General features: G+C 40.7%; 3 protein-coding genes across 6 annotated transcripts; all 3 read right to left on the reverse strand.

Annotated features, from left to right (window-relative positions):
- Nucleotides 1-3,374: 3,374 nt before the first annotated feature.
- On the reverse strand, nt 3,375-12,573 carry LOC143020243 (uncharacterized). Its single transcript, XM_076176418.1, has 2 exons — nt 12,471-12,573; nt 3,375-8,508 (listed from the first exon to the last, which is right to left on the reverse strand). The coding sequence occupies exon 2, from the start codon at nt 8,488-8,490 to the stop codon at nt 6,889-6,891; it is 1,602 nt and encodes a 533-aa protein (XP_076032533.1). The 5' UTR covers nt 8,491-8,508; nt 12,471-12,573; the 3' UTR covers nt 3,375-6,888.
- A 4,138-nt stretch (nt 12,574-16,711) lies between these two features.
- LOC143020244 (uncharacterized) lies at nt 16,712-34,120 on the reverse strand. 3 transcript variants are annotated; one of them, XM_076176421.1, is made up of 4 exons: nt 33,977-34,120; nt 33,762-33,861; nt 24,977-25,119; nt 19,975-24,636 (listed from the first exon to the last, which is right to left on the reverse strand). In XM_076176421.1, exon 4 carries the CDS (start codon nt 24,580-24,582, stop codon nt 23,776-23,778), a length of 807 nt encoding a protein of 268 aa, XP_076032536.1. In that variant the 5' UTR covers nt 24,583-24,636; nt 24,977-25,119; nt 33,762-33,861; nt 33,977-34,120; the 3' UTR covers nt 19,975-23,775. The 3 variants fall into 3 exon arrangements, with proteins under 3 accessions (XP_076032534.1, XP_076032536.1, XP_076032535.1); XM_076176419.1 differs by lacking the exons at nt 19,975-24,636; nt 24,977-25,119 and adding an exon at nt 16,712-18,673; XM_076176420.1 differs by lacking the exon at nt 24,977-25,119.
- Nucleotides 34,121-44,683: 10,563 nt separating this feature from the next.
- LOC143020246 (uncharacterized) lies at nt 44,684-60,155 on the reverse strand. Of its 2 annotated transcripts, XM_076176422.1 has the most exons (3): nt 59,187-60,155; nt 56,356-56,439; nt 44,684-49,129 (listed from the first exon to the last, which is right to left on the reverse strand). In XM_076176422.1, the coding sequence occupies exon 3, from the start codon at nt 49,073-49,075 to the stop codon at nt 47,432-47,434; it is 1,644 nt and encodes a 547-aa protein (XP_076032537.1). In that variant the 5' UTR covers nt 49,076-49,129; nt 56,356-56,439; nt 59,187-60,155; the 3' UTR covers nt 44,684-47,431. The 2 variants fall into 2 exon arrangements, with proteins under 2 accessions (XP_076032537.1, XP_076032538.1); XM_076176423.1 differs by lacking the exon at nt 56,356-56,439.
- Between the last annotated feature and the right edge of the window lie 11,934 nt (nt 60,156-72,089).

The raw sequence follows: 72,089 nt of genomic DNA on the forward strand, positions 1-72,089 counted from the left end.
GTTATTGATAGCACGCACTCAGTCCTCCTGTCTGATGCTCTGAATGTTCGCTATTATGGCTTCTTTCAACTCCGGGATGGTAGTAGGGCTGTTCTTATAGATATCGTCTTTGAGGAAACTCCAGAGGAAGAAGTCTATGGGGTTGAGATCGGGGGAATGTGGTGACCATGCTGTGTCGGTTTTACGACGGATGATGTGTTCACCAAAGTGCTTCTTTGGATCACGTGTTGGACTTGTGATCGACAGCTATTTCCCTCCCGAAAGAGAGCTCAGGGCTCGTATGTTCGATCTATGGGTAATGCTATGACCTTACACGCACACACACACCCAACTCCCCGCCCACGAGAGTTGGAGCAACGACTCGAAGCGCAGAGATACTAAAATAATGTCATCGCTGAGTAGGATTTGAACCAAGTACTGCCGATCAATGCGTAGAGAGCCCGATGCTCTAGCAATCGCGCCACCATGCATATGTTGTTGACATGTGTGTGAGGAGAAGTACAATCCTGCTGAAACCACTGCACATCTTCAGCAATATTATGTTCCTCCAGGTCACCCCGGAACAGTTTGACGATTTTCACCTAGCGCTCTAGCCACATTTCCTTTCTCATCCTCAAACAAAAATGGTCCAATAATACCATGCTTGGACATTGCAACCCATGCAGTGCACTTCTTTGAACGCAAAGGTCGCTTGGCAATACGGTGAGGGTTGCGAGTGCCCCAGAAATCCCAGTTCTTGGAGTTAACACGGCCACTCAGCGGAAAGTGGGCCACATCTGAAAACCACACATTATTCAGGAAGTTTTTATTCTTAATCTTTTGAGAGAATCACCCACACATGGTGACTGTTATCCTTATCAGCCTGGGTGAGCTTGTGTTTGATCTGAATCCTATAAGGATAGAGTTTCAGATCAGAGATCAAAATGCGTTTAACTGAAGAACATGAAATCCCAAGCTGTCCGGAAATAGATTCAATTTGGAAGTAGGTAGAAACAACTTTGCCAACCGTGTAGTTAATGAATGGAATAAACTTCCTGTACAGGTAGTGCAATGTAGTTCGAAGCTTTAAGAATCATTTAGATAAATACCTAAGATGCTGTTATGATTATAATCTATCTTATATTATTTGTGTTTGTTTTGTTATCATTTGTCTGTTTGAATTTTCATTTGTTATTAGTTATGTCAATATATTATTATTTACTATTTACCTATTTATTATTTAACTATACCTATGCATTTATTTATGTATTTTATTTGTTTACATTGTTATAGTTTTTATTTATTTTTTATTATTAATATGATTCTTTTTTTCGCATCCGACCTAGATATGGATCAAAAGGTCTCCTGTCGGCATGCTCCGACTTTGTAATCCTTACTCCTACGAGGCAGAGATTTGGGTGCTACTACAGCGTGAGGTCTATCTCCCGTTAGCGCTATAGCGTGAGGTCTACCTCCCGTTAGCACTATGGCGTGAGGTCTACCTCCCGTTAGCACTATAGCGTGAGGTCTACCTCCCGTTAGCACTATAGCGTGAGGTCTACCTCTCGTTAGCACTATAGCGTGAGGTCTACCTCACGCTGGCACTATAGCGTGAGGTCTACCTCCCGTTAGCACTATAGCGTGAGGTCTGCCACTTTCATACATTTATTTTAGCGATGAGGATTTGATCAATATTTTGATCAGAAATTTGTATTGGAAACAAAGAGCAGCAGTGAGGGTACGGGGAGGAAGAACAGAATTTCAAGCTATAAAGAGGGGAGTGCGTCAAGGCTGTGTTATGTCTCCAGATTTATTTAATTTATATGGGGAGATGATCCTTAGGGAATTAGAGGGAATGGAAGGGATTAAAATTGGAGGATTTAATATAAATCATATCAGATATGCTGATGACACGGTATTGGTGGCTGACTCAGAAGATAAACTGCAACATCTATTGAATGTAACCGCAAGAGCTAGTGAGGAGAAAGGTTTAAATGTAAATATGGAGAAAACTAAAATACTAGTGGCCAGTAAAACAGATCCACCAAGAGTGCAAGTACAAATAGCAGGGAGAAGAATAGAACAAGTAACCAAATTTTCGTACCTGGGAAGCGTATTGACAGAAGATTGTAGATGTGAAAAGGAAATAAAATCAAGGATAGCGATAGCTAAAAGCATGTTTCAGAAAATGAAAGGGGTTTTAACAAACAAGAAAATGTCTACAGATATAAGGAGAAGAACAGTTAAAACATTTATATGGTCAACACTATTATATGGTTCAGAAGCGTGGACAATCAGCAAAAAAAATTGCAGGAAAACTTAGAAGCAGCAGAAATGTGGATATGGAGACGAGTATCAAGAGTACCATGGACAGCGAGGAAAACAAATGAAGAAGTATTGAGAGAAATGGAGACAGATAGGGAATTGATGACAACAACAAGGAAAAGACAGCTGCGATTCTTAGGACATATAATGAGGAAGGAAGGATAGGAAGAGGTGGTGATGACGGGAATGGTGGAGGGAAGGAGAGCAAGAGGAAAGCAGAGGGAGAAGTATATGGACGGGCTGATGAGGGCGACGGGAAAACAACTCAAACCAGCACAGATGTTACAAATAACTAGGGACCGTGAACGGTGGCGCTCCATGGTTGCCGAAGTCCAAGAGGATATGGCACGACGGTAAGGTAAGGTATTTTAGCGATAAACACATATTTTGTACATATCCAAGGAATGACTTAGATAATATGATTTCCAATTACATTCATATTAATGGAAAAAATGGAAAAATAAACATGTTATCTTAAACTTCCATACATTTATTCTAGCGATACACACTTCGTACATTTTCTAAGAATGACACAAATAGGTTAGGTTAGGTTAGGTCACGATTTTTATGTATTTGGGCAGGACACATGTTTGATGGACAGGTAGACCTCAGTCTGCACCTGGGTAGGCGACATATGGCGGTAGACCTCACACTATACTAGCACCGACATTTGCTCGTGGTTCGGCCCACAGAATCTCGAACAATCCTGACATTCTCAGGAGTGTGGAGTGTAACAGGAGATCCACTAGGTGATTATTTTTATTCCACTCCTACGATCCTCTGGACTTCCATAAGCCTCAAATTTTCGAACCCACTTGAAAATTTGACTTTTGTGGGTAATGGTTGAAATCGAACAAACGTCTATACTTGGCTTGAACAGTCTTGAATGGTTTAGTCTTGTAGTATGTCTTTCCACAGAAATCCTTTTGTTCTGCTGTCCAGTTCATTGTTATCTAATAATCTAATATATATATATATATATATATATATATATATATATATATTTAAATATATATATATATATATATATATATATATATATATATATATTTACATACACAGTAGTTTCAATAGGTATCTTGTGAGAAGCCCCCACCAATATGTTTTTTTTTTAAATATTCTGAAACACCCTGTATTTGTGATATAGTCAATATAAATTTACAAAAACAGTCTTTTTTTTTGCATATGCTTATAAAATTAGTATTATTGTTAGTGAACTTAGCCACATCATTTAGCTCACCATGTATGTTCTGTACAAGAATAATATAAATGTTTATGAGCAGTTATCATAAGCTTTCTTCTTTTGTGTTTCTCTCAGAGTTGTCCGTTATCAATATAAATTGCTATTCTCCATCTCTGTTCTCATATTATTTTCATTCAAATCGTATATTTTCCTCATAAGTGCTTTTTTCATTGTCATATCTCCTAAATTTGACATTAAATAACCTGCGCCACTCAACACAATGACAATGCATGAAGAACGACACAACTGATGACGTTACTGCGGAGTAATTGGCTCTACGGGTAGGTTTTGGGATAATGGCTGATACAGATGTTTTGGGGATAGGATCAGTGACTTCAAATTACAATAACTAAAAAATTGAAGAGTTCTTGCGTAACTTATTTAGCAATTATTTATCACTGACTCCGGGAAATATTAAAAACTAATTCCGGTAAAATCAGACACCTTTAATTTTCCAAGTGGTTACACTTTAATTGCCCAACACTTAATTACTTGAGACATGTTTCACAATAAAACAACCACGTAAAGATAGCAAGTGTGACATGATAACATTTTAACAGATGACACAGAACCGAGATAAACGCAAAACATGAACATTTGGTGAAAACAATTAAGTAAATAAACCTTCATTACCAGAATGATAACAATAATTAAACCGACTGGGGTATTGGCAGCATGCTAGTGTGCTGTATAAATTGCTCAGTAGTATGCAGCCGACACTTTTGGGACTATACAGGGTGCCTGTATGACTAGAGCCACACAACATTTTGTCTATGTTAGAGGACATCTCTACTCAGAGAAATAATGTTACTTTAATGTAATGTGACAGTCCCTTCATTAAGATGTCCCCCTCTTAATACTGTCTTGTACCAGGAAGGGGAGGTGAGTCAAGTAGAGAAGAATAGGTAAAAGGTGCTGATAGACAGATAGCAACGAAAGTGGAAGTAGGAGTGGGAAGAGGGGCAGATTATTTTAGAAAGCTGTTGAATGCAGAGGAGGATAGGGAGGGATTGGTGGTAACAGCGGATGACACTAAGAAAATAATGATGATGAGAAGAAAATGAAGGAGAAATTAGAAGAAAAAAATGAGGTACAAGGAGTTTTGAATATAATGAGAGGAGGAAAAATACCTAGTTACATGAGTGGCATGTGGAGTACATGAAGAAATGATGTACAGTAATGGTGGACTGACAAGTGGGGTTTAGTATGTGTCTCAGGGAGGGTGGAGTGCTGGAGGAGTGCCTGAATAGTTCTGCAAATACTTCTGAGGATTAAATTGTTGTGAAAATAGGCATCTGGGAATGGATGCAAAGAGATTATATGAAAGGGTGATTGTGCTCACAATACTGTATGGGGCAGAGACTTGGAATTTAAGAGAAGCAGTGAGAAGTTGAAATGTGTTTGAGATCAAATATCTGAGAAATATGATAGAGGTTACAAAGTTGGATAGAGTGAGAAATGTGGTGAGGAGAGCAGGGTGGAAAAGGAATTGGCAGATAGGGTTGATGACAGAGTACTGAGATGGTTTGGAAACATGGAAAGAATGAGTGAAGATTAGTAAAAGAGGTGTGGAAGGCAGAGGTAGATGGAGTGACCTTGAGGGGATGACTGAGGACGAGATGGACTTGGTGAAAGGGTTTTTGAGCAAGAAGGGAATGTCTGTTGAGCAAAGTTGGGAGCAGTCTGGAGATAGAGGTGAGTGGAGAAAGGCTGTGTATAGATGATACTATGATACAAGGATGGGGGGTGGGAGTAGGGAGTGGTTATGTGTGAATATTTCGAAGCAGCCCAGAGGAATTTCTCCCCGACTTCTCTATTTTACACATGAGAAGGGGCGTACCAATCAAATGAAGTGGTCTTGATGTGTACAGTGAGACCTCTCATTAACGGACGTTAATTAGCTGTGTTTGCGGTGTTTTCGCTGTGTTTTTGGTGTTTTGGAGTGGTTTTTGGGTGGCATAGTGATTACATGCACTAAACAACAGCACCAAAAACACTGAAAACACAACAAAAACACTGCAAACACAGCTAATTAACGTCCGTTAATGAGGTCTCACTGTATATACTGTCTTGATCCATTGCTTCTGAACCAAAACAGTGGGTGGAATACAGAAGTGACCCTTCATCCATGAGGAGCCGAAAGGGAGGAGAAAGTGGTGGATGGGAATGGAATGGGTGGGAGTGGATACAGGCTTTTTGACTTGGCTACCTCACTTATAAGGAGGAAAACCCTTTGTATATAGGTAGAAAAAAAAAAAAAATACTGGGAAGGTAAAGCCTCACTGTTAATATGATATATGCACTGTAGTTACATACATACATACACACATTCTATAGCTTACTGGAAGAGTGGTGAGTACTTTGGGGGTCTTACGGTTGAGGTCCAGACTTTGAGCTGTGGTTCTGGTTTGAAAAATGGCCACAATTACTACAAGCCAGTACTAATGCCCCCGAGCAAGAGAATGGTATGCGAGTGTATGTGTGAGAGTCACAGCATTACTCAATGATTGAACAATATGAGCTCTGAAATGCTATCAGGGACATTTCTGTCCCTTCTTTTTTCTATAAAATACTAGTTTATATCTTGTAACAATTTGCAGAACTACTCCTTCCTTTTGCCCATGATATTTGCATAATCTACAAATATGTTAGTGTAGCTTGTCATATCTTCCATTATGTCATATCTTCCATACTGTATCAAGAATGTTACAGGTGTCAGGATCAACCTTTATGATACTTTGCTCATCACCTTTCTCCAGCCTGACACCTCTTCTTTCACTATTGTTCTATAATCTTTCAGAATAACCTTTACCCACTCAAGGAACTTACTTCCAAGTTCTCCAATTTCTCTCAATCCCCACTAAAGTCTATTTTGAGGTATCTTGTCAAGCAACTCAAGATCAAGGTATACACAGCCTACCCAACACACTCCTGCATTACATCATATGCCTACTGAGATGACTTTAATGTGAAAAGGAACCACCACATATCTCACAATGGAAAGGCTTCTCTCCAATAAGTACCCTCATGTGCTCACAAAGACTGCTTTTACGTAAGAAAACAGCTTCACGCTCCTAGCATTTGAAAGGTTTCTTTCCTGTTTGAGTTAACATATGACTCTTAAGATGAGCACTGGATGAGAAAGCAGAATCACATAGAGTACATATGAAAGACTACTCTCCATTGTGGACCCCAATATGCCGTCTTAAATTACTTTTATTTGCAAATGAAGAATCACATAGTTTACACTGAAAAGGTTTCTCCCCTGTGTGGACCCGAATGTGCTGATTCAGAGTGCTTTTACGTGCAAAAGCAGAATCACATAGAGTACTTATGAAAGACTACTCTCCATTGTGGACCACAATATGACGTCTTAAATTACTTTTATTTGCAAATGAAGAATCACATAGTTTACACTGAAAAGGTTTCTCTCCTGTGTGGACCCGAATGTGCTGATTCAGAGTGCTTTTACGTGCAAAAGCAGAATCGCACTGTTTACATTGGAAAGGCTTCTCACCAGTATGGGTCCTCATGTGTTCATGAAAACTATATTTTTGTATGAAAGTAATATCACACAGCTCACATTGGAAAGGTTTTTCTCCCGTGTGGACCTTCATATGTCTACTGAAATCACTTTTGTTTAAAAAATAACCACCACACATTTCACAATGGAATGGCCTCTCTCTAGTATGTATCTTCATGTGCTCACGAAGGCTGCTTTTACGTGAGAAAGCAGCTTCACACAGATCGCATTTGAAAAGCTTCTCTCCTGTGTGAATTAACATATGACTCTTAAGATGATGATTGAATGAGAAAGCAGAATCACATAATTTACATATGAAAGTTTTCACTCCAGTATGAACCCTAATGTGACGATTGAAATTGCTTTTAATTGCAAAAGCAGAATCACATTGTTTACATTGGAAAGGCTTCTCTCCAGTGTGGATCTTAATGTGCTCATTTAGAGTGTCTTTACGTCCAAAAGCAGAATCACAAAGTTTACATTGGAAAGGTTTCGCTCCAGTGTGGACCTTAAGGTGCTGATTTAGACTACCTTTACGTACAAAAGCAGAATCACATAGTTTACACTGGAAAGGCTTCTTTCCAATGTGGATTTTAACGTGCTGATTTAGAGTGTCTTTACGTGCAAAAACAGAATCACACAGTTTACATTGGAAAGGTTTCTCTTTGGTATGGGTCCTCATGTGTTCATGAAAACTATTTTTTCGTGTGAAAGTAACATCACATAGCTCACATTGGAAAGGGTTTTCTGCAGTATGAAGATTCATATGCCTACTAAAATCACTTTTATTAAAAAAAGATCCACCACTTATATCACAACTGAAAGGCCTCTCTCCAGCATGCATCTTCATGTGCTCATGAAAATTGCTTTTACTTGAGAAAGCAGCTTCACATAGATCACATTTAAAAGGTTTCTCTTCTGTGTGAATTAACATATGACTCTTAAGATGATCATTGAATGAGAAAGCAGAATCACATAGTTTACATTCGAAAGTTTTCGCTCTAGTATGGACCCTAATGTGTCGATTTAAGCTGCTTTTAATTGCAAAAGCAGAATCACATTGTTTACATTGGAAAGGTTTTCTTCCAGTGTGGATCATCATATGCCTACTAAGAACATGTTTATATGAAAAAGCATCACCACACATCTCACAATGGAAAGGCTTCTCTCCAGTATGTATCCTCATGTGCCTGAGAAGACTACTTTTACGTGAGAAAGCAGCTTCACACAGATCGCATGTGAAAGATCTGTCTCCTGTGTGGATCTGGATATGCTTACGAAGATCACAATTATGGGCAAAAGCACTATCACAAAGACGACAAAGAAAAGGTTTTTCTCCAGAGTGGCCCGGCAGCATATCATTAACATTACTCTTGGCCATTTTCCCATCTCCAGGAGTACCTCCTCTTCCAATGAACATTTAAAGGCAGTCCTTGCCCTGAAAAAAAAGAAAAAAGAGAGAGAAAAAAAAAAAAAGTGACAAGTTACTAGAAATTATTTTCAAGAAATCCATCATATCTGGATATGTCCCAAGAGAATGGAAGCTAGCTAATGTTACTCCCATATTCAAAAAAGGTGACAAAAAGAAACCAAATAACTACAGGCCTATAAGCTTGACTTCAATCATAGGAAAAATGATGGAAACTATTATCTGAGATGCTATCAAACATTATTTAGAGAGTAACTGTTGGATAAATGATAGCATGGATTCAGATGGAAATGTTCTTGCAGGACTAACTTACTCGAATTCTACAACACAGTTATCTCAAATTATGACAAAAGGAACAATATAGATTTAATATATCTAAACTTTGCAAAAACTTTTGATACCGTCCCCCACGAAAGGCTACTTACTAATTTAGCTTCACATGGAATAAGTGGTAGCCTATTAAGTTGGACTAGAAATTGGTTGAATGATTGAAAACAGAGAATTGTTTTAAATGGCAAAACTTCTAGATGGAAAAATGTTCCATTCTTGGGCCACTTCTATTCATAGTAAAGTATATATAAATGATATGGACCACGGACTAAAATCTACTGTCTCCAAATTTGCTGATTTAGATAAATTACAGCAATGGTCTGAAAAGTGGCTAATGAAATTTAACACAAGTAAATGCAAGGTTATGCACACAAGTAAAAATAACACTAAGTATGATTACAAGTTATTTGGAAATTCATTAAAAAAGTAGATAATGAAAAGGATCTCAGCATAATTATCAGTAACGATCACAAATCATCTAAGCAGTATATTTCAGCCTCTGAGAAAGCAAATAAGATTCTAGGACTGATTGTGCGATCTTTTGACCTCAAAAGTCTAGCTCTCATTAACAAGCTATATAAATCGTTAGTTTGTCCACATTTGGAATATGCTGTTTCTGTATGGTCACCAAATCTCATTAAAGACACTGACAGATTGGAAAAAGTACAATGGCGAGCCACAAAACTGATTCCAAATATAAAAAAAAAAATCATATGAAAATCGAATAAAACATGTGAATCTGTTTTCCCTAAAAGAGCGTAGACTCAGAGAGGTCTTTAAGATTCTAAAGGGAACTGACATCAAAAGTGACAAAACTTTCACGCTGAATGAGAATCTGACAAGAAATAATGGTCTCAAATTGTCAGGAAACAGATTTAATTTGGAAGTGGGTAGAAACAACTTCCCCAACTGTGTAGTTGCTGAATAGAATAAACTTCCTGCAGAGGCAGTGCAATGTAGTTCAGTTCGAAGCTTTAAATTTAATTTAGATAAAGACCTAAGCAAGATGCTGTAATGACTGCCATTTATTTTATATTATTTATTTGTTATTGTCTGCTTATTATTATTTGCTTGATTTTCATTTCTTATTAGTTATCTGTCAATCTATTATTATTTACTATTTACCTGTTTGTTTATCATTTAACTATACCTATGCATTTATTTATTTTACTTATTATTATTTATATTATATATATATATATATATATATATATATATATATATATATATATATATATATATATACATATATATATATATATATATATATATATACAGTATATATATTTTTTCTATCATTATTATATTTTTTCCACATCTGACCATTGTAATCCTTTGTAAAATAAACAAATTAAAAAATCAGCTTATTTCTCAAACAAATACAACATCCTATCACCTGTACCAGACAAAATCACATTCACACTTACATCACTAAACAAGCTCTTCAAGATGGACCACTTAACTCAATACTTGACCAAACCCCTCATGCATCAGCCCCACAGGAAAATTCCACACATAAGAAGCAAGAACTACACTAACATGCTCGCATTCAGGACACCATCCAGCTTTAAGCCATTACCAACACATAATAGGAGTGGTTATAGAAACTGACCTAAATGCAACCACCACACGACATTGGACACATCCTGCATTGCCTCACACTAACAATCCTTACACAAAATCATAATACTTCTTCCCTGCATGAATTCTGGGACATCCCAGTGGCTGTTGTGGGTTATCTAGGAGCCAAGAGGCTCTTGCAACAAAGACCCAGGGCAACAGATATAAATTTTGTCTGATTTTATATATCAGTTATTTAACTATTGGTCTTGGTAGCAACCTAAATCCAGAATATCTATCTATATACCATGATTCCCCCCCACCCCTTAGCAGGTGGAGGGAGGATAAACTAAAAGTTTATACAAACAGCAGAAGCGTAATAAATAAAATTGATTTGCTGCGAGGTAAAGCATGTGTAGAGAGATTTGATATAGCTATTACTGAATCCTGTGTCATTATCTGGCATGTTGTATTTGATTCACTGTATCAAACCTGGCCACAATTTGATAAGTTCTATCAATCCAATTGCTAGTGTGCTTTATGCCTTTAATTAGATTTTCTTTCTTACATTGGATATGAAATATAAGCGATTTGTTGACCCATAAAATCTTCACATGCCAAGTTGCATGTCAATTGGGCCAGGGGTTTGGATTTTATTATCTCTAAATTGACAATAGTTGCCATGGCAACATGAAAGGTGGTAAGAATAGTATATAAGGAAGGTCCTGCATTGGTTTTGACATGTTTAGGTGATTTGTTGACCCATAAAACCTGCACATGCCAAATTGCATGTCAATTGGGCCAGGGGTTTGGATTTTATGGATGATTACCTCTAAATTGACAATATTTAGTTGCCATGGCAACATGATAGGCATTAGTAAGAATAGTATAAAAGGAAGGTCCTGCATTGGTTCTCAGGTTATGTGTTGACCCATAAAACCTGCACATGCCAAGTTGCATGTCAATTGGGCCAGGGGTTTGGATTTTATGGATGATTCTCTCTATATTGACAATAGTTGCCATGGCAACATGATAAGTGTTAGTAAGAATTGAATAAAAGGAAGGTCCTGCATTATTTTTTGACATGCTCAGGTAATGTGTTGACCCATAAAACCTTCACATGCCAAGTTGCATGTCAATTGGGGCAGTGGTTTGGGTTTTACTGATGATCATCTCTAAACTGACAACTTGATAGTTGCCATGAAAAGGCAAATATGGTATAATGGAGATGTTCCACATTGTTTTTGACATACTCAGGTGATTTGTTGATCCATAAAACCCAAATATTACAAATTTCAATAAAATTGGACCACTGGTTTAGAGTTTATGTGTATTTCTTTACCAAAATCTATACAAATTACCCTTAATTCTCACACTTTGTTATAGTAAAGTCCTGCCAAAAAATCAGAATAGAAAAATATTTTAAAAAATCATATATCCCTTATTTTTCCAAGCTATTTAAAAAAATTAAAAAGTATTTTGGTTCTAATGAAATGGTCTCTCATGTGCAACAAGAATTTAAGGGATATTTTTTTTTAATTTTGTACCTGTACCTGGACCCTGGCTCCTAACCTTTCTGAATTTCCTTCCGAAATGTTCAGGCAAAATCTCATATGCCTTTTCTTTAGTATTTCATCGTTAATTTGATTATAATGATATATATTTTATTTGTCAAATACTGCGTACACAAGTCTTTTGGGGGTAGGATTACAAAGAATTACAAAGCTTTGTCGGAGCATGCCGACAGGAGACCTTTTGGTCCATATCTAGGTCGGATGAGAAAAAATCATAATAAATTATGGGAGGATTTGATTTGTTTCGCTGTGCCTTCGAATGTTGAAAAGAACAGTTCTAGTTCCCTTTAATCAAATTTGGAGGCAAATTGACTTGCCTTTATGACAATATTCTCTATACTTCTCTCCCTAGTCATCCAAGTTAAACGTTGATCGCGCTGTTCGGCTTTAATTTTATTTCTCTTCGAAGTGTCTCTCGTCTAAGATCGATTTAACTACGTCTTTCATTTATATTTCCCTCATGTATTTTACTTTCACTTCCTTCATATCATGATTTCTTTCTCTTACCTATGAAAATCCCTCGAAGTCGTAATTTTTATCAATACGATTTAATCTGCTTGTGCGTATTTTTTATTCTATTTGTATACCTGTTATATGTAAACAAACAAATCTTGCAGACGAGCCTCTGTTTTTATGATCGATCATAGTTTGAATTCACTCGATGTGACCTAATTTTCTACTTTTTCTTCTATCTTCTCTCAAGTATTTTGCACACACCAATTATTTCATCCAATGAAGAAGAAAAATAATCCCGGGTAGCAGGCCCCTATTTATATGTCACGATCTGGCGTGTTGTATTTGATTCGCTGTATCAAACCTGGCCACGATATGATCAATTCTATCAACCCAATTGCCAGCGTGCTTTACCTTTAACTGGGAGATATCTTTACACCGAGTATGACATAAAAACGAAATGTAAAATATAATCACTTTAGTTATATAATGATATGTAAGGCCAGGGATTTAACTGAGTATTGTTTATTCATTTTTCTCCCGAAGGTCTACATGACTAAATCGCGAGTATGCATGGTGGACATTACATGTCTCACTACTCCCGTCCATTACGTCGTGAGGACGTATTCGTATGTAAGAATCGATTAGGAGCCTTAAATTTAGGAGAAATATCCCCACCCTCCAGTTCAGAATTCCATTAAAAGAATATTTTTAGGATTTTGAACACATAAATGTTCCATCACGAAACGGAGCCTTGACTTGTATTGCAATGTATTAGACATGACCTTTGTCAAACATAATCGCGGGTATCCAGCGGGTATCACACGAGGTGGTAGTCATTTAACAGTAGATCCCCATAATTTCGGGCCGGTTCAAGCGGATTAGAGAAATATCATTGGAAAGTATGGAAAATATTGAGATTGCAGTTAGTAATCTTTATATGTATTTGGGTTCAACAGATCCCGGTCTTCACAGGTAGGATACGGACGATGAATACACATTATTACACTAGAAATGAGACGCTTAGTGTTCGTAAGAATCCTGTGCATTCGGTTGTAAGAACCTTTATCTAAAAATCGTCATAAAAGGGATTGTAGCCGAAAGTGTCCTCTCCCAATGCTAAAATTATGTGGATTTGGATAAATTATTATGCGTATGGTAATATTTACCAAGGTGGCCGGAAGGTTATAGACGTAATACCCACATGTTACAGTCGCGCAATTGAGGGCGTTAAATACTTACCCCCCTAGGGTATGTTTTTATTATTATTATTATTAATTTGAACAGCTTAAATCAGTATATAATTGGATAGGAAACTTAAGGGAAGAGGAACGAACATACTTGAACTGTGGGGAAGCGTTACATACCTACCACCACGCTAGTGTTTGCTGGAGTGTAATTACGTATTATTTGTATCCTATTTATATTGCACTGAGCACAGATTGAGGAGGGAATATATAAGTATGGATAAGAATCAAAACGATATCGCCTCGTAGATCAGTAAAACAACTTGATGTAAACTTGAAATTTTCTTTAATTCCCTTTTGTTTGGAAACAATGTTGCAGGCGGGGGGGGGGCAGTGATACAGGTTGGACGATTCACGCGTTTATTAATGAGTGGGTTGTGCGTACATGGGAGCGCGAGATGTGCACGGAAAGGCTGACGGGTATGGATTTGCGTGGGGGCAGCGTCCTTCGCTACACAGGGCGAAGACCGCTACGCCTAGTATACGTACGAAAAGGGGCCTTGTCGACGGTACGAAATGGGTCCTTGTATGGGAAGCGTCACTGTTGGTCAGGGCAGACCACGACACTATGGTACCCTGCTCTATGCTAGTGTCCTGGGCCAAAGCACTATACCACATACCCCCACACACACACACACACTTCTCCCCCCTACCGCGCTCGCAGGACCATCGGGAGAGGTATGCCTATCCGCGGTCCGGGACAAGCGGCAGGGGGCCGGGCACAAGGACCGGAGGTCCTCCACCGAGGGATGGGACGCGACGGGGGCGGCGTCTTCGGAGGTCGGTGGGTGCTTCCGTAGGGCGGCGGGGACGACGATGCGCTGGCCGTACAGCGCCAGTTCCCCACCCCGTTGGCGGAGAGGGCGTCCCGGAGCTTCCAATACAGATGGACGGAGTTGGGTAGGGCGAAGCGGTCGGGCGGGAACCCGGAAGACACTCAGGTAGGCAGGTGGCCGTAGGCGGGCGCATCCTGTCGGCGGTGAGCGACGAGTCGTCCCCGCTAAGCGCAGGCGTTGCCGGTGACGACGCTCCTGATGTGAGGATGTGGATGAGCGGACGATGGTCCGTCATCACGTGAAGTGGGGCAATCCAAATAGATATAGTTTGCATTTGGACGCGGCCCATGTGACAGCAAGCATCGCCAGTTCAATGGTGGCGTATCGGGTTTCGGCGTCCGTCAGGAACCGCGAGCCGCACTGGACGAGATGTAAGTGCCCCTGACCGTGGTCCTGGAGGAGGGCGTACCCGACGCCGTAGAGGCGAGACGCATCCGTCTCCAGTACCACTGGCAGGGCGGGGTCGAAGGGCGCCAGCACAGGCGGCGGCGACAGAGCTCGCTTCATCGACAGGCGTGATGATACCTTGCTGCACCGTCGAGTCAAGTTCTTCCTTCGCTTGATCCTGAAATGCGAACGGAGTCGGCTTGGTCGTGTGGGCGGCGAGGGGCGCCGCGTCGGCTTTCAGGTGGATTTTCATGGCGCGGGACCCACCATCACTCCTAGGGGGAGGTGCGGGGTGTCATTCATGGAGACCAGCTGTGTCTTGCTGCACTGTTTCTGACCCAGGGCAGTGGGTGGGATACAGGGATGACCTTTCATCCATGAGGAGCTAAGATAAGAGGAAACAAAGGGTGGTGAATGGGAGTGGAATGGGTGGAAGCAGTGGCGTAGCTAAGGGGGGGCGGTAGGGGCGGCATTTTTGGTCCTTGTATGATTGATATAAAATTACGTTAATCAGTCTCTCATAGATGTCAGTTTTTTCTACGTTATTAAGCATAATAAAGCGTGACAGTTTGCAAGCGTGTTAACACACACACACATATATATATATATACTTTAAGAAGTTAATGTGCATTTGTAATATTGAATTCCTTGTGAGAAGGGGCGGCAAAAGCACTAGCTACGCCACTGGGTGGAAGTGAGTATATGCCTTGGACGTGGCTACCTCCATTATAATGGGAGAAAGCCCTTGGTACATAGATTTAAAAATGGGAAAGTAAAGCCTGACCAATGATATAAGCACTCTAGCTATATATGTACATACACATGTTCTATGGCTTCCTAGTGAAGTGGTGGACAATTTGGGATCCTATGGTTGAGGTCCCGAGTTTGAGCTATGCTCCTGGTTTGAAAAAATCTCCACTGATACTAAAGACCAGTACTAACCCCTAGAGCAAGAAAATGGTATGCGAGTGTTTGTGCGAGTCACAGCATTAGTCATTGATTGAACAATGGCTCTGAGATGCCATCAGGGACATTTGTCCCCATTTTAGTTTATATCTTGTAACAATTTGCAGAACTCCCTCCCTTTGCCCATGATATTTGGATAATCTACAAATATGTTAGTGTAGCTTGTCATCTTCCATTATGTCATATACACAAGAATGTTACAAATGTCAGGATCAACCTTTATGATACTTTGCTCATCACCTTCCTCCAGCCTGACATCTCGTCTTTCATTATTGTTCTCATGTACTAGTCTTTCAATAGATCCTTTACCCATTCAGGGAACTTACTTCCAAGTTCTCCAATTTCTCTCAATCCCCTCTAAAATCTATTTTGAGGTATCTTGTCAAGCACCTCAAGATCAAGGTATACACAGCCTACCCAAAACTCTACGACTCGGTGGTGCAGTTGGTAGAGACCCAGACTGTCACTACAGCGACCCGGGTTCGAATCCTGCCCAGGGCTGAAATAATTTCAGTATCGCTACGCTTCAAGTCATTACTCCAACTCTAGTGGGTGGGGAGTTGGGTGTGTGTGTGTGCGTGTAAGGTCACAGCATTACCCATAGATCGGTCACACGAGCTCTGAGCTCTCTTCCAGGAGGGAAATAACTGTCGATTACGAGTCCAACATGTGATCCAAAGGCCAAGGTGAATCTCCTGCATTACATCAACTATGTGTATATCTATCTACCTGTGGTGTTCAGGGTTGGGGCTGTGCTAGTGGGGTCTTCTCTTGATGGTCTCCTCCTAGTATATGGGTTCACAGTATATAAATCACTAAGGTGAAAAATTATAAACCTTAAGTATTCTTTCATGCATAGTTTATTATGTCTCTCGAGATAATATTTTCTTGAGAAAGTAGCAATACATAGTTGACATTGAAAGAGTTACTCTCCAGTGTGGATCCTCATATGCCTACTGAGACGACTTTTATGTGAAAAAGAACTACGGTACCACACATCTCATAATGGAAAGGCTTCTCTCCAATAAGTACCCTCACGTACAGTACTACCTCTCATTAACGGACTAAAAGGGGGGTAACGGTGTCCATTGATGTGAATAATCTGTTGATTTGGAGTGGTTTTTGGGTGGCATAGTGATTGCACCGCACTAAACAACAACACCAAAAACACAGCGAAAACACCGCAAACACAGGTAATTAATGTCCGTTAACAAGAGGTAGTACTGTACTCCCAAAGATTGCTTTTATGTAAGAAAATAGCTTCACACTGCTAGCATTTGAAATGTTTCTTTTCTGTGTGAGTTAATATGTAACTCTTAAGGTGAGCACTGGATGAGAAAGCACAATCACATAGAGTGCATATGAAAGACTACTCTCCATTGTGGACCCCAATATGCCGTCTTAAATTACTTTTATTTGCAAAAGCAGAATCACATAGTTTACACTGGAAAGGTTTTTCTCCTGTATGAACCATCATATGCCTACTGAAACCCTTTTTATCTAAAAAAGAACCACCGCACATCTCGCAATGGAAAGGCTTCCCTCCGGTATGTATTTTCATGTGCTTACGAAGACTGCTCTTATGTGCGAAAGCAGATTCACACAGATCACATTTCAAAGGTTTCTCTCCTGTGTGAATTAACATGTGACTCTTAAGATAACAATTTAATGAGAAAGCAGAATCACATAGTTTACATTGGAAAGGCTTCTCCCCAGTGTGGATTTTAATGTGCTCATTTAGACGGCTTTTAATTGCAAAAGCAGAATCACATTGTTTACATTGGAAAGGCTTTTCTCCAGTGTGGATCTTAATGTGCTGATTTAGACCACTTTTGAATGCAAAAGAAGAATCACATTGTTTACATTGGAAAGGTTTCACCCCAGTGTGGACCCGAATGTGCTTATCTAGAATGCTTTTACGTGTAAAAGCAGAATCACATTGTTTACATTCGAAAGGCTTCTCTCCTGTATGGATCCTCATGTGTTCAAGAATACTATTTTTTCGTGTGAAAGTAACATCACACAGGTCACATTGGAAAGGCTTTTCTCCAGTGTGGATCATCATGTGCCTACTGAAATTACTTTTAGTTATAAAAGAACCACCACACATCTCACAATGGAAAGGCTTCTCTTCACTATGTATATTCATGTGCATATAAAGACTGTTTCTACTTGCAAAAGCAGAATCACACTGTTTACATTGGAAAGGCTTCTCTCCAGTGTGGATATTAATGTGCTCATTTAGATTCTCTTTACGTGCAAAAGCTGAATCACACAGCTTACATTGGAAAGGTTTCACTCCAGTATGGACCCTAATGTGCTGATTTAGGTTGCTTTTATGTGCAAAAGCAGAATCGCACTGTTTACATTGGAAAGGCTTCTCTCCGGTATGGATCCTCATATGTCTATGAAAACAATTTTTTCGTGTGAAAGCAATATTACACAGCTCACATTGGAAATGTTTACCTTGAGTGTGGATCACCATATGCCTACTAAGAGTATTTTTAAGTGAAAAAGAATCACCACATTTCTCACAATGGAAAGGCTTCTCTCCAGTATGTACCCTCATGTGCATATGAAGACTGCTTTTACATGAGAAAGCAGCATCACACACATCACATTTGAAAGATCTGTCTCCTGTGTGGCTCTGGATATGTTTATGAAGATCACAATTATGGGCAAAAGCACTATCACAAAGATGGCAATGAAAAGGTTTTTCTCCAGAGTGGCCCGGCAGCATATCATTAACATTACTCTTGGCCATTTTCCCATCTCCAAGGGCACCTCTTAAGCCAATGAAAATTTAATGGCAGTCCTTGCCCTGCCGAAAAAAAGGGACAACAAGAGTTACTGTAAGATTAGTAGTTCACTAGAAGAAAACAATATTACTATCAATACACATATTCTTGACAATGATTAGAGAATGCATGGAGTAATACAAATTTGCTGCATGAAAGGGCTGATTGGACTATGTTTATTTACACCTAAAGAAGGCCTTTGATCAAATACCTTGTGTTTAATGTCTGTGGAAATTGGAGCATATTGGATGTGAGAAGGGCATGTACACAAGGACAGTATTAAAGCATAAACTGTCAGGATGGAAAGAAGTTAACAGTGGAGTCCCAAAATGTTCAGTACTTCCTCAACTGTTCACTAACCTGTGGAACAGTTTGGGCTCTCGTTTGCATTTGTCAACAATACACTACTCAAAGTTCTTCTCTGTGTAATAATTACTAGCTTCTAATTTCATAAGAAACATACCTGATTACACTTCCACGGCATGGTTTCCAGCTATTGGTAATGCTGACATTTTACAAAATAAAACTTTAAGAATGATAACTAGTAGCACCCAAACCACCTCAATGGAATCTTAAATCCTTCAGTTTTTACAGCCCTCTGATGGTATGCACTACACTGTTTTGTTGTACTGCACACTCCATGGATTGGTGATTCTCATGGTGACTTTATCAACACATGAATGGTCAACAACTTACCTTTCTTTGGATTCTCCAATCCAATGACAGGACCAACATGAAAATGATTTCTCACTGATATTATTGAATACATTTCTGTTATACATATTTGTGTTCTGTAAACTTGGTCGAGTATCTTACATTTTGTCTCAAATTACAGTAATATACAGTATATACATTTCTTTCTTCATTTCATTTTTTTTTTTCGTCCACTTCATTATATCTGTCATTCATTATACTTTGGTGGTGTACCCTTTATGTTGGTAACTGGGAAATCAGAGTATCCACATACATTTAAAACTTAAAAAATAATTATCATGCCTACTTGGTATACCTCCATACAACATGCCTTTATTTCGTTGTGTTGATTCTTCTGTTAGAGCTACACTTGTTTGTTTTTTTGTTTGAAATAATTTTCCAGCCATTTTTATGGACATCCACCATAATCAACCATATGTTGAAATCTCCACATATGTAAGATTGGTTTAGGTTTTCAATTGGATCTGGTGATGTGTTACCTTGATATGATGAAAAGAAACATAATAACAAAGACAGCATCTTTAATTTGTCTAAAAAAGAGGAACACTTAAGTAATTAATTTCTTAACAGCCTAACATTTAATCATTTGAGACATATAATGAAAGTGAGATTGAAATGATAAAATTTTATTTAACACATGATACAAAATTGAAAAAATGCAAAACACGAAAATTTAGGGGAAACAGAATCAAGCAAATAAACCCTTATTACCAAAATGATAATAATTATCCAATCTGGGGTATTGGCTGTATGTTATTGTGCAATATAAATTGTTCAGTAGCATGCAGTTGATACTATAAGGGCTATATGGGGCGCCCCTACATACCAGAGTCACACATAATTTTGTCTATGTTAGAGGAAATCTCTACTTGGAGAAATAATGCTACTTTAATGTTCTGCGAGTCTCCCTTCATTATGCTGTCCTCCTTCTTGATATTGTCTTGTACCAAGAAGGGGAGGTGTCAAGTAGAGAAGAAAAGGTAAAAGGTGCAGGTGGACAGATATTGACAGAAGAGGAGGTAGGAAGTGGAAGAGAGGTAGAATATTTTAGAAAGCTGTTGAATGTGGAGGATAGGGATTGGTTGTAGGAGTGGAAGGCACTAAGAAAATGATGATGAGAGAGGAAAATGGAGAAGAAATTAGAAAAGATGAGGTAGGAGTTTTGAAAATTATGAGAACAGGAAAGGTACTTAGGTTACATGGGTGTTATGTGGAGTATATGAAGACAGGAGGTATAGTAATGGTAGACTGACTAGTGAGGTTGTTTAGTGTGTGTCTCAGGAAGGGTAGAGTGCCAGAGGAGTTGGAGGAGTGCCTGAATAGTTCTGCTTTACAAGGAAAAAAATAGACAAATGTGATTGTACTAGTTTAGAGGGATAAGTTTGTTGAATGAAGTTGGGAAGGCTTATAGGAGGGCTTTAAATGAGAGGATCAGAAGAACAGAGGGAGCAATTGGTGAGGAGCAGTGCGAGTTTGGGAAAAGTATGGATTGCATAGATCAGATTTTTGTGGTAAGGCATTGTGTGAGAACACTTTGGCAAAAGGCACGGATGATTTTTTGGGCCTTTATGGATTTGGAAAAGGCTTATGACAGGGTAGATGGGAAGGCACTGTGGGAGGTTTTGCAGATATATGGTACTGGCAGAAAGCTGTTAAGGGCAGTCAAGAGTTTTTATGATAGTAGTAGAGCTTGTGTTAGAATTGGAAATGAAGAGTGGTTTGAGGAAAGGGTGGGGCTGTGTCTGGGATATTTCATGTTCCTATGACAGTTCAATATGTACATGGATGGGATGGTGTGTGAGGTAAATGTGAGGATAAGGGGTAGGGGACTGGAGATGCTTGAAGAAGATGGAGAAAAGTGGAAGGTGAGTCACTTGTTATTTGATAATAACATTGCGCTTGTGGCAGGGTCAGAGGGGGGATTAAGGGAGTTAATGGATTTTGGGAAGGTATGTGATAGAAGATAGTTGAAGGTAAATGTGGGTAAAAGTAAGGTGATGGGATGTACAAGGTAGAGGATGGCAGAGAGTTGGAAGTCTTAAAGGAGAGAGGCTGGAGGAGTTGGATAGCTTTAAGTATTTGGGGTCACATATGGCAGGAAAGGAGAGTGGAGATAAATTGTAGATTAAGAGAGGCAAGTAAATGCCCTGGGGGGATCAAAAAGTGTAATGAAAAATAGGCGTCTGGGAATGGGTGTGAAGAGATTATATGAAGGGGTGATTGTGTTGACAGCACTGTATGGGGGGTGGGGGTGGAGATTTGGAATTTATGAGAGGCAGAGGAAAGTTCGAATATGTCTGAGATGAAATGTCCGAGAAGTATGGTAAGGATTACAAGGTTAGATAGTGGGAAACAAGGTGAGGAAGATAGCAGGGTGCAAAAGGTGATGGTAGATAGGGCTGATGAAAGAATATTGGGTTGGTTTGGACATATGGAAAGAATGAGTAAAGAAAGATTAGTAAAAGAGGTGTGGAAATCAGGGGTGGATGGAGTGAACTTAAGGGGATAACTGAGGATGAGATGGATGGATGGGGTGAAAGGGGCTTTGAGCAAGAGAGGAATGTCTGTTGTGTAAGGGAGAAGGCAAGAGATGCAGTATGGTGCAGTGGAGAATGGCTATGTACAACTGAAACTGTGATGGAAGGATGGGGAGGGGAGTAGGGAGTGGTTACGTGTGAATATTTTGAAGCAGCCCAAAGGAATTTCTCCACACCTATTTTTTTGTTTGAGGCATAGCCAGCTTTTGGCATAGGCCATACAGACAGTTGCCTACAGTGCCTCCAGCTGGAAGGGGCTCCCATGAAAGAAAAAGAAAAGAAAAGAAAAAAAAAAAAAAAAAAAAAAAAAAAAAAAAAAAAAAAATAATAATAATGAATGCATATTAATTAAATCATTAAAGATTTTCTGCAATGAGGTGACTTTAGTTTATGATCTTTGGCACTATCAACTGAAGTTGACTGAGCTTATATAAGTGCTATTATAAATTGATCATTTATATATATATATATATATATATGTGCATGTGTGTGCTGTGTGTACAGATGCAAGATGTATGTATTGGGAAGGGGGTGGGGTGGCGCAGACAGAAGGTGCGCTAAATTCTGATGTTGCCAAGGGCTCCAAAATAGAACTGGTTCTGGCATGAGGGGAAGGAGAGGGGGATTGGCTATTAAATGAAGCAGCCTTGCTGTGGACATGCTGTCTTGCTGCACTCCTTCTGACCCAAGGCAGAGGTTGGGATACAGGGATGACCTTTCATCCATGAGGAGCTAAGACAAGAAGGTGGGAGGGGGGTGAATGGAAGTGGAATAGGTGGAAGTGAGTACAGTGAGACCTCTCATTAACGGACGTTAATTAGCTGTGTTTACGGTGTTTTTGCTGTGTTTTCGGTGTTTTTTTGTGCTGTTGTTTAGTGCGTGCAATCACTATGCCACCCAAAAACCACTCCAAAACACCGAAAACACCACAAACACAGCTAATTAACGTCCGTTAATGCGAGGTCTCACTGTATATGCCTTTGACTTGGCTACATCCATTATATGGGGAGAAAGCCCTTGGTATACAGATGATAAAAAATAAATTAATAAATTAAAGGTAAAGCCTGACCACTGATATAAGTACTCTAGCTATATATGTACATACACATGTTCTATGGCTTCCTGGTGGAGTGGTGGGCAATTTTGGGTCCTATGGTTGAGGTCCCAAGTTTGAGCTATGTTTCTGGTTTGAAAAAATGTCCACTGTTACTACAGGTCAGTACTAACCCCCTCAAGTAAGAGAATGGTATGCGAGTGTATGTGTGAGAGTCACAGCATTACTCAATGATTGAACAATATGAGCTCTAAGATACCATCACAGACATCTCTGACCCTCTTCCTTCTATAAGATCGTAGTTTATATCTTGTAACAATTTGCAGAATTTCCCTTTGCCCATATTTGTAAAATCTACAAATATGTTAGTGTAGCTTGTCATATCTTCCATTATGTCATATACACATATCAAGAATGTTATAGATGTCAGGATCAACCTTTATGATACTTTGCTCATCACCTTCCTCCAGCCTGACATCTCATCTTTCACTACTGTTCTCATGTACTAGTCTTTCAGAAGATCCGTTACCCATTCAAGGAACTTACTTACAAGTTCTCCGATTTCTCTCAATCCCCACCAAAGTCTATTTTGAGGTATCTTGTCAAGCACCTCAAGATTAAAGTATACACAGTCTACCCAACACTCTCCTGCATTACATCAATCATGTGTTCATTTCCCTAGTTTTGGTATACAGGGTTCATGGTACATAAATTACTAAGATAAAAATGATCAAGCTTATGTTTTCTTTCACACATTTCTTATTCTCTTGAAATAATGTTTTCTTGAGAATGGAGCAATACACAGTTTACACTGAAAAAGTTACACTCTAGTGTGGATCCTCATATGCCTATTGAGATTACTTTTATTTGAAAAAGAAACACAACACCTTTCACAATGGAAAGGCTTCTCTCCAGTATGTACCCTCATGTGCCCTTGAAGACGGCTTTTACATGAGAAAGCAGCAACACACAGCTCACATTTGAACAATTTCTCTCCTGTGTGAGTTAACATATGATCCTTAAGCTGAACTTTCATTGAGGAAGCAAAATCACATAGTTTACACGTGAAAGTTCTCTCTCCAGAGTGAGTTAACAGATGTTGCTTAAGATTACTTTTTGTTGAGAAAGCAGAGTCACATAGATTACATTTGAAAGGTTTCACTCCAGTGTGGACCCTTACATGCTGTCTTAAATATCTTTTCTGTGCAAAAGCAGAATCACACTGTTTACATTGGAAAGGCTTCTCTGCAGTGTGGCCCTTAATGTGATCATTTAGACTATCTTTACGTGCAAAAGCAGAATCACATTGTTTACATTTGAAAGGCTTCTCTCCAGTGTGGGTCCTTCTATGCCTAATGAGAACACTTTGATGTGAAAAAGAATCACCACACATCTTGCAATGGAAAGGCTTCTCTCCCGTATGTACCCTCATGTGCTCACGAAGACTGCTCTTTAGTGAGAAAGCAGCTTCACATAAATCGCAGTTGAAAGGCTTGTCTCCTGTGTGGATCCGGATATGCTTTAGAAGATCACAATTGCGTGCAAAAGCACCATCACAAAGACCACAACGAAAAGGTTTTTCTCCAGTGTGGACCAGCAGCATATCATGAACATTACTCTCGGCCATTTTTCGATCTCTCGGGGCACTTCTTCATATGAAAATTTAATGGCAGTCCTTGCCCTGCCAAAAAAGGGACAACAAGAGTCACTTATTGGAGTATTATTTCAATTGAAGAAAACAACATTACTATCAATACACATATTCCTGATAATGGTTTAAGAAAACATGAATAGAATGCAAGAAAGGGCTGTGTGGACTGTGTTTATTTCCTTTGATAAAGTACCTTCCACTTAACTACTGTGGAAACTGGAGCATATTGGAGGGCTGACAGATTAACTACTTTCATGGATAAGAGAAGGACATGTACACAAGGGCAGTATTAAAGCATAAACTGTCAGGATGGAAAGAAGTTACCAATGCAGTAGCACAATGTTCAGTACTTCCTTAACTGTTCACTAACCTGTGGAACAGTTTGAGTTCTCATCGTTTGCATTTGTCAACAATACACTTCTCAAAGGTCTTCTCTGATTTCCTATGTAAGTTACTAAGCTTCTACATTCATAAGAACCACACTTGATTACACTTCCACATCATGGTTCCCAGCTGTTGGCAATGCAGACATTTTACAAAATAAAGCATTAAAAATTATAACTGGATGCATCCAAACCACCTCAATGGAACACTTGCACAGAGAACCTAAAATCTTTTTAATAGGATATCATGTAAAAAGTAACAGGTACACAGTTCTGTGGTAGAACCCTCAACCTCACTTACCCACCTCATTATATCATACAGACAACACCAGCTCAACATACAAAATAAACAAATTAAACATCAGGTAATTTCTCAAACATATACAACAACTAATCATCAATACTGCACAAAAACACATTCACACTTGCATCACTAAACAAGCTCTTCAAGATGGATCACCAAATTCAATACTTGACCAAAACCCCTCATACATCAACCCCACAGAAAAATCCCACACAAGAAAAGCAAGAAATATATTGAGAGGATTAGGAGAGGAACAGAAGGAGTAATTGGTGAGGAACAGTGTGGATTTAGGACGGGTAGAGGTTGTGTAGATCAGATCTTTGTGGTAAGACAGATATGTGAGAAAGCTATAGGAAAGGGGAAGGATGTTTTTTGGGCTTTTATGGATCTGGAAAAGGCTTATGATAGGGTAGACAGAAAGGCACTGTGGGAGGTTATGCAGATTTATGGGATAGGAGGAAAGCTTTTGGGAGCTGTCAAGAGTTTTTATGTGAGTAGTAGAGCATGTGTTAGGATTGGAAATGGAGAGAGTGAGTGGTTTGAAGTAAAGGTGGGACTTCGTCAAGGATGCGTTATGTCGCCCTGGCTGTTCAACTTATACATGGATGGGGTGGTGCGAGAGGTGAATGCTAGGGTAGTGAGTCAGGGATTGGAGATGGTTAAAGAAAATGGAGAAAAGTGGGAGGTGAGCCAGCTGTTGTTTGCGGACGACACTGCGCTTGTGGCAGGGTCAGAGGAGGGATTGAGGAAGCTGGTGGCAGAGTTTGGGAGAGTATGTGATAGAAGAAAGCTAAAGATAAATGTGGGTAAAAGTAAGGTGATGAGATGTACAAGGGGTGAAAGTGGCAGTAGACTGGAAGTGAACATTAAGGGAGAGCGACTGGAGGAAGTGGATAGTTTTAGATACTTGGGTGCAAGTGTAGCAGGAAAAGGTGGAGTGAAGGTGGAGGTAGAATGTAGATTGAGAGAAGCGAGTAAATGCCTTGGTGGTTTAAAGAGTGTAATGAGAAATAGACATTTGGGAATGGATGCGAAGAGGAGACTGTATGAAGGAGTGATTGTGCCAACAGCACTGTATGGGGCAGAAACGTGGAACATAAGAGAAGAAGAGAGAAGGAGTTTGAATGTGTTTGAGATGAGGTGTCTGAGAAGTATGGTGGGGGTTACTAGGCTAGATAGAGTGAGAAATGAGGAGGTGAGGAGGAGAACAGGGGTGAAAAAGGATTTGGGAGAGAGGGTTGATGAAAGAATATTAGGATGGTTTGGACACATGGAAAGAATGAGTGAAGAAAGACTAGTAAAAGAGGTATGGAAGGCAGATGTGGAGGGAGTGAACATGAGGGGACGTCCTAGGATGAGGTGGATGGATGGGGTGAAGGGGGCTTTGGGGAAGAGGGGAATGTCTGTTGAGGAAGGAAGGGAGAGGACGGAAGACAGAGGTGAGTGGAGAATGGTTGTATATGGATGATGTTGTGACTGCATGAGGAGGAATGGGCGGGGGGGTGGGGGGTGGGGTAGTATGTGTGAGTAAATTTTGACGCAGCCCGAAGGGATTTCTCCCCGTCCTCTCCTTATATGCAAAGGGGGACGGAGAGGGGGGGTCGCCGATTAAATGAAGCGGCCTTGCTGTGGATGTACTGTGTCTTGCGACACTGCTTCTGACCCAGGGCGGTGGGCAGGGTTCAGGGATGACCCGTCATCCAGGAGGTGCTCAGATGAGAGGAAGGGTGGGAGGGGTGTGGAGTGTATTTAGGGATGAAATGGGTGGGAGTGTTTTTATGCCTTTTCTTTTGTGGCTACCTCCCTTGGAAGGGGGAAAAAGCCTTGGTATATGTATGTATGTTTGGCATTGAGTGAAACTAAGTTAAAAGGGAGGGGTGAGTTTGAGTTTGGGAGCATAGTTGAGAGGGTGTCAGAAGTAAAGTATGAGGGAGAGAAGGGGTGGCTATGCTAGTAAGTGAAGAGATAGGTAAATATGTGGAGTGAAAGGAGGTTTCTTCAAAGTTAATGTGGATTAAGGTGAAACTGGAAGGGAGATGTGTTTTTTTCTAAGTGCATATGGACCTTGTAGTGAGAAGAGTGTAGAGGAAAGGGAGGCTTTTTGGACAGATTTGAACAAGAGTAGAGGGTTTAGGGAGAAATGTCAATGTAGTGGTACTGGGAGACCTCAATGCTAAGGTAGGATATGACCCAAGAGACAGAGTGGTTGGGAAATGTGGAGTTCCAAGAAAAAATCATGGTAGAAAGATGATGGAAATGTGTCTAGAGAGTTGATGATAGCAAATACAGTGTTAAGGAAGAAAGTCAATCATAGCTACATATGGGAGAGGAAGGTAGATAGGGCTTTAAGGGAGCGTCGCCAGCGATATTTCGAAAAATTCTGGTACATGAACAAATTTTGGGTAAACATTTCAAAAGAATATTTATGATGGTGGCAACACTCATACAATGTTATATAGCTATATTTCGTTTCTATTTCTTATACAGAATAAAATAGATAAAATATTGGCAACCTCTGGCAACACCATTGCATACAAAAAACATTCTGTATATCGAAATAGCATCAACATTTCTATAGCTATTTCGTTTTTTGCTACAGAATTGTGTTTATGGAGATATTAGGCAATTCCCCCCATCAACATACCCCACAAAGACAGTAGACAGGGCACCAGTACTCTTGAAAAGTTCAAAGGAAGGTGACGTCGCTCCTGGCGCTCTCACTGTATGCAAGAATTTTTATTCCTCTCCCTGTATTGTTGCTGTGATCATGGGAAAATTAACAAGAAACAAGAGAGTGAAGCGGCAGAATATAGAGAGGGCCTGTGAGTCCCTGAAATAGAAACAAGAAGGAAAAAGAAAGAGGAGAAAAGCAGCAAAGCTGCACACAGCACTCCACAAGCATTTGCTATCCACGCCCACCTTACACCTCCACCCACGCCACACCACACACCTTCACCTCACACCTCATCAGCAAAGAGGAAATTGGAGATTTGCTATACATCGCAACGATCAAAAAATGATCGCAAATATTTAAATCACCCGTCCTGTAAAGTATACGTTTTTGTTCGTTCTGTTGTAATATCTTCGGTTGTTCTTCATAGATTTTTGCCATTTTTGTCAATTGTACTGGAATTGTATTTACCTAACTGTAGTATACAGGAAGGAGAAACACTTGGGTCCTGTCTTTTATTCTCTAATTTTCCAACATACCTAGACTCAAATTCATGGTTCCAACTTAATCTATACCTTCGATTTCCAATTATCATAACTAGATTTGAACTCATTTATTGTTTGAGCTTGGGTTACATCACCTTCTTAGCTATTCCACATATTTATACATATGAAAAATATTTCTTCATATCCATTTGACATGTGTGTTTGTCATATATGTATGCAACTGATATGCGAAGGGACGATGTTTTGAATCTTTATTGTGATGTAAGCATACAGGAGAGCATTGGATGCTCTCTGTGTGGGGGATGGGTATAGACTGATGTAGGGGCAACGTCATTCTCCTAACGCAGGAAGACTATGCCACGCCTTAGTAGACATGTATGAATGAAGGCCTTGTGGCCATGACAAAGAGTCCTTGTACTAGAAAGCGTCTGGTGGTTGGAGCACTCTACAACACTACAGTGCAACCCTACGGTGCCCTGCTCGTGTCGAATGCCAGGGCACCTTATAGCACTACGCCACACCTCCCTACCCTCCGCGCTCGCATGACCATGGCGAGGGATATGCTTACCCGTGAGTTGGGGCGAGCGGCGGAGGCGGAATTGGGGGGACCCGCACATGAGGACGGCAGATCCTCCACCGAGAGATGGGACGCGGCGGGGCGGCGTCTCCGGAGGCCGGTGGTCGCTCCCGTAGATGGCGGGGCGGCGATGCGCTGATTGGACAACGCCAATCCTCGTCGGCGGTAAGGGCGTTTCGGAGCTTCCAGTACGGAGGGGTGGAGTTGGGTAGAGCGCGGCCGTCGGACGGGAGCCCAGAGGTCACGCAGGTAACCGGATGACCGTAGGCGGGGTTTATCCGTGCCGCGGCCCGTGGTCTCCAGAGCGTCCCGTCGGCGTCGGGCGACGGGTTGTCACCGCCAAGCACCGGTATTGCCGTTAACGGCGCTCCTGACGTGAGGAGGGTGACGAGCGGACGATGACCCGTCATCTACAAGAAGTGGGGCCATCTAAATGGGTATGGCTTGCATTTGGATGCGGCCCGGGTGGCAGCAGGCGTCTCCAGTGGTAGTGGCGTGTCGGGTTTCGGCGTCCGTCAGAAACCGTGGGCCACACTGGTCGAGGCAGAAGTGCCCGGTATTTCAGTCCTGCGTGCACACTGCGTTGGGGGCGGAATCGAAGGGGGCCAGCACGGGCGGCGGCGACAAAGCTCGCCTTACGACAGGCGTGACAATACCTTGCTGCACCACTGAGTCAAGGTCTTCCTTCGCTTGAACCTGAAATGCGAACGGTATCGGCCTAGGCATGTGAGCCGAGTGCCTAGCCCTGTGATTCCGCACCTGTGTTGTCAGGCAGTAAGGTACGGGCGCTGACAGGTGTCGGAGGGCGGTCAGCCGGAAGCGTACCGTTGTGGGGGGGAGGGGCATGTGAGATATGTCGACCGCGTCGTCTGCACTGAGAGCGGCGGCTGTAGGGCTCTTGATATCTCCGACATGCCAAGGTGCTGAGGGCCTATCCCTTTGATGTCCGCACCTGTGTAAGGCAGCACGGCGTGGGCGCTGACAGGTGGCGGTGGGCGATGGGCCGGAAAGCACCATGACGGCAGATGCCAGCCTTCCCGGGAGAAGGCGCGGGGGCGGGGGTTTCGTGCGCCTGGTGGGGAATCTTTTGCTTGGCGACACGGCGCATGCGTTCAGGACCTATTGGGCATTCGAGATGGTCACCATCATTGCCTCCTGTGGGCGGTAGTGGCGTCGCCACCTCCTACGGTGACGTAATTACAACGAGGGAGCAGAGTCAGTGATACAGGCCTGTGCGAGTCCGCTGGCCTCCGCGTGGGTGGCACTCGTGGCGAGCCGGGGGAAGCAGGATAAAAGGCCTCTTTATTCACGCGGCCTGTGTAAGTGGCCTGGGCCCCGTGCAGGGTGACGTTCGCGGTTGGTAGGTCGAAACTGTGGGATGAAGGCCTCTTTGTTCGCACCACTACGTGCACGAAGGCGCATCACTATCACTATTACACGATTTTTCATGGTCCCATGCATGTACACTGTGATCGGCACCGCAGTCACGGCCCAGCGTGTTCACTGTCGCCTACTGGTCTAGTTCTGTCAGCACTCTGTTCACATACGTGCCACCAATTCATGTATCGTCCCATGTTTCACTGTTGCACAGTGCAAGCAATTGCAAGCATTATCATACTCACTGCGCCATGTTTGTCATATGTGTGTGCAAATGAAATGCGAAGGGACGATGTTTGAATTTTTATTATGACGTAAGCATAGAGGAGAGCATTGGATGTTCTCTGTGTGGGAGATGGGTATGGACTGACGTGGGGGCAACGTCATTCTCCTTACACAGAAGGAAGACTATGCCACCCCTCAGTAAACATGTATGAATGAAGGCCTTATGGCCATGACAAAGTCCTTGCACTGGAAAGTGTCTGGTGGTTGGGGCACTCTACAACACTACAGTCAGGCACAGATCCAGGAATGTTATTTGGGGGGGCCCAAACTGATAACTGATACTTGAAACATGCCGATGTTTTAACCCGCAAGAATAATGCTGTTGGCTTGGAGATTGGTCCAGAAACCTAAATCTGTTTTGCTCGTAATTGTATGTAAAATCATATATAATTCACAAATATAATTCAAATCATAAATTCACACTAAAAAGTGTTTATCCAAGGAGAATCAAACTCCAGATGAGTGAAAAAATTATATTATTATTAATTAAAATAATATGACATTAGATCATGCTCTACAAAACATAAATGTGTGCCCACTACTCAATTACCATCAAATAATACAACACACCATTGATAATAATGGTGTTTTGGTACCATAATACAACAGTAATACACCATTGACACCAATATACAACAACACATCAAGTGAAAAGTAAACGGCAGTTCTTTTCCAAGAATTTGTTCAGGATTTGCTCCACAGAAATGGGAATGGTATTATGCATTGAGAGCAATGCAAGACCATTCATGTGTTCCTGCCCAACTGTGCTTCTAAGATACGTTTTCAGTCTTTTAAGTGCTGAAAAAGACCTCTCAGCTTGAGCATTTGACACCGGTTGCATTAACAGAACTTTCAAAAGGCATGATATGTTGGGAAACATGTTCGCACTCACATGCACTTGCGTGTCCATCAGAGAACTGAACGTTGGGGATTATATTGTCCAATGTTCTATTTCTGCTTTTACAAGAGGCAGTGATTCAATATCTGTTTGATACAACTCTGCAGCTTGTAGAACAGCTGCTGCCTTTGTGTCCGGACCTTTGAGGAGTTCCTTCACCTGAAGTGTTACAGCCACAATGCTTTCGCTGAAACGATATCTTAATTCAGACAGCACGTGATCTACGAACGGAATGTACACCGACCTGCGATAATATTCTTCCAGGCTCTGATGAGGAACGTTTGATCTTAGTGTTTGACGTCCGCAGAGATGAGGTACGGTGATTTCTTCTTGAGGAGAACTGACTTCTGCCAGTAGTTCTTCAGCCTTCAAGAACACTTCATGAAAGTGGCAATGACTGGACTGGACAGACGACAAAATGGCATCTGGACTGTATCCTAGTGGCTTCATTCATTAGTAGATTTGCTTGTAGCAAGATTTCTTATTTTTGCCAAGAAAATCACATATTGCATTCATGTATCATAGTTTATAAGATTAATATCTAATTTTCTAATGTAAATTTTTGGAAGTACACACCTATGCGATACATCAATAGAAAATTAATTATTAAATTTGTGAATTATAATACATCAACATAATATGCAATTTTCTTGGCAGAAATCAATAACAAAAAAAGTTGCTAAAACTGATTTATTAACAAACGAAGTCATAGCAGTTGAATGATACACCATGTTTGTGTTGACAGATGCCTAACTAATGTAACCTAACCTACATTTAGTAATTCAGTACCTCAAATTCTAAAGATCATCCAGGTTGTCATTGTTGTCATGAATACTGATGGCCTGATTATTATTGTACCTTGGGCAATTAACAGACAATGACAAAACCCTGTGTTCTCTCAAAAAGTCCAAGGAAGCTTGATTGTCTTTGTAACAGCACTTATTAACTTCACCTGGAGTTGGAGAACACCCGGTACACAACATGAAAGCCATCACCTAACTGACAGTAACTGGACTGCACAGACAACATGGTGTCTGGACTGTATCCTAGTGGCTTCATTCGTTAGTAGATTTGCTTGTAACAAGGTTTTTTGTTATTTCAGTAAATTTTTAGTTGTGCAGATCTATGCAACATGGCAAATAGAAAATTAAAATTTAATTTGATAAATTATGATATATCAATGTAATATGCAATTTCCTTGGCAGAAATCAATAACAAAAAAGTTGCTAAAACAATTTACTAACGAACAAAGTTGCAGCGGTTGAACGATACGCCATGTTTGTTTCGATAGATGCTGATGTAGAAGAAATGAAAGGATGATTAATTCATCTATTCTAGCGTAACTAACCTACGTAACCTAACCTATATTTAACATTTCAGTACATCAAATTCTAAAGATCATCCAGGTCTTTGTCGTCATCACGGATGCTGATGGCCTGATTATTATTATACCTCGGACAATTAACAGACTACAGCAGAACCCCATGTTCTCTCACAAAGACCAAGGAAGCCCTATTGTCTTTATTACAGTGCTTATTAACATCACCTGTAGTTGGAGAATGCCCAGTCCACAACGTGAAAGCTATCATCTAACTGACAGTGACTGGACTGGACAGATGACAGCATGACGTCCATACCATATCCTAGCGGCTTCATTCGTTAGTAGATATGCTTGTAGCAAGGTTTTATGTTATTTATTTCTGCTAAGAAAATTGCATACTACATTCTTGTATTTCAATTTACAAAATTAATATTTTTCTAATGCTATATCATGTAGGTGTGCACAACTAAAATAATACCTTTATTTCCACCAAGAAAATTGCATATTTATATTATGTTCGTGTATTATAATTTACAAAATTAATATTTTTCTAATGCTATATCATGTAATGATGTAGGTATGAACAACTAATACCTATGGCAATTGTAATTTTGAACTAGGTGTTGTTGTGGTTTTCATTATCTGTCAGTGTATCTCATGTATTTGATTCATTGCCAAATAAACTCATTATTATTATAAGGTTATATTAGAATTAGGTTATGAGCTATTGAACAACGAAGTTTAATATTAAATACCAGTGTTTGCATGATTCTGGAAATTTACCCTAGTTAAAACTAGGTAAGTATTGTTACTGTAAATACTAAGGCACCTACCTCGATTTAAATGCTCGTATTAAAATTCGTAGCAGCTCAATCTCAACTAAGCAAACTTCCTTTATGGCTCTCTAATATGCTAACTGGATCCATGGGTTTTCTAGGAAGAAAAAAAGTATAAATACTCATATATGGAGAACGGTATGTTCAAGTTTTGTTCGAGGTGTTCGGCTTTGTAGCGGTACACCTTTATATCCGATGTTTTATTTCCTTACCCTAGTTTGATCGTACAAATGACATATAGATCTATTTTCATTTTGTAAACACAGTCAGTCTCGAGCCACGACTGTCATAAAGCTAATCAGAAATTCGCTAGATTCGTGCCTAAAAATCCCTATATTGACGCATATACTTGTAGTACCAGGAAATTTGTATTAAAATGAAACAATAGTAAAAAAAAATGTCTGTTGAGTAGTTCAGAAGTTTATTTTTTGTCCCAGAAAAACTACTGAAAAATCGCAATTTGGAGACAAAATCTCCAAAAGTGACCCGAGGAGTGTGTAGTGACGCGCCGTTTGGCTTTTATATTCTGTTCTGTTCTGTTTATTTTGGGAAAAAATTCCCACGGGCTTTTTGGTGAGCCCGTTTGGAGGGTGATTCGACTTATGAGTGTGTGCGGGTTTAACCACACACACTCATACATTCACAAGATGTGCATACGGATATGAAATACGTATGCACATCTCGGTGAATGCACCCTTCCTAACATGAGCTGTGTATTCAGTGGATAGTGTTTTTGTAGCAATTGGTGTAATGAAATAAAAAAAAAAGGTGGGGGGGGGGTGATTCAAAGTATGAGTGTGTGTGGCTTGGTCACGCCCACTCATACATTTACCGGATGTGCATACCTATGTTAAATACGTATGCACATCTCGGTGAATTCACCCTTCCTGACATGAACGGAGTACACAAGTGCAATAGTATAAAAATTTTAAAGGGGGGGCTGACACTCCACCAGCCGACGCAGTTCGTAATTACTTAAGTGGCTGCATAGGCGGCGCACAAGACCCTCAGATGTTGTCGGAGGCCCTCTCCTCAGAAAAGCAGTTGCGGGGCAATGCTTGAGGTAGTGGTCAAGGGTGGCTTCTGGGTGGCGGCAGTGGCGACATCTTCTTTCTTCTGGCGTGGAGTTGGTCTTTATTTGCCAGAAACAACGGTCCTCCAACCTCAGACGGAAGAGCAGAGTTTCCACTTTTCTAGGTGTGGAGCGAGGAAGTACAAGGGGCTCGTAGTCTGTGACTGCCCTGTACCACCTCGCCCTTTCTGACACCTCTGCCTCCAGTCTGTGCTGAAGGAACCGTTGTACCTGGTTAAGAGCCCTGGTGCGTATGCGCAACTGATTTCTGCTGAGAGGGACGACAACATCGACTTTGGGTCTTTGGTTCTGCTGCGGCGTCGGCTAGCTCGTTACCTGGGACGCCCACATGGCTCGGCACCCAGTTGAGCGTAACACTCCTGCCTTGCTGATGTAGCTTCAGCAGGAGTGCTAGGATGGAGGTCAGTAGGTGTACATTGTCGCTGGGCTGTGTCGATTCTAAGCTGCCTAGCAGAGACTGAATCCGTGTGGACCACTACAGGACCAGCTCGAGATATTAGAACATGCTCTGACGCTCCTTGGACCGCTATGACCTCAGCTTGGAGAGTGGACGCATGATCAGATACTCTCCTGCCGAAGGTCAAACCATCCGTCACGAAGGCAGCCCCCGCACTACGGGGCCTGTTGGGGTCTACGGAGCCATCCGTATAATAGACCGCCATTCCAGGTTCAGACAGTGCGTGGATGCCTTGTAGGGCCTGCGCTCGTACTCTTTCCTGGTCATATAACTTCTTCTTACTGGGAAGCTTTGTGACAACGAAGGTTGCAGGTATCGACAGCCATGGTAGTGGAGGCTTGAACTCTGGGTGTGGAGAGTCCCTACCCTTCTCAAGGAGAACGCTGGTGAGCCTGAAGGAGTCCAGAAGTCCAGCCGCCTGAGATAGCCAGGTACCGGAGTGAATAAGAGTATCCACCCGTCCCAGAGCTATCACAAGGCTCTGACTCAGCTCAGTTATCCTGGGGCTCTGGACTAGTTTCCACAGCAGCCTGTTTAGCACTATCCTTTCCGCTGTCTTCCCCATGCAGCTTGTCAGGCTGATGGGGCGATAAGGACTAGGTTCTTTTGGTTTTGGAATTGGCGTTATGATTGCCGTCTTCCAGGCTGTTGGTAGCTTGCCAGTCCTCCAAGACTCGTTTATCACCCTTAGAAGTGCCTCGTCACCCGCTGGCCCAAGATGGGTCAACATGGAATAGGTGACGAGGTCCTCTCCAGGTGCCGTGTCTGAGCTGGTCTTGTGTGTGACCCGTAGCTCCTGAAGCGTAAAGCTAGCGTCAGTATCATCCGACCGACTCATCATGTCCTCAACACTATGGCGCCTCACTCCTTGGAGGTCCTGCGGTGTATCTTGAACACACTACGGGAGTGAGGTGCTGCTGGAGCGAGAGACAAACTCCTGCACCAGCCGCTGCGCCTCAGCATCAGGGGCATGATGAGTGCGTCGCGGTTGAGTCCTGCCAGTAGCTTTACGGAGCTTGGACCACAGCTCTGCTAGGGAGGTGTGAGCGTTAAAGCCCTCACACCATTCAAGAAATTTAGCTCTTCTGGCATCTACTCAAGCTTGGCTGTTATACTCGCTGTAGTTGGCAAGCATAATTCGCAAAGACGTCCTGGCCAGTCAGCCAGGAGCCAATCAGAAGGTCGGAAAGCTCCCCGGGTTCCCACTATCCTCCTTTAAAAGGTCGGTGCCCAGCCGAGCGTCGGAATGCAAAGCTGTATACTTCTGCTGCAAGCGAACCAACAGAACAATCACGAACAGTCCTCTTAAAATAAACAACACAAACGTCCCAGTGAAAGACCATACCTGTGTGCTGGGTAGCACACTGGATAGTGGCCTTACCTGGACCCCACACTTCCGCAAACAGGGAGCGAAGGCTAGGGCTGGGCTGGGAAGGCTAAGACGCTTCAAAACTGCAACACTGACCACCAAACGTCGACTGTACCTAGCCCTTGTCAGATCGATTCTGTGCCAGTCCCCGGGACTAAGCCAGCTGACATGTCCCACTAACAACTACGACTACGACTACGACAGAATGCCGCTGTCAAGTTCATCACGGGTTCGCGATGGAGCGACTTCAAAACCGCTGAGTCCCTACACCGAGTTTCCAACATCCGTCCACTCAACCAACACAAACACAACTTCACACGAGACACCTAGAAAAACTGCACGACAGTCACAAACACCTAATACAACACATTACACCTAGACCACACCGTACAGACTATCTGTCAGCTGCGCCCCTCCCACGAACGGTGTACACGATAAGACGTGTATAGCCGTACTTATCAATGATACATCCCTTCACCAGCTTTGATTGGTGATAACAACAATAATAATGATAATCTAATAATAATAATAATAATGATAATAAAATAATAATAATAATAATTAATAATAATAATAATAATAATATTGCATATAGCCCATTGTCAGGCTATAAACATACACGTTGGAGGCATCAACCCTCTATGTGTAGAATACAAACAAAACCATATCGCAAACAAAACTAACACAACTACATGCACAAACTACATAAACTTTTTCCTCTACGGAAATTATTTTCATTTCCAACTTTCTCTCCTAATACATCTTCTCATTTCTGTTTACCTACCACTAAATATATTTCCAATTTCTCTATCTTTCCCTAAGACTAAGCCTCCTACTTATTTTCTAACTTTGTTGGTTGAGGATAAGAAGAATAGATATACCACGTAACCTCACGGTTACACATCACTCCCAGTCTCCAACCCCAAGTCTCCTGCCCATACCTCCAAAGCCACGACACCACGAAATAAATATCCCTCATCGCCCGGTGGAAAAGCCCTTTTTTATTCACTACTATCTTTTCATTTTCTTACAGACCTTCTTCCCCTCCCACAAAAACCGATCCCGCGCAAGCGGGTGGTCTTATCTAGTAAGTCGCAAGTTTCTCGGCTAGGTCGGACGTCGCTCTCCACTCCAGCTCTCTCGACAAGCGTCCAGCAATCTTCACCGGCCGGTGGTGGCGAGGAGACTTGTCTCCTTTGCTGCTGCCGGTCTGGCCCAAGGTTGACCTCTTTGTTGGCGATGGCAGGCGGGTTTACACCAAAGACAAATACACACATTTCCCAAGTCACGTAATCCTCTGTTTTCAGAGTTGTACTTGGATGAAAAGAGATACACGCACACCTGCTCACTGGCTTAGTAGAGGCCCACAACTCAACTCTGATTCAGAGCCCTTAACTCTTCGCCGGCTGGTTGCGAGAGAGAAATTGGGGAGCCTCTCTTGCCGACCGGCCCGCACCCACGTCCTGGCCTCTTCGCTGACGCTGGCGAGCGGGTTTACACTTCTGACATTTACACACAATTTCCAAGTCACGTGATTGTCTGTTTTCAGAGTTGTGCTTGGAAGGAGAAAGATAAGACAACACCCACCCGCCTGCCCACCCACCCACCCTCGCACCGCCATTGGATCCACTCTCCTGACTACGCTTCGGACATCGCTCGCTCATCGCTCAAGCCCAACCTGGGGCTAAACAGGGACGCTCATGCCTAAACCTGGGGCTAATCGGGAACGCGCTCTTTACACGCGGGTAGTGAACTCTACTCACTTCCCGTAAGATACACACACCTCTCACGAACATAACCACACCCCACGTACAAACATCTATACGTACTTTTTATTCGACTAAAATTCGCTTCCTTTCTAACTTTCTCTTATACTACATCTTCTCATTTCAGTTAACACCCCACTAAAGATTTTTCCGTTTTTCCACCTTTCTCTACCACTACGCCTCCTACCATTTTCTCAACTTTTGGTGATTTTAATCCCGGCCGTCGGCGTCGCCGTCCGAGCTCCCTATCCATTTCTCTTGAGCCACGACCACCACCCGCCCCTAATCGCTCGCTTAATCGCCCGGTGGCAAAAGCCCTCTTTTATACACTACTATATTTTCATTTTCTTACAGACCTTCTTCCCCGCTCACAAAAACAGATCCCGCGCAAGCGGGTGGTCTTACCTAGCAAGTCGCAATTTCTCTACCGACTTCTCTCCCGGGCTTAACTCCAAACAGCAGTTCTCTCCAGCAAGACGCCTCGGGACCAGTTCTCCCCAGCAAGACGCCTCGGGACCAGTTCCATCCAGCAAGTCGCCTCGGAACCAGTTCCATCCAGCAAGTCGCCTCATTCCATTCCTGTGGACCTTTGCCCATAGCCACGACACTTGATGAGGCCTTTACTCCGGACCTTCTCCCAACGAGACCTCGTCATTGACCTCCGACCCTATTAACAATTAAATCTTAGTGTTAGTGTTATTGTGAGCCTCATTTTCCCTGGCTTGTCCATACCGAACCAAACCACGACAAAGTGGTGACCAGGAGTGAGGCCAACCAGGAAGATGGCAGGCTCACAGGTTAAACTTCACTCCCAGGCATGCCCAGCCCAGCTCCGCCGCCCCGGCCTGACCAGCCCCGCAGACCCGGTCTGCTCTCACCAGCTGCCACTGCAGTCATCGCCGCCGCCGCCACTGCAGCCCTCTCCGCTGCCGCCACTGCAGCCCTCTCCGCTGCCGCCACTGCAGCCCTCTCCGCTGCCGCCACTGCAGCCCTCTCCGCTGCCGCCACTGCAGCCCTCTCCGCTGCCGCCACTGCAGCCACCTCCGCTGTCGCTATTGCAGCCGCAGCCACCTCTGCTGCCGCAGCCACCGCCGCTGTCACCATTGCAGCCGCAGCCACTACTATCTGTAGTCCTCTTCAGCAGAATGGTTACAAGAAGATAGAGTACAGGTACAATTGAGGTAGTGAGGAGTACAGAAAAGGGGACGGGGAAAAGTGGGGGGTGGGGCAGTCAGGTTACAAGCCCTTGATGTGGTTGGGTCAAGGATGGACAGTTTGTGGTATTTTGTCCGACCGCTCGACATTAGTTTATTGACTTCTAGCCTTGTAATGCAATCTGGGGGCCACTGACCTTTTGAAGTATTGAAGTTAGGAAAATGTTTAATCAAGGATGATTCCACAACTTTCCTACGAAAGCTACAATGGGATTTAAATATGATAGCGGCATTATTCCAATCCATTCTGTAGAGATGAAAGAAGCCCTTTGGGTTGGATCTCGCTTGTCTGGCAACCTTTTCATAGTTACGTTTCGTTGTGCTCGCATTTTTAACAAGATTTTCCGTATTGTTATTGCACCGTTTAATCGCCGAGGTATGGTTCTGTAGCGGTCGTAATATAACGTAATGCGTAACTTATAACTGCTTGTTTACCTACGTGCATTCTCTAGCGCAGCAAGCAACATACACCAATACGTCCATGCTACATCATATGATGCATAAATATGTATACCTATGCATATATTCTATCTGTATCCAGCCCTACCTTTTTATTTAACATCTTAGCATGTAGGTGTTCTATATGTATCCATGTTCATAGTGTAATTTTGTATATACTATATAAATATGTCCTACGTAGATAGGTTAAACGTGGCAACCCTGTACGCCCGGGTAAAGACGCCGCAGCCCTACGGCCTAAGGTCACTGAGACGAGAGAACAGGGCCCCGACAAGGGGAGGGGCAATGCCCCGGGGCGGCACGTTTTTTATTTTATTTTATTTTTTTTTTGGTGGGGGGGGGCACTTTTGGTGAAAGGAAGGTAGAGTAAATTCCCCCTAATGTACTTTTAATGCATGAATAATTTATCATGAGTTGTGTGTATGAATGATGTGTGTATAAACGTTGTTTCGTGGATGAATGTTACATGTGTATCGTGTTAGTGACCATCAGATGTGGAAGGTGGTGGTAGTGGTGGGGGGGGGGCACTTTTCGACTCGTCCCGGGACGGTACTTAACCATGTTGGGGTCCTGCGAGAGAAACTACTTACGTTGGTTGCTTGTTCGTGTTTAACTTAATACCAAATACCACACACATAACCTCGACTTTAATTTACTCTATCCACAAGCGTAATCATGGTGACACACACAATAGTTCCCTTGAGGAGACTCGGTATGAACTTGTAACTTGAGGCAAGTAAACGAGTTGAGATAATTTTAGGGGAAAGTCAAAAAGAAAGACAGGAGAGAACAGACGGAGACGATACCCGTTGATTGGTGTCAATCTTCCGAATGGTTTCTTTGTAACTCAAAGGGAGGTTAAACACAAGGCTTCCGAGATCCATGGTGTTATTCGATACAACACAACATAAATTATATTTGGCTATACGTAAAGGCAGGGACGCAGTGGGAGGCTTATTAAGAGATTTGACTACCTAGGTACGGAGAAGCAGCGGGACGGGGACCTTTTGTCCTGATTAGTATCGGACTGCCCGGTGACGCTGTGAGTCACAAGATGGCCAGAAGGTGGGTTTGCCACACACACACACACAATTACATAATCTGTCCATAACGGGCTGTGTAATAGCAAAACAAAATTTTTATCATTTTTTTTTTTTAAGGCGCACTGAGGGTCACAAAGAAAACCGAAAAAAAAAAAAAAAAAAATCGTGGTCCATCGACAATTGGGTGTGTGGCATTCGGTGTGTTGTCTGAGGGATGGCGTCACCTAACACGTAATCGAACAGGTGACGTGATGTCCGTCTGGGGCACTGGAGGTTTACTTGAGTAGGTGGGATTGGGCGTCTGGACGCAGGGCTCACGCGTGAGAGTGCGTATGTGGCTCTGGTTCCTGACAGTGGCGCGCCCGCTGCCGTCCAGTCGCACTAAATCTGGGTGCTGTAGTCTTCAGGACGGTGTCTGCACGACCTCGGTGGCCACTGCTGGGGTTTTGGATGCGGGTACGCTGGCAGGGAGTGAGGGGCTCGAGGTTGTGGGATGTTTGGTTGTGCCCAAAGGCTGCACTGTACGCAGGTATTGCCCGTTCACGTTTCCACATCATCCACGCCCATCGCTCACTCACCTCGTAAAGAGACGCGTCCATAGGTATGGCGTCCCGCAGCTGACTACCTGTGAGCAGCTGGACTGGGCAGACCTACAAGGGGTGTCAAAGTACTGTATGATGGCCCTTCCAGCAGCGTCGATGTCCAGGGAGCCGCTCCTGGCAGTGTTGCCGCGTAGCAGCCTCTTGGTACATTTGACTGCCACCTCTGCACAGCCGTTTGATTAGGGGTAATGTGTAGACGAGACTCATCCACACACGCCTAGGCGTTGAAGAGGCCCCTGGATTCCTGATTAGCGAGGTTCGTTCCTCTGTCACAAGACTGCTACTCTGGGATACTGAAACGCCTGAACCACTGAATCGTACGCTGGTCATCCCTTGGCAGGTGCTCCACTTTGAGCCATCCCGAGAGCTTGTCAGCGAAGGCGGTATAGGTATGGCCGTCCGGCTGAAATAAGTCTGTCACCACCTGCTGAAATGGGTACTGCTGGGTGGGGGGGGGGGCAGGAGGGTCTCTGTGAGGCTGAAGGAGGCGTGCGTATCGCATGCTGCACGTTGACGTTCTTTTCGCCCGATCCCTCTGGTATATATGACAGGACCGGGTAGCACGACAAGGCGTCTGCCGCGCAGTTGGTGTCGCCCTTTAGGTACTTGATGCGGAACATAAGTTTCTTCTCCTTCAGGTCAAGGAGCCGGGGGGTTAGCTATGTCCTTGAGCTCTTTATCCCCGAAATTTTTTGTAAGGGCCTTGTGGTCGGTGAGGAAAGTGAGGTTCTTGTAGCTCAGGAGGAAGAGGCGTGCCTTCTTCAGGCACCAGGCGATGGCGAGTGCTTCCCCCTCGAGGGTACTGTAGTTCCTCTTGGTCGCTGTCGGCTGCGGCAAAGCACAAACTTCCATCCCCCAGTGCAGCATAGCGGCAACTTTCCAGAGACGCAAGATAACGAAACTGATGCCCTAGATGTTGTAGTCAGTGAGGACTGCCCTGCAACGTGATGTATCATAGAGGCACAGTCTCTCGGCCGCCAGTCGCCTAATAGTGTCTTTTGTCAGGGTGAAGAGCTCCTCAACTGCGTATTCCCATACACTTTCTTCCCACCTGGACTCTTCAGCGGTTCCCTGAAGGGCTCCATGACAGGGACGACCACTAGGAAGGACGCGACCTAGTTAACAAGGCCGAACCATGACTACACGTCTTTCAGGGTGGGCATCTTGAAGTAGATTCTGTTTCTGAGGACGCGGCTCGGTTGGTAACCTTCCCAGCCCAGGAGGTAGCTGGTAAAGGTGACACTCCTCCCGCAGAAGCAGAGCTTGTCGGATCACAGAGACAACATTCTCCATGCATCTTTGGTGGAAGTCATATGTGTGGAAGCATCACTGACAATGCTGTCATGGAGTAGAGTGTCGTCCACGCATTTGAGCTTCCTGGGCATGTCAGTGATGGTGTTGTCGAAGCATTAAGTAAAAGCGTCATACAACGAGCAGTGGCCCATGATGGTACCAGTAACGCTCCCAGGGGGTGATGAATGTTGTGAGCTTTGCTCCTTTCCTTTATACTACAACTGGATAAACACACAGACATACACCTTTCCTTTGCACATGTCAGTCTTGCTCCTCCCAGTCTCTTCCACAGGTTATACTGTCCAGATTGTAGGGTAGAGGTTCTCACAGCTCACAATCTTGTGCATCACTCACTGGAAACTGGCAACTCCTTTGGTTGTCAAAAATAGAATCCTATGGAATTGGAACATTTCACCAGATGCTTGGAGTGGAACATTTGTTCTCCAGGTGTCAGAGCCCTGATGGTATGCACTACACTGGTCTACTGTACTGCACATCTTATGGATTAGTGATTCTCATGGCAACTTTTATCAACCCATGAATAGTCAATGACTTACCTTTCCTTTGGATTCTCCAATGACAAGACCAGCATAATATTTGTTTCTCATTGATGTTATTGAATCAATTTATTTTCACATATTTGTATTTTTAATTTGGTAAAGTTTCTTTACATTTTCTCGTCTCAAATTATAGTATATACAGTATTTGCAAAAAGTATAGAGCGCTCCCAATTGAAATCAAGACTAAAAAGCTCTCTGAACTTTTTGTGTTTCCTGCTGCTGTCAGGCATCTTGTCATTATTATTTTACATCTGGCAACTCAGCCAGCTTGCGTTTTCCCGCCTCAGGGCTCATCGAGTTCTTGTGGAGAGGGGTTGCGTTATTTTTTGCTCCAGCCTCCTACCCCCCTATTTTCGATTTTTCACTTTGTGGCGCTCCAGTTTTAGGAGACATTCATCCTGATGGCTCCTACTAACCTGTGGTGAGGAAAAGGCTCATATCTTGGCCTGGAAGACTGAAAATGTGTTGACGAGAGAGATTTCGAGATGTACAGGGTGAGGTGAGAGCACCATTCGACGTCTGGTCGCTATAGCTCGTGGCCTCCCACCCAACGTCGTACCACCTCGAAAACCTGTCCCTGGAAATCCTAGAAACACCTCTAAGTCTACTGACAACCTCCTACAAGAGTGATTCACGTCGTAGGAGGTTGCCAGTAAGCCAGTATTTTTCACCCAGTTCATTATATTGGTTACCCGGTATACTTTTGTAGTATGCCATTAATGTTGGTAAATGGGGAATCAAACAAGTTATCCACATACAGTTTAAAGTTAATTTTTTGTCACTTATGTCTGCCTAGTGTACCTCATTGTGGCATGCCTTTATTTAGTTGTACTGTTTCTTTTGCTATAGCTAGACTTGCTTTTCTATTTGTGAAATACTTTTCCAGACATTTTTATGCATAATTGACATGTTCTACCATATGTTAAAATCTCCACATATGTAAGCTTGGTTTAGGTTTTCAAATGTATCTAGTTAAATGTTATCCTTACAGGGTGAAAAGAAACAATAACAATGAGAGCCTCTCTACTTTGTCAAAAAAAAAAAAAAAAAAAAAAAAAAAAAAAAATTGCTTAAATGCCCTACATCTAACCACCTGAGACATATTTCACAATACAATAGCCATGTAAATGAAAACAAGGGTGATATGACAAAAGTTTATTTCACAGAGATGACACAGAATTGAGAAAAATGTAGAGCATGGAAATTTAGGGGAAATATATTTAAGTAAATACACCCTCAGCAACAGAATAACAAATCTTTATATATATATATATATATATATATATATATATAAAAGAAAAAGGAGACACAGAGAAGGCAAAGATTTGCCATTAATATGACTAGGCACTGTATCTAGATACACACATACACAAATTGCATGGCTTACTGGTGGCGGTGAGCACTTTAGGAGTCCTATGACCGAGGTCCTGGTTCGAAAAATTTCCACTGATACTACAAGCCAGTATCACCCCCCTCGAGCATGAGGATGGTATGTATTTACCTAATTGTAGTATACAGGAAGAAAGCAATGCTCATTGGGTCCTGCCTCATATTCTTTAATCTTTTATCATATCTAGCCTCAAATTCATGTACAGTTCCAACTTAATCTATATCCTTGATTTCCATGTATTTACACATCTATAAGGAAAACTGTATTTCTTCACATTCTGTAGACATATACAGTACTACCTCTCATTAACGGACGTCCACATTTGGAATATGCTGTTTCCGTATGGTCACCGAATCTCATTAAAGACATTGACAGACTGGAAAAAGTACAACGGCGAGCCACAAAACTGATTCCAAATATCAAAAATAAATCATACGAAAATCGACTTAAGCACATGAATCTGTTTTCCCTAAAAAAGCGTAGACTCAGAGGTGACTTGATACAGGTCTTTAAGATTTTAAAGGGAATTGACATCAAAAGTGACCAAATTTTCACATTGAATGAGAATCAGACAAGAAACAATGGTCTCAAACTGTCCGGAAATAGATTCAATTTGGAAGTAGGTAGAAACAACTTTGCCAACCGTGTAGTTAATGAATGGAATAAACTTCCTGCACAGGTAGTGCAATGTAGTTCAGTTCGAAGCTTTAAGAATCATTTAGAGAAATACCTAAGTAAGATGCTGTAATGATTATAATTTATCTTATATTATTTGTTTTTGTTTTGTTATAATTTGTCTGTCTGATTTTCATTTATCATTAGTTATATGTCAATTTATAATCATTTACTATTTACCTTTTTGTTTGTTATTCAACTATACCTATGCATTTATTTATGTATTTTATTTATTTTTACATTATTATAGTTTTAATTTATTATTAATATTTTTTTTTTTTTTTTTTTTTGCATCCGACCTAGATATGGATCAAAAGGTCTCCTGTCGGCATGCTCCGCCTTTGTAATCCTTTGTAAATCCTTTGTTAATTAGCTGTGTTTGCAGTGTTTTCGCTGTGTTTTCAGTGTTTTTGGTGCTGTTGTTTAGTGCTGTGCAATCATTATTCCACCCAAAAACCACTCCAAATCAATGGATTATTCACATCAACGGACACCGTTACCCCCCCTTTAGTCCGTTAATGAGAGGTAGTACTGTAGTGTCTTTCCTCATATGGTTTATCTGCCAGGCTGGGGACCAGTTTAGTTGCTGCCCTTTGTATTCTCTCAATCTTGCTTATATCCTTCACTCTGTGTGGAATGTATGTATAAGTGAGTCACAGCATTACTCAAAATGAGTAATATGAGTTCTGAGCTACCACCAGGGACATTTGTCTCCTCTTTCCTCTATTATATAATAGTTTATATCTTGTACCAATTTGCAGTATGCATCCTTCCCTTTGTGCATGATATTTACATAATCTACAAACTAGTTAGTGTGGCTTGTCATAGCTTCCATTATGTCATATAAACATAACAAGAATGTTACAGATGCCAGGTTTGATCTTTATGGTATGTTGCTTATCACCTTCCTCCATCCTGACAACTCATGTTTTGCTGCTGTTTTCATGTACTAGTCATTCAGGAGATCCTTTACCCATTAAAGAAACTTAGTTCCAAGTACTCCAATGTTTCAATCACCACAAGTCTATTTTGGGGGACTTTGTCAAACACCTCTAGATCCAGGTATACAGTGTACTCATCCCTCTCTCCTGCATTACATCAATCATTGATATATTCACCTAGCTGTGGTAATAGGGCTGTGCTAATAGGGCCCCATCTTATTGTCTCCACTTAATGTATGGGTTCACTGTATATAAATCGTAATAAAATTTAAGTTTCCTTTCATACATGGCTTATCATATGTCTCTGGGTTTAATATTTTCTTGAGAAAGCAGCAATAGACAGTTCACATTGAAAAAGTTACTCTCAAGTGTGCATCCTCATACGCACATTGAAATGACTTTTAGGTGAAAAAGAACCATTACATTTCTCACAATGGAAACGCTTCTTTCCAGTATGTACTATCACATGTTCATGAAGATTGCTTCTACATGAGAAAACAAGCTTTGCACAACTAGTAATTCAAAGCGTTACTGTATCTCCTGTGTAGATCCTGTCCTGATGCAGATGGCTTCTATATGGAAAAACAGAATCACATAAACCTATGTCTATTAATCCAACACTCACCAACCAATATTTATGTGGATGTTTGGGGTCTAGGACATAAACCCACTTTGGGAATTGGATCAGGACATAAAACATCACCAATTTCCAAAGTGGGTTTATATCCTGGGCCCAAATGTCTGCACAAGTGGTGGTTGGTGAGTGTTGCATTAAGAGACCTAGGTGTAGTTTATACTGGAAAACCTATTCCGTGTGGATTTTAATGTGCTGATTTAGACTTCTTTTACATGTAAAAGCAGAATCACATTGTTCACATTGGAAAGGTTTTTCTCCAGTATGGATTCTCATGTGTTTATGAAAATTACTGTTTTGTGTGAAATTAACATCACAAAGCTCACAATGGAAAGGCTTTTCTCCAGTGTGGATCCTCATATGCACATTGAGATGACTTCGATGTGAAAAAGAACCACCACACACCTCACAATGGAAAGGCTTTTCACCAGTATGCACCCTCATGTGCACATGTAGATTGTATTTACGTAAGAAAGCAGCTTCACACAGCTCGCATTTGAAAGGTTTTTCTCCTGTGTGACCTAAGATATGATCCTTAAGACTAGAACTGCATGAGAAGCTGGAATCACATAGTTTACATTGGAAAGGCTTAGCTCTAGTGTGGATGTTAATGTGTTGATTTAGATTGCTTTTACTTGCAAAAGCAGAATCACATATTTTACATTTGAAAGGCTTCTCTCCAGTGTGGGTGTTAATGTGCCGATTTAGGGTGCTTTTACGAGCAAAAGCCGAATCACATAGTCTACATTGGAAAGGCTTCTCTCCAGTGTGGGTCTTTATGTGTTTATTTAGAGTGCTTCCACGTGCAAAAGCAGAACCACATAGATTACATTGGAAAGGCTTTTCTCCAGTGTGGGTCCGCATATGTTTACGTAAACCCTCTTTCTGTGTGAGAGTAATATCACATATCTCACATTGGAAAGGCTTTTCTCCAGTGTGGGTCCTCATATGCCTACTGAGATGACTTTTATGTGAAAAAGAACCACCGCATATCTCACAATGGAAAGGCTTTTCTCCAGAATGTACCCTCATGTGTATGCGAAGATTGCTTTTACGTGAGAAAGCAGCGTCACACAGCTCGCATTTGAAAGGCTTCTCTCCCGTGTGAGTGAAGATATGAGTCTTAAGATGAGTACTGGATGAGAAGGCAGAACCACAGAGAGTACATATGAAAGGCTTTTCTCCATTGTGGACCTTAATATGGTAATCTAAACTGCTTACACTTGCAAAAGCAGAATCACATAGTTCACATTGGTAAGGCTTCTCTCCAGTATGTATCTTAATATGCTGATTTAAACTACTTTTATATGGAAAAGCAGAATCACATATTTTACATTTGAAAGGCTTCTCTCCAGTGTGGATCTTAATATGCTGATTTAGACTACTTTTACATGCAAAAGCAGAATCACATTGTTTACATAGGAAAGGCTTCTCTCCTGTATGGGTCTTAATGTGCTGATTTAGAGTGCGTTTACGTGCAAAAGCAGAATCGCACAGTTTACACTGGAAAGGCTTCTCTCCTGTATGGGTCCTGATGTGTTCATGAAAACTTCCTTTTTGTGTGAAAGTAACATTACACAGTTCACACTGGAAAGGCTTTTCTCCTGTGTGGATCCTCATATGCACACGAATATTGCTTTTACATGAGAAAACAGCATCACAAAGCTCGCATTTGAAAGGCTTCTCTCCTGTGTGGATCTGGATATGCTTGTTAAGGTCACCATTCCGTGCAAAAGCACTATCACAAAGACCACAACAAAAGGGTCTTTCTCCAGTGTGGATTGGCAGCATATGATTATCATTACTATTGGCCATTCTCTGATGTTGAGGACCACGTCTTCCAATGAAAATTTAATGGTAGTCCTTGCCCTGTCAAAAAAAGGAACAACAAAAGAGTTACAATAATAAGAGTAGCATTTAACTTGAAGAAAACCACATTACTATCAACATACATATTTTTGACAATGATTAGAGAACACATGAAATAATATAAATTTGGTGCAAGAATGGGCTAGGTGGATTTTGTTTACTTCCACCTAAAGGCATTTTATAAAATGTTTTGCAGTTAATTACTGTGGAAACTGGAGCATATGAAGGGCTTTGTTTTAAACTACTTTAATGGATGAAAGGCAGGTACACATGGGCAAATTAAAGGATAAACTGTCAGCATGGAAAGAATTTTCCAGTGGAGTCATACAAGGTTTAGTGCTTACTCAACTTATTGTTCAATAGCCTGTGGAACAGTCTGGGCTCTCAATTGCATTTGTCAACAATACACTTCACAGAGGTCCTCTCTTCTTCTTTCTAAATTCCTGTATAATAATTACTAGCATTCTGCATTCACAAGAACCAAACTTAATTATACTTTCACAACATGGTTCTAACATTTGGCAAACCAGACACTTTAAAAACTTTACAAAATAAAGCATTAAGAATGATAATGGGATGCACCCAAACCACCTCAATATAATAGGTACAGTTCTGTGCTAGAGACCTCAAACCCACTCACCCATCTCCTATCTTACAAGCACAATCTAAAAAAGAAAGTAAAGAAAAAAAAATATATATACATATATATATATATATACACACAGTGCTCGACAAAAGTTTAGGTCAGGTGAGCAGGGGCAGACTAAACTTGTGTCTAAAAAAGAATGGCATAGATGAGGGCGATTTAATTTAGTCACAAGTTTGGGTCAGCTGGATGACATCACTGCATCCCTCCAATTTCCTGCTCACCCTGCAAGGACGCACTCAATGTCGGCTTGGCCACTATAACAAGAGGATTGTGTTGTGTTCTCCTGACCTGTGCCATTTCATGACTGTTCTTTTTTTTTTAGTTTGGGAGTGTTTGTGGCCTTATTATGGGGAAAGCGAGGCAGTTATCATCTGAAACTATTGCCCAGATTATCACTCTCAAGAAGGCTGGTAAGCAAACTAAGGAAATAGCCGACCAATTTAAAATAAGTGATCATGTTGTGAGGCGTTACTTTGCTAGGTGGAGGGAGGGAGAATGTGATGCCATACCAACCCAGAAAGAGCAGTCTGGTAGGCCTCATAAGACCTCTAGGCATCTTGATAACATTGTTAAGAGAGACCTAGAGAAGAATCCTCATATTTCAGACCGTAAAATTAAGGAAAATAATAGTGATCTGTTCAGTGAAATGTCTGTACGTACTGTTAGCTGACGTGTTCATGAGCTTGGTTACACAAGACACCATCCTGTCAAGAAACCAATTCTCACCCGTGTGCTGAAGGCTTGTAGGGTTGCTTATGCTTTAAAATATCTTCAGTGGGATGATGCTGACTGGCTGGATGTGCTTTGGTGTGATGAAGCAATGTTCACAGTGACTGAGGGGATGGGTGGTAATGTGTATTGGAAGCATAGCAGTGACCCCCTTGACCCACGCTACCTTTGTGGAACCGTGAAACACCCCAGTTCATTAATGGTATGGGGTTGTTTCTCAGGCAGGGGCTTGGGGAGGCTTGTAGTTGTCTGCCAACAGTAAAATCAACCAGTACATTTATTATGAGCTGCTAAATGAACACCTGGAGGAGTGTTTTGGGTGAACAGGTGCAAGCGTGTTCCAACAGGATAGTGCCCCCTGCCACACTGCCAAATCTGTTATAACCTGGCTTAAAGATTGTGAGATTAAGTTCATTGAGGAGTGGCCTGGAAACAGTCCCGATTTAAACTCGATTGAGAATCTGTGGCAGGTGGTTAAACACAGATTTCAAGGAAAGGACGTCAGTACTCTCCCCAAGCTGGAGAAGGAAATTAGGGCTTGTTGGGATGCTATACCTACCCAGAAGCTACATAATCTTGCTATGTCCATGACACGATGCCTGAGGGATGTCAAGAAATGTAAAGGATGCCCAACAAAGTATTAAAAGTAAGATTAATATTTTTTATAAAACTTTTTATGCTACAACTTGTCTGACACACCCAGCCTAAACTTTTCTCGAGTATTGTATATATATATATATATATATATATATATATATATATATGTATATATATATATATATATATATATATATATATATATATATATAAAATAAAAGATCAGCTTATTTCTCAAACATATAAGAAAATCTATCACCTATACCACACAAAAACATATTCACACTCAAATCACTAAATAAGCTCTTCAAGACAAACCACCACATTTAATACTTGACCAAAACTGCCCATATATTAGCCCCATAGCAAAATTGCACACAAGAGAAGCAAAAACCATGCTTGCATTCAGAACACCATCCAGCTTTAAGCCAGTACATACATACATATACCAAGGCTTTTTCCCCCTTACAAGGGAGGTAGCCAAAAAGGAAAAGGCATAAAATCATTCCCACCAATTCCATCCCTGAATACACTCCACACACCTCCACCCTCCCTCTTATCTTAGCACCTCCTGGATGACGGGTCATCCCTGCACCTTGTCCACTGCCCTGGGTCAGAAGCAGTGTTGCAAGACAGCACATCCACAGCAAGGCCGCTTCATTAAATCGGCGACCCCCCCTCTCCGTCCCCCCATTGCATAAAAGGAGAAGACGGGGAGAAATCCCTTCGGGCTGCGTCAAATTTTGCTCACACATACTACCTCACCCCCCATCCCCCCGCCCATTCCACCTCATGCATCACAACATCATCCATATACAACCATTCTCCATTCACCACCGTCTTCTGTCCTCTCCCGTCCTTCCTCAACAGACATTCCCCTCTTCCCCAAGGCCCCCTTCACCCCATCCATCCAGTAAGTCAGTACCAACACATAATAACATTGGTCACAGGCACTGCTCTATATGCAACCACCACACAAGACAAGTAAAATCAGCAATGACTGCAACAGCACTGTAGGAGAGAGGCCAAATGCAGAGCTTCTGAAGAAGCCCTGCTGGGCGAAACATTAAATACATTGATCCCATACTCTGCGTTTGGCCTCTCTCCTACAGCACCACACAAGACACTGAACACCTCACCCTACACTCCCTCACACTAACAATCCTTAAACAAAATCACAATATTTTTTCCCTGAATGAATTTTGGACCTGCCCAGTGGCTGTTGTAGGTTATGTAGGAGTTGTGAGTCTCTTGCAACAATGACTGATTTTACATATCAGTTTACTATCGGTCTCAGAAGTGACATTAATCCAGAATACCTATAAGAACTAAAAAAACAAAAGGCCACATATCTTACAGTATTCTATTGACTGGAGACCATACTGGAAGCTTAAAAAAATTTATTCAACTTGCTTGCAGATGACTATGGTAATGGTACTGGTAAATATGAAGATGTTTGCTAATCGCACAGATGCAATTCTTATCTATAACATAGGATATTTCTTAGCATTCTAAGTATTTTGAATCCCATACCCATATACAAGCACTGGAAATTAACAGTAATGCCAGCAGTGATTTACACAATATACACACACATATACATATATATATATTTGGGGGGGGGAGGCTGCAGTGTGGATTAGTACACCCACCATACATGAATTTGAGTCTAGGTATGTTAGAAAATTAGAGAATAGGAGATAGGACCCAACAACCATTGTTCCTTTCCTGTGTACTACAATTAGGTAAATACACCTAACCTAACCTCTACCCAACCTAAAATGAAGAAGAAGAAAAAGAAGAAACCTGTCCCAATGCTTTTTAATGGACCCTACCAATGGAATAATTCTAGGAACTTGTTCATGAAAATTTTGTGAATAGTTACATTAAATGTAAATTTACAGGAAAGGAGGAATTTATTTTACTGATGAGGGAAAAGAAAGTCAACATGCTTGGTTTATGTGAAAGAAGAGATACAGATACCAAACATGGAGTGGAAGCATTATTACATGAAAAACTAGCAAAAAGAATCAACAGAATGGAACAGAAAATTGAGATGATTTTGGATTTTTTGAAAGATACATGAAATAATCTAAGTTTTATACAAGTCTACACACCACAGCAAGGTAGACAGGTAGAAAGAGAAATATCCTATGAAGACCTCCAAAATATTAAGAATGACTTACCATATGACAAAATGTAGTCATCATGGGTGATATAAATGGACACATTAGATAAAGACCAGCAAGGAACAGAACACATTATGGGACCATATAGCATTGGCAAAAAGAATATTGCAGGGGAACTTCTTAATTTTTGTGTGATAAATGACATGAGTATCATGGATAATTTCTATGATAATCAAGAAAGTTGCAAATGGACTTGGTACAGGCGGGATAATATGCAACAAGAATACACTGATAAGTCCATGACTGATTTGATGTTAACAAATAGCAAAAGAATTTTCAGAGATGTAAAATGCATACCATTGGTGTCATGTGATTCAGACCATAAGCTGGTTGTGGGCAAATTAAAACTTGCCAAATTAAAACCTCTGAAGCATATTAAAAAAAATGTAGAAAATCTGGAAAATGAAAACTGTAAAGAAGCATTCCAATGCAGACTGGGAGTGGAACTGAAGATAATGGAACTGATGATTTGGAAGAGGGATGGAATGTCTTCCATTCAATAATCACAAGACTTGCAGAGGAAGTTATATGATGTAAGACATCACACAATAAAAAGACAAAACAAACTCTCTTGTGAACCCAAAAATGTTAAAGCTGTCAAAACGAAAATGAAGAAATTCCAAAAATGGATGAAAGCATGGAGAATAGCAGATCGAAAGGAGTATGTTGAAGTTAGAAGAGAGACAGAATGAAAAACACGGAAAAAGAGAAATTGTGGGAGAAAATATGGTGAGACCTAGAACAGGATTTACTAGTAACTAGAAAGCTAATCTACAATATAGCTAAAAATTATAGAAGGGCATCAGCACCACCATTGTATGCTGTTAAAAGATGAAAATGGAGAACTGTTAATGATGATATGGTTTAACGTCACACACTCCCCCCCTATTGGGAGGGTAGGACGGTGCCCCTCACAGAGGGCTTTGTAGTGTGGAATTTAATGAACCATGCCAAGGTTCAACTTCGCTGGTGGCAGGATTCAAACAGCCCTCACCTTGACCTTCGCCGCAAGTAATGACACCCTAACCCGCTCAGCCAGCGAGCTTCCAGAAGACAGAAAAACTACTTTAAAAACTTGTTAAATATACCAAATAACATGGAACAAAATGAACCAGAGAACAATATAGAGGAAATTCTAGAATCGGATGAAGGACATATTACACTTGATGAAATAAAGATGACCTTAAAATAAATGAAAAATGGCAAAGTTGCAGAAGACATGATTCCATCTGAGATATTAAAGAATATTGGGAAGAACGGATTATATGAATAAAAGATATCTTGATCAAATACTGGGATGTAGGAAAATCACTTGAGAACTGGAATAAATCTATACTATGCACAATATATAGAAATAAAGGAGACAAAACAGACTGTACAATCTACAGAGGAATTGCTGATACCACATATAGCAAAACTTTATGAAAGAATATTAGAAAAGAAACTGAGAAGAAAAGAGAGGACAAGTTTGATGAATAGCACTGTGGATTTAGACCTGGAAGATCTACCATAGATCTAATTTTTGCCAAGAAAATGTTTTCTGAAAAAAAAACTTGGATTAAGGAAACTTATGTAGCCTTTATAGATCCGGAAAAAAAACTTCAATCAGGTATCTAGGAAAATCTTATGGAATATCCTAGACAAGGAGGAATATCACATACCTCCCCCCCCCCAAGACTTAATAGGGCAATAAAAACCATTCAGATAAATAATGCATGTCACATTAAGAGCCAGGAAGCATATGGAGACTGGTTTAATGTGACTTCAGAGGTAAAACATGGAAGTGTGTTTTCCCCACTTTATTCATTACCTTTATGGGCTATTGTGGAAAGCTAGTGATGGGAAGAGCAGAAGGAGAAATATTTGGCTATGCAGACAATTGGCACCGATTGTAGAAATGGAAGGGGTGCTACAGAAGTTAATTTCAACCTGGGACAAAGAATTATTAGCAAAGGGCATGAAAACTAGCAAAGAAAAAATGGAGGTAATCCTACTCAGTAGACATAAGAGGATATGTATGTGAGATTAGGAAGTCAAAATTTGAACCAAATAAATCAGTTTAAATATTTAGGAGTAATTTTCAGTACAGGAAAGGACACCTTGATAGAAGTAAACGACAGAATTACATAGTTTAATGTGACTCTCTACTTACAACTATTTAAAAACCATCACATAAGGAGAAAAAAGTCTTACACACTAGTATAGTTTGACCTATATTTACATATGGACAAGACATGGTCACTTACCACAAAAGTTAAGAGTAAAATTCAAGCAACAGAAATGAAAGCAATTAGATAGATAAAGGTCACCAGAAAAGATGGAATCTGTTATGTTTCCATTAGACAAGATTTAGGTGTGTAAAACATCATGAAGATTGTTGAAAGAGGACAGCTGCAATAGTTCAGTCATATGAAAAGAATGAATATAAACAGACATCCAAGAAAATATTATGAGTGGAGACTGGAAGGAGTAAGACCTGGAGTGAGATGGGTGGATAACATCAAGAGTGCAGTGGGAGTCTGGGTAAAGAACCTTAACCCCTTTCATACAATGATGCCTACATAGGTGCCATGAGGTGTAAGTGGATATATGAGGATACTGGCATCGGTGTCTTGATTATATTTATTTTGTAGTTTTAGCTGAGTGATTCCCATATTCTGTGAACTGGTTTGATCATATTTTCTGTAGTTTTTAATATTCAGAGTGAAAGAGAATGAGTATTACAGCTGTAACTTCATATTTCATAATGTGAGTATTGTGACACATCATGGAATCAAGCAGCAGATGCTGCCTGCTAGAATTTGACTTGTATTGAAGAGGCTAAAGACATTGAAAATTAGCATTAGTATGAAGACAGGAGAAGATGGAGGAACTTCATGGAGAAAAATAGCTGACAAGCATTATGATTAACAGAAGTTTGGTAAGAAGGTAAGATGTTAGGTTATACTAGGTTAGGAGCTATTGGACCACATAATTTTCATGTTAAATATCAGTATTTGTGTGATTCTGGAACTTCACCCTAGTTATCACTATGGAAGCATTATAGATATCAAAGTACCTACCTCAAGAGATTATCTCCTGCTCATATCCAGCTTCATAACAGCCCCAAGTCTCAGACATTTTGTCCCCCGATGTCCCTGAAACATCTGGGGACAAAATGTCCAAGGTCAAACCTCTGTGTACGCAGCATCATCAATAGGTTGTAACTGAACTGCCTTGTAGTTTGAGTTGTTGGTCATGTCAGTATATCCAGGGTATATTGGATATCATATCTTAACATTAATGCAGCCAAAGTTTTCAAACTGGCAGATACAATAAATTATGGTACAATATTAACTAAAAATAAGTGAATCTGATAGGAGTTGACTGTAGTAATTGAACTGCCTCATAGCTCTAGTTGTTGATCATGTCAGTAAAATTAAAATGTATTCATATTTAAAGACAATTTAGTCCTAATCTTACCCCTACAACTCAACATTAAACATAGGTCCACACTCAGACTTCTGTTAATTCGTCTACCATGGTGAATGGACATTTGGGCCATGGGTCAATTACTTAGGACATTTGGGCCACAGGGTTGACCTAAGTTGGATGTTTGGGCCACAGAATAAAATACTGTATTATCTTTTTATTATTAGTAGTACTAAGGGGGGATTCACCGATTACAGGAAGTGGCCTTGCTATGGATGTACTATGTCTTGCTGTATTGTTTCTGACAGGATACTGGGATGACCCATCATCCATGAAGAGCTAAGATGAGAGGGAGGAAAGGGTGGTGGATGGGAATGGAATGGGTGGGAGTAGATGCATGCCTTTTAACTTGGCTACCTCCCTTATATGGGGGAAAAAACCCTTGGTATATAGATAGATAGTACTAAGGGCACTAAAAAGTTTTTATGAGAGTAGTAGAGCATGTGTTAGAATTGGAAATGAAGATAACAAGTGAATTGAGGTAAAGGTGGGACTATGTCAGGGCTGTCATGTCGTCATGGCTGTTTAATATGTACATGGATGGGGTGGTGCAGGAAGTAAATACAAGGGTAATGGGCAGGGGACTGGAGATGGTTAAAGAAAATGGAGAGAAGGGGGGGAAGTGAGCCGCTTGTTGCTTGTGGATGACACTATTCTTGTGGCATGGTCATTGGGGGGGAGGGGATTAAGAATGTTAGAGACAGAATTTGGGAAGGATTGAGATAGGAGAAAGTTGAAGGTAAATATGAGTAAAAGGTGATGAGATGTACAAGGGGAAAGGATGGCAGTAAGCTGGAGGTAAATCTTAAAGGAGAGAGGCTGGAGGAAGTGGGTACTTTTAAATATTTGGGGTTGCATGTGGCAGGAAAGGGAGGAGTGGGGTGGAGATAAACTGTAGCCTGAGATAAGCAAGTAAACCCTTGGAGGATTAAAAGGTGTCATGAGAAATAGGCATCTGAGAATGGATGCAGAGAGATTATATGAAGGTGTGGTTGTGCCAATGACACTGTATGAGGCAGAGACTTGGAATTCAACAGAGGTACAGAGAAGTTTAAACGTGTTTGAGATGAAATATCTGAGAAGTATGGGATAAGGTTGGACAGAGTGAGAAATGAGGTGAGGAGGAGAGTGGGCATAGAAAAGGAGATGGCAGACGGGACTGATAAAAAGAGTATTGGGATGGTTTGGACACATGGAAAGAATGAGATGGATAATTAATAAAAGAGGTGGTGTGGAAGTCAGATGTGGATGGAGTGAACTTGAGGGGATGACTGAGGATGAGACTGTTGGATGGGGTGAAAGGGGCTTTGAGCAAGAGGGGAATGTCTGTTGTGTAAGGAAGGGAGAAGGCAGGAGATATGGGTGAGTGGAGAATGGCTGTGTATAGATGACACTGATGCAAAGAGAGGGGATGGGGTATGGGGGTGGTTGTTTGTGGATGACATTTTCATGCAGCCTGAAGGGATTTATCCCACCAGTCTTTCTGAATGAGGGGATGGACTGGGGGGATTGCTGATTAAGTGAAGCAGCCTTGCTGTGCATGTACTATGTTTTGCTTTAATGCTTCTGACTCAGGGCAGTGGGCAGGAGACAGGGATGACCTTTCATCCATGCGGAGCTATGATGAGAGGGAAACATGGGTGGTACATGGGAGTGGAATGGGTGGGAGTGGGTGCATGTGTTTTGGCATGGTTACCTCCCTTATAAGAGGGAAGAAGCCCTTAGTATATATATAGATAATATAATCTTTTATATACATACTTATGTATATGTTAAGATAGATATAGGTTTGGTTAAGTTAGGTTAAGTCAGGTTTAATAAGGTTAGGTCAGGTTTCACAAGGTTAGGATTGGTTAGGTTCATTAAGAAAAAGTGAAAAATATATAAATATATATTTTTTCATACTCTGATCCTTGGTCTATTCCCTATTCCCCGTGTCCCAAACACCCTAGGTTGCTGGCTCATGGCTCAAACCTCCTAGATTAATTTTCCATAACACACGAAAACAAAAATTGTCTCGTAGATCGCATCGAGCTTTGAGTTGTCGGTACAGAATTATATATCTTGATTATTGTTTATCTGATCCAATTCAGCCAGAGCGCTCAGTAGGTCAAACAGTTTTTCAAACTTGCAGATACGATCAAATATAATAAAATTAATTTACTAATGTCAACATTAATAAATAACTAAACAAAAACAATAAACAAATAATAATAATTTTATCAGAATTGATTGTAGTTGTCGGTAAATAGTACGACCGAACTTCCATTTTCTTTTGGTTTGGTTTGTTTTATTTCAGTATAAAACAAATTTATAAGCAATTCATGACAAAAACAATACAAATGAGGTAATCACCATATATAAATGATATAGACCGAGTCACAGGTAAGAATATCATAATATGCTGGGGCTAACTCATTACCTTTACGGCTCTGATGGTCCGTTGTTCCTTCCAGGTCAATAATGTTTCTACCAATCCTAATAAATGGGAAATCATACACTGTTTAGGTTCTGTTCGAGGTGTTTGGCCTTTGTAACAGCACGCCTTTATATCCGATGTTCTATTTATTTTTCTTGTTCGTGTTTTTATGTCATTGTTGAAGCTAGTAGGCCTCAAATAGGAGACCTTGAGCTATCGAAGGGTGTTGTAATTTTCTTTTCCTGTAGGATCTAAGTTTTGTGAGGTTATGTGGTAGATAAACGGTGATTCAGGTCTAGGTGCTTAGAGGTCGAGATACACTTTCAACTAAGGATGTAGCAGACGGTGCTTGCGAGTTTTGGGAGGGGTCAAAGATTAGGGTGGGAAAGGAAATTTTGTACAGTTATCGGAAAGCTTTTGAGAGGAAGGGTTGTGGAAAACGACTGATTTATTTTAGTATATCGTCAGATACTTAGGTTAATGTTATTTATTGTTTATAATGCCGATGTATTAATTTGGGGAGGATTTATGAAAGGCGGTCCGTGGAATCAATATATCGGGCGACACTGCTAAAGGTGTGACGTTGGATATGAGGTCTGTACCCACCACCTGATAATAGTATTTTTTGGTTAGTCTAGATAGATAGATAGAATTTATTTGGCAATGAGTCAATGTACATGAAGTGCAAATAATGACAAGAACACATAGTTCGGAATAATAAATGCAAATTGCCGAGGATAACACAAAAAGCATGTACGCTTATTTCCAGTCACAGACAAATTATATATTGTTTTGTAAATGTGTTCGATGGAGGGGGGTAGAAATGGCCATTCAATAGTAAATGTGCTACTGTTTCCTCTACTCTAGGGCAATCTAGACAAGTTGATTTTTTAATCTTAACAAGAATTTAAAGGTCAGAATGCAGAAGATTAAATAATCTTTCTAAATCGCCCACTCCCTATTAAAAACTGTTTTGTAAAATATCCCAGTCGATTACACCATCGTAATAGTTATATTTTGGTTCAAATATGCATTTATAACAGTGGATTCTATGAAATTTCTGAAAATCCCTGAGACACGCGCTGCCATTCATCTCACACCGGCGAAAATTCATAGTAGCTAAACATGTAATATTTAGCTTTTATGTAATGTACGCATGGAATGTTTAGCTATTATGTAATGTAATGTTTAGCTATTATGTAATGTAATGTAAACATGTAATGTTTAGCTACTATGAATTTTCGCCATAATAAATTCTAAGGTGCTAAATTATGAAGATATATCTACATCATTTAGCGCCTTAGAATTTATTATTGCGTATACGCTCGCGGAGTCGTTTAAAAATATTGCATAATTTAATCGAATCTGTAGAAGAGGAGCTAGACAGTGGAGTTAGTTCATTATCCGTCCAGTCATATATGTTTGGGCCCATAAAACAACGCCAAACGTCTAAAGATGAGAAGGAAATGACGGAACATGCCGAAATTGATCCTCCTGACGATGATGATGAAAATTCCGACCATAGTGATTAAGAAAGTAGGGGAGGAACCGGATCAAGAAGAGGAAAATCAGGGAAACAGGACATAAAGAATAGGAAATACTGACTGGTATGTTTAGGGATAGGCTAGGCCTAAGCCGAAACTAGATAATCATATTCTTTATGTTAAGTAATAAATTGGTGCTGTGGCCATAGTCCTAACCGTGAATTTTACTCATCCGCCCACCTGACCGAGCCAGGAGGCGGGGTCTGGGGAATAGCTGTAGGCCCAGTGTCGGTCATGACAATCTGTCTCATGTCACGTAGGCATAGGCCAAAAACACGGGCCATAACATGAAAATGTTGGGGCAGTCATATTCAGCTCCATGGTCTATCATAGGGCCTAGGCATGTGGCATGTCATTTGTGTAGGTTGTCATGCACATTTTGTGAATCTGCACAGATTATGAATATTCGTTAAAATATGCAGCACTTATAAGGAATTCATCATTGGGAATAAAGATAACGAATCTATTAGACATGTACACATGAATCTAACCTAACCCTTTACTAATTTTCATAATGTGTGCATGTCAAATGAGTTTATTTGTGCGTCCAGTTATGAATTAATTATTGGTAGTACACAAATCATGAATATTCACACTGTACAGATTTGCAAAATGTGCGTTATATAGACTACCTAAGGCTAGGCCTATAGCCTAGGTTATGGCCGCTGTTGTTCGCTTAGTGCCATATACAACAGTGCAATTAGCAATGCCTCATCTCTAGCCTGCGGTGCTTGTTGAATACCTAACTTCTTCGACTTTTGGTCACGTTGGGGGTCGTTCCAAAGACTAGCTTGGGTGCAAAGATTGTTGGGTTGCAACTACCTCCAGATGAGGCCATACAACTCCCGAATATCCAATAGAATGAATCAGATTCTTCACAAAACAGTCGCGCTCAAAGTGATCCAAGCAAAGTTTACAATATGCACTGGGGCACAACGATTCCTTCTTTCTCCCGCCTCTACTCCCCCTCTGCACTCATTCAGCCCGTCGATTTGCATCACTGGGGAATTGAAAGAAGCTCTGACCACTACCTTGCACGTTTTTACACACGGTAGCTACACAGTAGACCACAATTTATTCAAAATTCTCACAGCTATTCAGTAGATTCAGTGTTTAATAATGGGGAAGAATGGCGCGAGAATAGCGATGTTTGGCTACTAATATGTCACACTTTCGAAGATTCACGACGACAGCCGAAGTTGTGATGGCGTCGTTTTCGAAGTGCAGGCGATTTATTCAAAGTTGGAAAACAATGTTTTTGTTACCTAAATTATATTTCAATAGCAAAAATATTTCGTGGGATTGGTCAGCAATATATATGTATATATATATACATATATATATATATATATATACATATATACATGTATATATATACATATATATATATGTATATATATATACATAAGTGAAAGGGTGGTGAGCTAAACACAAAGAGCAGTTGGAGTTTTATTCACTGACATTTCGTCCATATCAGGACATTCTCAAATTACATTCAGTCTCAGAAAATGAAAAGCTTATATAACCCATCGTTGCCGCGTTCCTTTCCCTCCATACTCTCATCCATTTTTAGCCCTTCTCATCTAACTCCGACCATGCCGCTTCTCCCTCCGTTCTCAATCGTCCTTTTTACCTCCTTGATAATTAGAGTGCCTACCGCTCCTACTAGTTTTATAAACCCTTCCCTATGGTTGATGCAGGGGTGGGAAGTAATGTAGGCTGCCTCCACTACTTTTCTTTTGTTTTTCTCTAGACCTTTGTGGAGCACCTCTATCTTGTTCTAATCTGGAAGATGACCACATTGGTCTAAATTAACTACTAGCGAGTTGGAGGTTCTGTGAGCTCTGACGTAATTTTTGTGTTCACATGTCCGCAGCTCCACTGATCTTCCCGTCTCTCCATAATATCCTAACGGAAAACCACCACATGGTATATTGTAGATCGCGCCTTTCTCCATGCCTTTTTCTGGTTTATTTTCATTCTTGACAACCTCTCCTAATTTTGTACCCGTGGAGAAAGCAACGCTCACACCTGCTTTTGAGAGAATATGTCCCAGCTCCTCCGCGTACTTCGAGTTGGGGACGGACAAAAACCCCGCCCTGCCTTCTCCGGACCAGTTGTCCTTCCTTCTCATTATTACTGTTGATTTCTTTCTCAATCTGTGCAGTAGTCCTTACGGGTATCTGAGTTTAGTGAACACTTTGAATATATATTTGATTTCATCCTCAATTTTTAATGGTCTGTGTATGTATGTGTGTATCCGTGTGTGTGTGTGTATTTACCTAGTTGTATTTTACGGGAAGGGGAGCTATGCTCGTGGGGTCCCGTCTTCATATCTCATTTTATTAAACTGTTTTTAAATTCATGGATTGTTTTTGTACACACCACTTTTTCGTCCAACTTGTTCCAGATGTCTATTACTCTGTGGGGAAAGCTGTTCTTTTTCAGGTCCCTTCTATGACTGTCTTTCTTGATTTTCTTTCCGTGTCCCCTTGTCTATTATCCCATTTTATTAGATCCTCTCTATCAATAGTTTCTATGCCTTTCAAAATTCTATAAATAGTTATCAAGTCTCCTCTCTCTCTTCTTTGTTCTAATGTTTTGTAGTTCAAGTTTTGTTAGTCTCTCTTCACATGATAGTTCTGAGAGTGGTGGTGCAAGTTTTGTAATTGCTTTTTTATTCTTTCAAGTTTTGTTACACATTTTTTTGTACTTGGTGACCACATCGTCGCTGCATATTCCAATCTTGGTCTTATCAAGGTAACTAGCATTTTCTTCACCATTTCTTCGTTCAGGTAAGCTATGTAAAAGCCACTTTGATTGTTCTTATCAAATTATAAGTTTCTCCATTTTTTTTTATATGCTTCTCAGGGGACATATTATTCATAATAATGACTCCCAAGTCCTTCTCATTTTCTACTTTTTTATTTCTTCTTCTCCCATTTTATATGATCCCACTATTCTTTTTTTGCTTCTTCCAAATTCCATTATACTACACTTCTTGATATTGAATTCCATCTCCCACTTCCTACTCCATTCCCATACTTTATTGAAATCACTCTGTAGCGACTCGCAATCTTCTTCCGTGTTCACTTTTTTCAACTATTTTGCATCATCCGCAAAGAAGCTCATATAACTTTCAATTCCTTCATCCATATTATTGATATATATAGCAAACATTATTGGGGCCAAAACTGTTCCTTGTGGAACACCACTTATCACTTCATCCCAATTAGAGTGTTTGTCTCTTATCACCACTCATTTTTCTTTCATGCAAGAAGTCTTCCATCCACTTCAGTAGTTTGTCCTGTATTCCTCCTGCAGTTTCTAATTTCTTAAGCAACTTCTTATGTGGCACCTTATCAAAAGCTTTTTTCAGGTCTAGAAATGCACAATCAGCCCATCCATCTCTTTCTTGTATTACATCTATTAGCCTTGAATAGAAACACGTTAAGTTTGTGACGCATGATCGTCCTTGTCTAAATCCAAATTGTCTTGGATTTAGTACTTTTTTTTCAAATGCTTTACCCATCTAGTTTTGATCATTCTTTCACAGATTTTAGCTATCGTACTTGTAAGAGAGATAGGTCTATAGTTAGTAGGGTCTTGTTTCCCTCTTTATATATAGGTACTATATTTGCTCTTTTCCAATCTTTTGGAACTTTCCCCTCTTTCAATGAACTGTTTATTAGGCTATGTATTTTGTTTGTTACTTCATTCCTGCAGTCTTTCAAAATCCAGTTTGCTATTTCATCTGGTTCATGCGATTTTCTGACATGAAGATTACTCAAGTGTTTCATTATTTAATTTCTTGATACTTCTATCTCTTCCCATTCGATATCTCTAGGTTGTATGTTCTCCCTTGTAAACACCGATTTAAAATGCTTATTCATAATTTCTGCCATTTCTATTTCCTCTGTGTATTCGATTCCTCATTGTCGTAGTTTCTCTAATTCTTGTTTGCTTCTCAGTTTGTTTTTTACAAATCTGTAAAATAATTTTAGTTGATCTTTACATTTTTCTATGACGTCTTTTTTGCATTTTATATTTTCTTCTCTGCAGACTTGTACATAGTCATTTCTATAACTAGTATATATTTTCCTATTTCAGGTTTTTCGTCTTTTTTCCATTTTATCCAAGCTTTATCCCTTTTGTCTTTTAACTCCCTACATCTTTTGTTGTACCAGCAATTTACTTATCTTTTCTCTTGCTTTTGTCTTGGGATATACTTTTCCACTCTCTCTCTTTTTTTTAATAATTTTTTGTCAAAATACTCCATTTCTCTTCTACTGTTGTTTCCTCCTTGTGTATTCTTTCCCAGTCAGCTTTTTGAAAGAATTCTTTAATTTTATCAAAGTTTGTTTTTTCATACATCAATCTTCCCTTTCTATATATATATATATATATATATATATATATATATATATATATATATATATATATATATATATATATATATATATATATTTTTTTTTTTGTATTTTTCCTCGTTTAGTTCCAGTTCAACCAATATGTGGTCACTTTTACTTATTGGTGTTTTATATTCGATCTTGTCCACTACTTCGGGTTCTGATGTGATTATTAGGTCCAGTCTCGATGGTTCTTTCTCATTTCTATACCTAATGTTCTCTTGTATCCATTGCGTCATTGTATGTTCAATAATCATATCAAGTAATATATTTCCCCATAGGTGATCTCCACCCTTCACTGTCATCTCTTCCCAGCAGATTTCTTTAAAATTAAAGTCACCCATTATAATAATTCGTCCTCCATTTTCCATTATCTTACTTAGTGATATGCTGGCGTCTTCCAACATATTTTTGTGTCCTCTCTCTTCCCACGAAGCCGTCTTAGGAGGCATATAATTTACTACAAACTTCCTGCTCTTCTTTGTCCTCCACTTTCATCGTAATCATCTCTACACTATTCTTTCCATATGTGACATTTCTCACATTTATATCCTTCTTAGTCAGGAACATAACTCCACCCCCTTGTTTTACCTCTCTGTTTCTAATCCAACAATTATATGCACCATGTCCTATACTGGTGGGTGGTAGTGGACCTTTCAATTTTGTCCCTACAATTCCCATTATGTCCGGTTCTTTTTCCTTCAGGTAATCATTCAGTTCGTTCAAGCCTGTTATTAATCCATCTATATTTGTGTAAGACGCTATTAATTTTCTGCTACTTCCGTCGTGTTATCTGTTTCCCTTCTGTTTTCCTCTGCTATGAACCATTTCCTAACTTTCATATTCACTACTCTCCAATAGAATTTCTTTTTCTGTCTCTGTTCTTTTCTCGTGTTTTCCTTAGCTTCTAGTCTTTTTTCTTTCTCATCCTCACTTTCCTCTTTATTCATTTATCTTTTTATCCATACCTGTTTAAATTGCTTACTGTCTGCTAGTTTCCCTGTTTTTGCTAAGATATTCTCTGCTGTCGTTTGTGACCTGAATTTAACCTTAATTGGTCTGGTCTTATCAGTATTGTATTTCCCGAACCTATACATTTCTTCTATTTGTTTCCCTATTTCTGGTTCGTCTTCTTGAACTATTTCTACTATACTATTTACTTTCTCCCTTTCCTCCTTTATTCTTGTAGTCCTATTTAAATTATACTTCTCTTCCCTCCCTAATATAATTATACATTTATTTTGATCTGCTAAGTCTCTTACTATATTCTCCTTGTCTCTCATCACTTTAATAACTGTGCCTTCAGTTTGTTCCTTCATCTGTTGTTTTACTATATCTCTAAATTCAGTTTTGTTATTCTTCTGAACCTTTTTCCAACCACTTCTTTTGCTATGGACTCTTTATTATTTTTATCCTCTTTAATTCCTCATTCTCTTCCTTTACTTCTCTTAACTGTCTTTTTAATTCTTCTACATCTTTAGTTAGATTTTGATTCCCTTTTCTCAGTTCTTCCAGTTTATCAACTTTTTCGGCAACTAGAGTTAATTGATCAAACCTAACCTTCCATTCTTCGTTCATTTTTTTTTAGTTTCTCCTCTAGATTTACTAGCCCCTCCTCCCTCTTTGAATCCATAAAAGCAGTTATCATCGCTTTCCATTGTGCTGCTATTATCTATATTTCTGCTCTTCACACCTCTGCTTCTTTGTTGTTCGTCTGTATATTCACCCCCACCCGTTTGTTTACGCTTCTTCTAAGATCCTGGGCCCATTCATCCCCTTCCTCATTTCCTTCCATTTTCCTAAGTAATCCCTCCCCTTCTCCATTTTCTTCACCTTCCCACTACACCACGAGCTTTCCCCTTCCCTATTAATACAACACAGGTACTTCCTTGTCGTTATGATCCTCGAAATTTGCAGTCTTCTCTGGAGTTCCAAACTTCATTGTCACTTCGACCGACGTGTATTTACCTAGTTGTATTTTACGGGAAGGGGAGATATGCTCGTGGTGTCCCGTCTTTATATCTCATATGTATATATATATGTATATATATATATATATACATATATATATATATATATATGTATCATATATATATATACATATATATATATGTATATATATATATATGATATATGTATATGTATATATATATATATATATATATATATATACATATATTATATATGTATGTATATATATATATGTATATACATATATACAAAATATGTATGTATGTATATATGTGTATATATATATATATATATATGTATATAAATATATATATTTACCTAGTTGTATTTTACGGGAAGGGGAGCTATGCTTGTGGTGTCCCATCTTTATATATACATACATATATATATATATATATATATATATATATATATATATATAATATATATATATATAATGTATATGTATATATGATATATGTATATATATATATATATGTGTATGTATATATATGTATATATACATATATATATATATATACATATATATATATATATATATATATATATATATATATATATATCAATCACGAAGCACCCACAGTTGGAAGAAAAGGAAACTTTAGAAGAAAATGTAACTTTTATATTTCGGCTAATAGCTATAGCCCTCTTCAGGAAAGTACTTTCCTGAGAAGGACTGTAGCTATTAGCCGAAATATAAAAGTTACACTTTCTTCTAAAGGTTCCTTTTATCCCGACAGTGGGTTCTTCGTGATTATCATTTACAAATGTGCTACAACATTTTGTCTAAGTGATATGTATATATGTATATATATATATATATATATATATATATATATATATATATATATATATATATATATATGTATATATATATATATATGTGTGTGTGTGTGTGTGTGTGTGTGTGTGTGTGTGTGTGTGTGTGTGTGTGTACACACAAAGCGAGTGCCATTAGAAAAAGATTGTTCTGCAAAATGAAAAGTCGTCAAACATGATGCATGACGAATTAGGAAAATAAATGAATATATAAATAAATGATTAAACAAAGATAAGCAAAAATGAAATGAACTGATATATAGATGAATAGAATAGATAAATTAAATTAATATAAAAATTAAAGTAAATACAAATTTAAAAAAGTAGAGAATAAAACATTGGAAATTTAAAACAAATGTTAAGTATGGACAGACACACTGCGTTGCCTAATGCTAGAGTGAATATGCTTACACATCACATGCAAAGAAACAGGGCACAGGAAGCAATGCACTGTCACCACGCTCTGCCAAGCACCAACCACCCACTCGCCCAATCTTAGTACTGGGCGATTGGGCGCTGCGGGCGTCGCCACTCCCGAGGGCGCTCTTGGACCAGCGGGGTAAGGATTATGACGACTCGAGCCACCGACAACGTTCACCGTCCCGAGGTCACGGAGACGACCTCCTCTTCCTCCTCACTCGGCTGGGAGGAGGAGAGGCAACTCCTCCTGGAGGAAATCGAGAACCTCCAGGAGGAGAGGGAAGCCCTGGCCCAGAAGGTCGAGCGCCTCCGGAGAGAGGTCGCCGGCCTGAAGGCCCGTGGGGAGGATCGCGACCCCAACCTGCTCCAGGAAGGCCTTATGGACGTCTCCCCGGACGTTCTAGAGAACACATCGTGCCTCGCCGACCTCTCCCGCGTCCGCGCATGCAGATGCAAATGCGCGGACGCGGAGGTCCCAACTGAAGACCTCATCGGTTACTCGGATGAGGTTCTTCCCTCGGAAACCCTCATCGATTTCTCAGATGAGGGTCTTCCCGTTAGCCCAGCTGAGACTTTAAGGAACGCCTTTAAGTCTTTCAAGTTCAAAGTCCGAGAAGAGCCTTCGGGAACTCCCGAAGGTTCAGTAGGAGCCAGTTTTACCCACAGAAGTAAAGGTCCCTTTTTGACCCGAAAGGACCCTCGGGGAACTTATAAAATCCCAATTTTGAACAGGAAAGTCCCCTGGAACATGAAGAAAGCAATTCTGAACGTAAGAAAAGCTTTCTTGAAAAGCAACAAAGGAGAACGTTGTCGTGTGTCTTCATCGAGCTCTCGTCTCGTGAAGAGACAGGCACTTCCCGTCGCGGTGAATCTTGGGCCAAAGACGAAGAGCGAAAACCAAGAAAGCCCAGAAAACGACGAAGGGGGAGACAAGAGGAACGAGGATGGCGCCCCCTCACCTCCCCCTTCAAGTGGCACTCGGGAATATTTTCCCACGGGAATACCTTAGCCGAAAAAGCCCACAAGAACACCCAAGGATTGGATATGTGATGATAGGAACTGCCTGACGGTGAACAGTCCCTATCATCACATCTGCAGGCTCTGCCGTCGTTCCAGGCGGAAGCCCATGGGACCAGACCGAGTTCGTCTGGACGACGTCCTACGGTCAGAAATCTGGAAGTTGATTATCTTTACCCCCGAGGACCTTCTGCTGGCGATAGTAGTCCAGCCCTATTTGTTCCGTTTTTCCATCGTTAAAAGGAAAGATGGAAGGTGGCAGGTCAAAGTCCTGCCACCAAAAACGGCCACAAAGAAATAATCAGTTAAGAATTAAGAATGAGAGAATACAAGCCCATAAAGTACAGAAAGTAAAATGTAGAAGTAAAAACGAAAGCGCCCAAAAAATACAGAAAGTTTGAAGCTCAATAAAGATACTGAAAGCCATATACGGTCATGAGTGCCAACGAAAAGTTTTTAAGAAAAAATTTAATTAATTTCGGAAAGAAAACACTGCCCGTTCGACTTCGCTTCATCGCTTCGAGGACGTCTTTATCCCGACCCCCCGTGGGCAAAAGACAGCTTGTTCGTGACAATCACCAAAACCGCCTCCGTGAATGTGACCTCAGCTTCAGGAAAGGGCATCAAAGAGGTACGTAGCTCCTGGAGTCAAATAAAGTCCAGGGAACTGGAAAGGCCATAGAAGAGGAACAGAACCCTTGGGGACAATTAGCTGGAAATTGTTTTCCAGAAGACCGGAAAAGCCCAACAGAAAATGCACTTTTTATTCTCCAAAGTAAAGTTCGAAAGCTCACATGAAGAAACAGCTTCTGGAAGAAGAAGACTTCGGGAGCCTGCAGACAAAAAGAGCTTCGTAATTTAAGCCCAAAGAAACACTGGAAAACAGTTGAAAGCCCATAACTGCCTTGGAAAGGAGCTCTTTGACTGCCAAGAGGTTTCCCTCAGCCGAATAAAATCTCCTGGTGGAGGCCAAACAAGAACCTAAAAGTCGCCATCGGTAAGGAGGTTAAGAGAGATGTTTTTAGCCGCCAGAGTGTCACAGGTTCCCCTTAGAAATGTCCTTCAGTAGAAAAGGAAGAAAAAGAGAGGGAGAGAGAAACATTCGGATTCTATGGTTAGACATGTGATTATCTTTAGAAGGGCACCCAATTTAGTCAAGGAAGGAGGCCAAGGGTGCCCCCTCCTCCTCCCCTCCTGCTCCCCCTACTCGCTAATGTATGCTTTAATCCATTAAAATAATTTTCTCCTTTGAACACACACATACAAACACACACACACACACACACACACACACACACACACACACACACACACACACACACACACACACACACACACACACACTTTCAACGAACGGACGGCTTGAAGAACGCTCTGAAGAAAAGTGCAGATTGTGGATACCAACGCAAAGAGAAGTGCCTTTTTGTATTTGCAGGGGGGGGGGGGAAATTGCTCGTGAGGTAGTGGGAAAGTAAGAAAAGAGGAGAGGGGGAGGGATTGCTGGGGAAATGGAAGGTAATGAGGAGGTGGAGGAAATGGCCCTGACGGGCCGCCGGGTAGACAAAAGACCCCAAGACGAGTTGGATGATAACATGTCTAATAGGAATGTGAAGATTAGAGGTATAGATAGGAGCAATATAGCAGAAAGTGATGAGAATATTTTCAAGGGATTTAAAGAGAGTGGGGGGGACACAAACCCCCCCCCCCGACTGACAAGACTAGAGAAGAAGGTTGATAAGGTGATCGAGGACTTGGAGAGTAGGTTAGGTCATATGAACACCATTTTAAAAAGGGTTGAAAGATTGGAAGAACTGGAAAAGGCGAATAAAAACTTAACTGATGAAATAGAAGAACTAAAAAGACAGTTAAGAGAGGTAAAGGGGGAGAATGAGGAATTGAAGAAGAATAGTAAAGAAAACAGAGAAACAATAGCTAAAGAAAGTAAAAATTGGAAGCAAACCCAAGAAGGAAATAAGATTTCATTCACTGACATAGTCAAACAGCAATTGAAAGAACATACTGAAGACTCAGTTATTAAAGTGATGAGACAAAAGGAGAATATAGTAAGGGATTTAGCAGACAAGAAGAAATGTATAATTATATTAGGAATGGAAGAGAAACACAACACAGATAGAACCACAAGAATCAAAGAGGAAAATGAAAAAGTAAGCCAATTACTAGAATCAGTTCAGGAAGATGAACCAGGAATTATGAAACAAATCGAAGAGAAATTTAGACTCGGAAAGTATAGCACAGACAAGACCAGACCAATTAAGATTAAATTCAAGTCACAAACAACGGCAGAGAATATCTTATCCAAAACAGGGAAACTAGCAACAAGTGAACAACACAAAAAGATATGGATAAAAAGAGAAATGAATAAAGAGGAAAGAGAGGAAGAAAAGCAGAAAAGACTGGAAGCTAAGACAAAAAACGAGAACAGAACGGAGTCAGAGAAAGAGAGATTCTATTGGAGAGTAGTGAACATGAAACTAAGGAAGTTCGACATACAAAAGAAAAACATAAGGGAAACAGAGAACACAATGGAAGTGGCAGAAAACTAAGAGTGTCTTACACAAATATAGATGGATTAATAACAGGATTGAATGAGCTGAATGATTATTTGAAAGAAAAAGAACCGGACATAATGGGAATTGTAGAAACAAAATTAAAAGGCCCACTACCACCCAACAGTGTAGGACATGATGCATACAATTATTGGATTA

Source organism: Oratosquilla oratoria, chromosome 39, assembly GCF_046742065.1.
Source record: "Oratosquilla oratoria isolate Oo_2021 chromosome 39, ASM4674206v1, whole genome shotgun sequence".
NCBI lineage: Eukaryota > Metazoa > Arthropoda > Malacostraca > Stomatopoda > Squillidae > Oratosquilla > Oratosquilla oratoria.

Bases quoted from the DNA above. Each gene is read 5' to 3' on its own strand.
- LOC143020243 (XM_076176418.1), bottom strand. From the start codon at position 8,490: ATGTTCATTGGAAGAGGAGGTACTCCTGGAGATGGGAAAATGGCCAAG.
- LOC143020246 (XM_076176423.1), bottom strand. From the start codon at position 49,075: ATGGCCAATAGTAATGATAATCATATGCTGCCAATCCACACTGGAGAA.
- LOC143020244 (XM_076176419.1), bottom strand. From the start codon at position 18,616: ATGGCCAAGAGTAATGTTAATGATATGCTGCCGGGCCACTCTGGAGAA.